Here is a 71,537-nt window from a genome sequence, read left to right as displayed (position 1 = left end):
TTATCTGTGCTACATTGAAGATATTTATAAACGTGTTTCATTGCCTCATTATATATATATATATAGTGGAAGCAGGGAAAGAAAGAGAGGGTTTAAGTGCAGTCATTTAAGTGTCAGAGACAGCGCAACTGTTCTGTCAAATCTTAGCCTAATATCGCAAGACCTGTAGAAGCAGGGCTCACGTCAGAAGCGAGTGGAAAACAGCAGAATAGTCCGTGTGACCTAGCTTGAGATAACGATGTTTGAGAAGAGAAAGTGAGAAAATACTGGAATAGATAGCCCATAGCCTAAATCAAATGCACATGTTTTTAATTAATGCACCTCACAAAGAGGTATAAATCCTTGTGTGATTTTGCTTGTACTTTGGAGAAACTGAGGCAGGGATGCTCTCTGTCAGCTGTGTTCTTCCCTTGCAATTGCATGTCCTGAATAAAGCTGTCTCTGATTTTGTTGCTTCCAACCTGAGAGTGGAGTTCGTTTCTTCCACAATATATATTTTCTCCACTCCTGAGAGTCCAAATTATGCCACTGCCTCTTTGCAGCACATGGGATAAATTCCCAAGTCCATGTTCCGAATTCACTAACATTGACTTCAGCTGCATCACTCCAGATTTACATGTGTAAATTCGATAAGAACCAGCTCTATTCACGAATCCTAAACAAATGCTCCTAGTGATAGTCTCTGACCCCCAAGAATCCCTCCAGGAGAAGCTGAAGTGCTTTGCCTAGCCAATGTTGAGTGAATCCAGAGAGTCTGATCATCCTACAGGTTTCGCTTCATTCTCACAGGAACTGTTCCCTCTCCCCGTGCAAGGGTCTGTAGCTATTTGCAAAGATACAAGCTGACGCGGACAGTTACATCATCTGGGTGGGGGAGGGGTTGGCATGACAAATGGGTGAATAGTGCAAACAGTAGGTTTGCACGAATATCCTCTTCAGTGTGCAAGTTATTTCAGGCATGCGTGTGTAACAGCTAATGGTGTAAATTACATACAACCACTATTACGCTCCCCTTTCCTGCACCTCTGCTCTACTTTTTGCTGAAACAAAAACCAGCGGACTTTTTCTCAGGACTTTTTGGAAAGTCGTGCACAGATGTAGCAGAGGTATTGTGTTCATGACCCTGATTAGAAACAGCTCCTGCTCAGTTACCAGGAGACAGTATCATACAACTATTCACTGAACAAGGAGTTCATAGCATAAAACCTTTCCAAATAGTATGTGGAGTATTTCTGAAATACTTTCTAAAGCAAAAGCCATTAAGCAGTAATGTTACCACTGCTCCTTCCTGCAGAGATTCTAAAAACTCTGCTGCTGGCTTTCGATATATATGCATGTCATCAAAGTTTGATGTGTAAAATATCCTTACAATGAAAAGTTTTGACCTAACATTTACAGATCTGTACTTCAACACACACGTCAACCCAGTCTTTCCCCTTTGATCTTCTCTCAGAGATGATTTCTCAGGTTAGAGTGGGACTTAAAATGTAGTGTCTGTCATTTGGATTTCTTCAGAACCTGAAAAGATCGCAGTGTCTCACCCCTCATTCAGTCGCTTGTCAGCAAACAAAAGTCTAGTAGCTCCTCTGTCCCTGGGTTAATAGCTGACTGGTTCTCCTCAGGTTCTGTTCTGTCAGTCTGTAACCTGTATCCGGAGTGGTAACAGGCACTGGGGTCAGTATAGAAAATATTAATTCCCTGAGCTCTCACTCTCTTGTACAGAGTAACCCCAGCAGCTGTTATTCAGCCAGGATGAGGTTTTTCAGGAAGTGGATTTCAAAGTCAAATGCATGAGTATTCATGGAAATGGAACTTCATTTCACACAGGAAAGTAGTCTATTGCTCCCTCTCTCTGACTGTCTCTGTACTGTATTCACAGAATACGTAGCACCCGGGAAAGGCATGGGGACAGACATGGAGCTGAGCTGCCATAGTGAATGTGTCTGTTAAACCCAGTTGTTGGGATGTTTTCTGTATAACTGTATAGGGTTAACTTTGGGGATGTTTATGTTACGGCTTTATTGGGTGAAACCAGTTTGGCTCTTCATAATTTAATAGCAGGCTGCTGGAAAACAAACAGGATGGGAAGGCACAGATCAAGAAAAGCCATCGCTCACTCAGCACTTCAGGGAGGTTGAGAGACAACACTGGAGCTACAAGCTGGGAAGAGCCTATTTCCGGGCTCCAGCCACATTACACAGCTTGTTTTGCCAGTGCTGGGAGTCTGTCCAGAGATGGGGCAGCTTTTGCTGAGAAGCTCTTCAGACTGCAAGGCAGACACCACTGGGGAAATCTGAAGGCCCTTGGCCTACCTGTGTCTACATCAGTGTGGGAGGACTTGGGGTCAGAGACGTGTACAGACTGTTCTTGGAAAATCCTCTTCTTCTCCCATGTTATGCTTTATTCCTACTGTTCAGATTAAAGAGTGTCTGGTTCAAGAAGGCTGACTGATCACTTGTCTCAGCATTAGTCACACGCTCACAAAGGGAAGAACCACAGGTGCTGAACCCACTGGGACCTGCTCGGCAAGCACAGTCCCCCACAGTGTGCTGTAGCCCAGGGCCCAGTCTGAGGGTGGGAGGATCGTGGGATTCCACCGCATGAGAGGGAAGGTTACGAGGCCTGACATGTGGCATTCACAGATCAGAGAGTGGGCAGAGATGCCGGTAGCCCAGTAACTCCCAGGGTTATCTACAGGACAGAGATTCTAGAGGTATCAGCCAGTCAGGAACTAGAAATATGCCTTATCGGACCTTTTACCGCAGAGCAACACAGCTCTGAATTCCTGTATTTACAATAGACCTGGACGATAAAACCTTTGAAAATGCATTTGCTGATTAAATTTCCAGCAGCAAATAAACCTGAGGCAATTTGGGAACTCGTCACTGAAATCCCGTGCGGTTTCCTCTCACTCAGCCCCTGGCAGGATCGGGCCCAGAGCACACGGTACCTCTAGAAATGGGACCCCTTGAGATATCCTGACTCAGGCTTTGGGGTTTTAACACTCCGAGCTCATTCTGAATCTCAGATTTCTGTGTAGCTTGAACAACCCACTGAGGACCATGGGCCGGTGTAGTGAAGGGGCTCCCAAGCTACCTAGTGCTGCCTGCCCTCCAGCCCCATCACTGAGTCACCCTGACAGCCCAGCTGAGTCCTCTGCTGCTGCACAGAACATCTGCAAATGGAAACAGCTTGCAGCCTTTCCCCTTCACTGCACATTTTAAAGATAGTGAAACCTGCCAACGTACCCAATTCCTGCTAGAAGGGGAGCCGCTGACACTGGAGATCTTCAGCCTATAAGACAAAGTGTCATCAGAAAGGTTGCACTGGCAGCAGGCAGTATCTGTTCATATATGGAGGCAACTGTCTTTATGAAGCATGTCCGCACATTTCCTTGGGGGCCACTTGGCCATCAGGGAAGCGCAGCTGCTCGGCTCAGCATGCAGCAGCTTTAACCCCCGTCACAGCCAATGGCAAACTGCAGGAAGCCAAATCACAGGGGTCGTGTGGTGATGCTACCTATTGGTCTGCAGTGCCAGCCCTGCTGCAGGCTCTATTCCTGGAATCCGGACTTGTCACACTGTTCATATTGTTCTGATTAGGCACATGGCTACCTCGGGGTGGCAAGTGATAATGATGATGCTGTCACAGCTGTGATCTTGCTGAAATAAAATAAAATAAAATAAAATAATAATAATAATATAGGACCAGATTTCTCCCAGGCAGAACCCTTTCCTGCATTACAAACCCAGGGTGCAGGGCAGGGAAGGGAGATTCCACAAGGCTCCCTACATGGAAATTTCCCACGGGTTGTTCCAGGAGGGGAGGTCCCTTCCCTTCTCTCTGAGGAATGAAAGGGGGGACCCAGGATCTAGGGATCCCCAATGTTATGCACAGATCCACTGGTAGCTAGGCCTACTCACACACAATCTCTGTGCCTTCACAACTGCTCTAGGACCCTCTCCAGCTCCCTGCTACCACAGGCTAATCAGAGATATGCGACCAGGGCCTGTCACAGTAGCCACTGCCCACAGGATGTGCTGAAGGGTCTTTGTACAGGTGGAAGGAGCTGAACAGAGATGGAAAAGCTGGTTAGAGTAGCTGATGGACACAATACCCCAGCCATAGACAGGGCAGGAGGTTTTGACCTTTCCATACCCTGAGTCCAGCCACAGACTCCGTCAGTGCAAACTTCATTTATGTTGTGAGGAAGCAGCCGATGAAAAGCCTCCAATTTCTGTTGTGGAGCCAAAAAGCTGCAGCTGGGCAATATCATGGCAGCTGAGTAAAATGATCTATTTTGTATGAAAACTCCCCCTAAAATATGGATGAAAAGGAAACATTTCAGTTGGTGTCTGTCAGGGCTGATTCCCCACTCTGTCACTCCGAGTGCAGAAGATGGGGGCCTGCAAGGATTCTAAAATTAATACCGGCCACTCCAGGCTGGTATTACACTCCCAAGGTTACAGCTTTTCTCTGACCTTGGCTTGGTAAATGCTGCCACCACCCAAATGCAAAAAACCCCTTGGACCCTGAAAGGAGCACTTGGTCATTCCTCCCTGTGGGGTACCCTCAAGCCCTTTCCCATATCTGCTCCGGGGAAGAGCTGAGAAAGAAAACAAAGGAAATTATCTGTTGTCACCAGCTCAAAGAGCATATGCACAAACCTCTTAGGACACAAAAATCCAAATCCTGTTCTTAAAAAAGGTAAATTTTATTAAAAACAAAAAGAAAGAAAATACATCTGGAACTTAGGCTTTTGCTACGTTTTAAAAGAGCAATTCTAAAATTAAGCACCGGAAATAGCTTTCTTGGGGGTTCAGCTTAAAGGTTACAAGCAAACGAAAGCATCTGGGGTTAGCACAGAGGAGAGCCACACGCCAGAATAAAGAAATAAACCTGATCGCGTCTGTCTAAACATTCCCTATCCCTATGGTTCCTTCTAGGAATGGAGAATAATGTTTCATATCTGGTTCAAACGTTACACAGCATTCCTGCTTATAGCACTGCTGCTCCATGTCCCTGCAGCCCAGAGAGAACAACAGACAAAGGGAAAGTTTCTTTCCCAATTTTAAAAAGTTCTAGCCTTCCCATTGGCTCTTTTGGTCAGTTGCCCACCTTTTTTTTCTTTTACCTGGGGGATTTTTTAACCCTTTACAGGTAAAGCAAATAGAGAACACCTAACAACAGGGATTTTACAGCTAACTGGCTGGCTGTGTGTACATCGAAGGCAGCTACCCTCCCACCCTTTCATTTATCAAAGGGTCAAAAATTTTAATGTGGGAAAAACTCTCTTTTCCAGCCCAGTTCTAACCTCTGACACTCGTGCTACAGGACCACAACCCTAGGTGGCAGCACTATACCCCATCAACATCCCACACTGAACAGCCCCTGGACGTCGGCTAGGGTGCCTATGCCAGCTCTGTAACACAGGCAGCCCCTGGAAATGGCCGGTCTCTAGCACCCATTGATCAGTGGAACAATTTAACAACATAAGAATGGCCTTATTAGGACATATCAATGGCCCATCTAGCCCAGTGTCCTGTCTTTTCACAGTGGTTAGTGCCGACACTTCAGAGGGAACTAACAGATGAGTGTAATTATAGAGTGATCTATCCCCTGTGTCTGCTCCCAGCTTCTGACTGTCACAGGTTTAGAGACACCCAGAGCATGGAGCTTCATCCCTGATCATCTTGGCTAATAGCTATTGATGGTCATATCCTCAGTCAACTTATCTAGTTCTGTATTGGACCAGTTATTCTTTTGGCTTTCAGAACATCCCCTGGCAATGAATTCCACAGCTGACTGTACGTTGTGTAAAAAGTACTTTCTTTCGTTTGTTTTAAACCTGCTGCCTACTAATTTCCTTGGGTGACCCCTGGTTCGTGTGAAGGGGCAAATAACCCTTTCTGATTCACTTTCTCCACTGCACTCATGATTTTAAAGGCCTCTATTTTATCCCCACTTAGTCTTCTCTTTTTCCAAGCTGAAAAGTTCCAGGCTTTTTAATGTCTCCTAATATGGAAGCTGTTCCATACCCCTAAACATTTTTGTCACCCTTCTCTGTACTTTTTCCAATTCTAATATATCTTTTTCGAGATGGGATGAACAGAACTGAACAAAGGATTCAAGGTGCGGGTATACCACAGATTTATATAGAGGCATCATGATATTTTCTGTCTTATTACCTATCCCTTTCCTTATGATTTCCAACATGAGCAGGGGGTGAAGCCCCCTGGCCCTACTCCTTCTGCCCCCTCCTCCCCCCCCCCAGCCAGAGTGCCCCCACCGCTGCTCCCAGAGAAGTCCAGAGTTTGCACAGACCCCATGGCTGGAGCAATGAGCCCCTCCACCCCAGATGTTGGAGGATTCCCGGGCTGGCCGGATCCCCCTCAGCCATGCTGAGCCTACTCTCCTGAGACCCCAAGTCGCCCCACGGGAAAAGCTTGTCTCTTCCCAAAGAACCTCCGCTTTTTATATGCCCAATGCATGTTCCAGGGTAGCTGAGGAGGTGGTTGTGAAACTGTCCCTAGTTTGGGGGTAGCTGGCCCATAAATCCTGGGATCACCGCTGTAGCCTTTTTAAAAAATCAGCATGATATTAGCTATTTGCAAGTAACCTTGTACAAAGCCTGATATAAGTGATAGGTTATATACCACAGTTAGTAGTTCTGAAACTATTGGGTGAATGTCATATGGTCCTGGTCACTTTTAATGTTTAGTTTATCAGTTTGTTCTAAAACCTCTGTGATGGGTTGTCCCCCCTGGGGTGCAGTCTGGAAGCTGGTGGAATCACTGAACACCATATCTATTCAGCTTGGCTGGCCTCTCCTCAATGCTCTTCTGGTGACACAACCAGCCATTCCAGGCCCTGTTATCATCCAATATGACAGCAGTTGGTGCTGCACAACCAACTGAGCTACCTGAGTGCTTTACCTAAGCCACTCAAGGACAAACAGGAGACAACAGCCAATTTCCCATCTCCCCAGCCTTGCACCCTTGCTGAAGTATAAACCCGGAATGATACCATCAGGTATTGCACAGGGATCTGCACAATGCATACTCATTAATATAGGTCACTTTCCACTCGATGTGGGAAAGATTTGCAAGAAACTTTATTTACAGAGCTGAGAATTTCCAAGACACTTCACACAAAACACATGGGTTATGGTAAAACATAAAACAAGTTTATTAACTAGAGAAAGATAGATTTTAAGTGATTATAAGTGACATCAAGCAGATCACGTAGAAAATAAACAAAAATGGAAACTAAGCCTAAAATACTAGATAGACGTTATATGAATTATCAATTTCTCACCCTGCCTGGGGATAGAAGCAGTCCACCATGTTTTCATACAGAGGCTAAAAGTCCCTTTAGCCTGGGATCAGCATTTCCCCCTGTTCAAATTTTTTCTTCAGTTGTTTCCAGGAGATCTCTTGTGTGGGGAGTGAGGGCAAGGGAGGATGTCACTCCCCACCTTGTATAGTTTTTCAATACAGTGAGAACCCTTTGTTTCAAGCCAAGTTCCCAGCCCAGTTTGTGGAAAAATACAGGTAACAAAATGGCGTTCAGTGTGATATGGTCTGGTCCCAGGCCCTTGCATTCCCTGCTGAGTCATAGCAGCCATTACTCATAGGCTGGCTGAAACATCACAGGAAGGCTAGGCTCTTGCAGGGTCTATAGTCTTTGTTGATGAGCCATCAGCACTGTCTATCTTCTTCATTGTTGTCCTTGAAAGGCTACTTGAGGGTGTTACCCAGAGTAAGTACATTTGAAATACAGATTTATAGTTACTATTCATAACTTCAGGTACAAAAATGATACATGCGCACAAATAGGATAATCGTAATCTGCTAATCATAACTTTTCCAATGACCCCTCTCAAGACATACCTTGTACCAGATGCATCATAATTATGTCATAGTCATCTCATAATCATACCACTATGATGAATATGAGTGCAGCATCACAACCTCCTCTACTGACATATCAACGTGGGGAGTTCCTCAGATTTGTAACCTGAAAAGAATGGCTCAGGTGTGGGAATCTCCCTCTCATCCTCTGCACTGAAGACTAAGGCAAAACATATCCTCTGCACAACAGCCTCATATTTCTAGAAAGATCCTTTAGCACCTCAATTTTCCTTAGTCCCACTCATTGGTTGGCTGGCTTACCGCTTCTGATGTACGTTAAAAAATTGCTTAGTTTTTGTGTCATTTGCTCATTGCTTTTTAGATTTCTTACACTAGGTACTCAGAAATACTAAGCCTCTTCAATAAGCGTGAGTCACGCTGAAAAAAAATCATGAGATTGGTTTAGAAATATTGAGATTTTAAAATACGCTAATGTTGGGTTCGTTTCTGACTTTGGTTTCTGAGCCATTGGGGTCACCTGCTTCAGGTTTTCTACCTTGTCTGTAGGTCACTTTTTAAAAAAAACTGTTTTAAGAAAACTGAAAGCTGAGAATCCTGTGCAGTGTCTTGATCCCAGAAGTTGGGGCTTTCAGAAAGACAGGAAATAGTGTGACACTCCCAATAAAATCCCAAGAGGTTGCATTGCTGGCCATATCTCAAAAACAAAGTTGGTTAATTGGCATTTCTTGTCAGAGTCCATCAGTGGCAGAGACAGTGTGTCCCTCTGAACTAGACTGAAGAGCCCCCAGTTATAAGCAACAGGGTTATGCTACAGACAGCCAGACATAACAGCGATGGGTTCACAAAGTCATTGGGTACCTGAGACATAGCTCAGAGGATCTCCTCCTCTTGCTCAGGTATGACAAAAGCACACACCGGGTAAGCAAGGCCAATCAGATTGTTAATAGATAGGGTCGTAACCCAAGCCCAGCTCCAAATGCCTTTTCGAACTCCCTATTGGATACAAAAACCCTGATCCTGCTACCCCCAAACTTGGTGATGATGGAAATTTGTGTGCAGGGTGTAAGGTCCATCTCCAGTGCTCATTGCTCACGGAACAGATGCGGGTCAGGATCAGACCGAGGGGCAGCCCAACAGGACTCTGTTTGGCCAGGTAACACTCTAACGCTCTGAAAGCACTTCCTAATTCCCCCCTCTACACCCGAGCTGCAGGAGTGGCCCAGAACTCCAACGTCAAAGGGGGCTGTGCTAATGACAGACCTCATCACAAAGGGTTGTTGGGAAGAGTTCAGGTTCTCCACCCAGTACCAGAAATCATCCTAATGAGACAAACAGAGCTGAAATCTCTCTGATGAACACAAGCTGTGCACAGACATGTAATTGGGCTCAATACAGGGGTAACTGTGTGAAATTCTGCAGGAGGTCAGACTAGATGATCGCATGGAGTGAAGGGAGCCATGCCCTGCCCTACAAGGCCCTTGTCCCAGGCCCTTAAAAAAACAGTAGCCTGGGATTTCCCAAAATTTTATTCCCTGGGCCCATCTTCCTCCCTCCAACTAGCTGGCTCTACAAAGCTTCTGTCAGCTCCAAATATCACAGGAATCTTAAAGGGTCACACCCTGGATCAACGGTTCACTGACCCCGCTAATCTCTCCTAACCATAAAGGTGACAGTACCCAAGATGCCACCTCTAATGGCCACTGAATTAGGGTGGACCACACATCCTGAATTGGGCAGGAGAGTCCCAAAATGCAGTGTTCAAGTCCTAGTGTGGGCTGAAAGACTCCGTAACAGCATTTGTCCCAAATTCCCTGTGGTGCCGATCCACACCTGCTCATGGACAGAGCCCCCCTTTTCACTTTTGGGGGGATGAGATCTTTAGCCCCCCCTTCCTATGAGGCCCCACCCTGCTCCTTTTCCCCCCAAGGCTGCGTCCCCTGAACGGGGCAGGTGGAGCGTCTGGGGTTCCCCAGAACGGCACTTGATCCCTGGGTTTCTTTTACCACGGCCTGGCTCTGAAGTCCAGCCTGGTCACTGGGTGGAGCTTGGGGGAAGAGAAGGAGCAGGAGGTGGGAGTTCAGGGGGGAAGGAGAGGGCCAGGGGTGAAGCCATGGAAGGGGCAGGGCTACTGCATGTGTCTCGCTTTTCCCTTTTGAGAAGGTGGTCACCCTACACTGAATGGGCTGGACAGCGACAGGAGATTGCCATGACTCTGTTGGGGAGCTGAGGCCCTTTTCCACCCCTTTGAATTGCTGGGGCAGCAGAAACGGAGGGGAATATAGGCCTGAGTCTCTTGCCAGGACACCTGAGTGTCAGACCCTCACTCACACAGCCAGCTCTGCTCTGCTTCCATGTGGAGTGAGCTCAGCAGGTGTGCACCAGCGGTGGTGATGAGGAGGGGGTTGCCTGAATGGCTTCTCTTGCAGCTCCTACATTAATGATGTCTCTGACATGACTCATTCGCAAGCACCAGGCTGAGGGCATAGGAGAAGGGTGGGTGTCGGTGCCCCTTGAATAGCCCCTGTCCCCAGCTGGTGCAGCCCTCAAGGATCATGCAGCACCCAGGGCGCTCAGGAAGGGCCAGAAATGTGACCGTGAAACAGCTCTGCAGCTTTTCTCATGGCCCAAGGATGTTTAACCAGAGACAGGACAGTGACAGGCCAGGTGTCATGGAAAACATCATCCACGTCCCTTCTCTTTATTAAGAGTATCGTCAGGAATTCTGAAGGTGGAGCAGCCACTGATATGATTATTTATGGGCCAACATCCTACCCCTTCCCTGGCTCTCCACGAACACAGTCACTTTGTAAATGCTGTTGCCTGCCTTGGACTCCTTCCCCCAGTGCACTGTCCTCCCTCAATACAGGGTGGAAACAACCCCTATATCTTTGCTTCAGGCCTTAGACCCCCATCTGAACCTGTCTGTACAGTGTGGAGATCAGTAGCTCATGTCATCACAGATATAAGGGTCCAGGATGGAATAAGTTGCCGTGTCCTGTGTTTCTTGTTTCCTTTGCCACCAACACATGGGCCGGGTGATAAACTGACCCTTCACTTAACGAACATCCTGATTATCCTCGAACGAAGGTATTTGCTTTTCATGCTGTACACGATAGGGTTAATCAGAGGAGGAACCAGCAGATTGACGTAGCCCAGGACAATCGGAAGCAAGGGAGAAGAGCCCTTCCCGAATCTGTGTATCAGAGTCAGGCTGAACTCTGGCATGTAGAAGAGAAGGACAGCGCAGAGGTGAGCGATGCAGGTGTTCAGGGCCCTGAGGAACTCCTTGTAGGACGCGATGCTCAGCACTGTTTTGAGGATCATCACATAAGAGAGGAAGATGAGCAGCAAGTCCAAGAGCACCGTTATGACTGTAATAAACAAGCCATAGATATTGTTGACACTGATATCCGAACAAGCCATCTTCATGACCTCTTGGTGCATGCAGTAAGAATGGGAGAGGACATTCACTTGACAGTATTGGAACCGTTTCAGGAGAAGGGGGAGTGGGAGCATTACGGCCACTCCTCTTAGAACACAGACCAGTCCCATCTTGGCTATTCTCGGCAGGGTTAAGATGGAGGCATATCTCAGCGGGTCATGGATCGCGATGAAGCGGTCAAAGGCCATCAACAAGAGCACGGAGGATTCAATGCATTGAAGTGATTGGATAAAGAACAACTGGGCAAAACAGGCATCGAAGCTGATCTCCCTAGAGTTAAACAAGAATATGCCCAGTATCGTCGGCATGGTGGCCATCAATAAGCCAAGGTCTGTGACGCCCAACATGGAAAGGAAAATGTACATGGGCTCATGGAGGCTTGGATCTGTTTTTATAATGAGCAGAATGACTGAATTTCCTAATAGTGAAATAACATACATTAAGCACAAGGGGAGAGAGATCCAGAGATTGTGGACGTCTTTCTGCCCAGGTATCCCAGTGAGAAGGAACACAGCAGATTTGAATTTGGTGTCATTGACAGCTGACATAATGTACTCTGCAGATCCAAGGAGTTTTGAAGTTTTCTTCCTGAAAGGAAAAAGAACAGGAAACTAGATGTTATTTAACGAGACATCTTTCTGCTCTCAGTACAAGTCTGGATACTCGCAGGAGCTAAAGAAGAATAAGCAAAAACAAAGTGTTGTATTTACACTACTGATAACAAGATAGATATTCCCAGACTGGATCAGATCTGTAGTCCATCTAGCCCAGTATCCACTGGACAGTTCCACATGCTTCAGAGATATGTGGAAGGAGCCCTGGAACAGATATCTATGAGATAACCTGCTCCCAGTGTTAACCCCTGACACCCAAAAGTTAGAGATATTTTGTCTTGTAAATCAGGAAGGCTTAGAGCCATTCCAAGGGTTTTAAAATCAGTCCTTACTAGTGTATTTGGATTTTCTGGTTACCTATATAAACATCCAGTCCCTCTTTGAATCCTGCTAGGCTCTTAGCCCCGTTGATGTCTTGTGGCTGGGAGTTCCGCAGCCTACTTGGGCACTGTGTGATTTTACAATTGTGACCTTCCCACAGACACCCTTTCTGGCCCTACACTTCAGTGTGGCCCATTGCATCATGACATCTGTACAAACACATGGCAAGTGCATGGTGAAAACGGTCATGATATTTATCTGTGTTGCATTTAAGATATTTATAAATGTGTTTCATTGCCTCATATATATATCTTCTCCAGTCCAGTCCAAATTATGCCACTGCCTCTCTGCAGCACATGGGATGAATTCCAGGGCCACGTTCTGAATTTACTAACTTTGACTTCAACTGCGTCACTCCAGATTTACATGTGTAAATTTGATAAGAACCAGGCTCTATTCATTTTCCCTAAACAAATGCTCCCGGTGATACACTCTGACCCCCAAGAATCCCCCCAGGAGAAGCTGAAATGCTTTGCCTGGCCAATGTTGACTGAATCAAGAAAGTTTTGGTCCTGCTTTGAGCCTGGGGTTGGACTAGATGACCTCCTGAGGTCTCCCAACCTTAATCTTCTATTTTTCACAGAACAAGGAGTTCATAGCATAAAACCTTTCCAAATAGTATTTGTAGTATTTCTGAAATACTTTCTAAAGCAAAAGCCATTAAGCAGTAAAGTTACCACTGCTCCTTTCTGTAGAGATTCTAACAACTCTGCTGATGGCTTTCAATATATATGCATGTCATGAAAGTTTGATGTGTAACATTTATATTACAAGTTTTGGCATAACATTTCCACATCTGTACTTTAGTACACACATGTCAACCCATTCTTTCCCCTATGATCTTCTTTCAGAGATGATCTCTCAGGTTATTGTGGGATTTAAAATGTAGTGTCTGTCATCTTGATTTCTTCAGAACCTGAAAAGATCACAGCGTCTCAGCCTTTCTTCAGCGGCTTGTCAGCAAACAAAAGTCTAGAAGCTCCTCTGTCCCTGGGTTAATAGCTGACTAGTTCTCCTCAGGTTCTGTTCTATCAGTCTGTAGCCTGTACCTGGAGTGGTAACAGGCATTGGGATCTGTATAGAAACTATTCATTCCCTGAGCTCTGACTCTCTAGTACATAGTAACCGCAGCAGCTGTTATAAAGTCAGGATGAGAGTTTGCAGGAAGTGGATTTGAAAGTCAAATGCATGAGTATTCATGGAAATGGAACTTCATTTCATACAGGAAAGGAGTCTATTGCTCTCGCGCTCTCTCGCTCTCTCTCTGACTGTCTCTGTCCTGTATTCATAAAATCCATAGCACCCGGGAATGGCATTGGGACAGACATGGAGCTGAGCTGCCATAATGAATGTATGTGTTAAACCCAGTTCTTGGGATGTTTGCTGTATAACTATATTGGGTTAACTTTTGGGATGTTTATGTTAAGGCTTTATTGGGTGAAACCAGTTTGGCTCTTCTTAATTTAATAGCAGGCTGCTGGAAAACAAACAGGATGGGAAGGCACAGATCAAGAAAAAGCCATCGCTCAGTAAGCACCCCAGGGAGGTTGAGAGACAACACTGAAGCTACAAGTTGGAAAGAGCCTATTTCCAGGCTCCAGCCACATTACACAGCTTGTTTTGCCTGAGCTGGGAGTCTGTACAAAGATGGGGCAGCTTTTGCTGAGAAGCTCTTTAGACTGCAGGGACAGACACCACTGGGGAAATCTGAAGGCCCTTGGTCTACCTGTGATTGCATCAGAGGGGAAGGACTTGGGGTCAGAGATGTATACAGACTGTTCTTATGTTCATGTTATGCTTTATTCCTACTGCTCAGATTAAAGAGTGTCTGGTTCAAGAAGGCTGACTGATCACTCATCTCAGCACTAGTCACATGCTCACAAAGGGAAGAACCGCAGTTGCCAAACCTACTGGGACCTGCTGGCCAAGCACAGTCCCCCCAGAGTGTGTTGTAGCCCAGGGCCCAGTCTGAGGATGGGAGGATCGTGGGATTCCACCCCATGAGAGGGAAGGTTACGAGGCCTGACATCTGGCATTTGGAGACCAGAGATGGGGCAGACGTGCAGGTAGTCCTGTAACTCTGAGTGGTATCTACAGGGCAGAAGTGCTGGAGCCCTCAGCCACTCAGGAAACAGAAATATGCCCTATAGGACCTGTTACCACATAGCAACGCAGCTCTGAATTCCTGCCTTCAGAATTGAGCCAGAGAATAAAACCTTTGAAAATGCATTTGCAGGTTCAATTTCCAGGAAAAAATAAACCTGAGGCGAGTTGGGATCTAGTCACGGATATTCCGTGAGGTCTCTTCTTGCTCAGCCCCTGGCAGGATCGGGCCCAGAGCACATGGCACCTCGAGAAATGGGACCCCTTAAGAAATCCTGACTCGGGGTATTGGGGTTTTAACACTCTGAGCTCGCTTTGAATGTCAGATTTCTGTGTAGCTTGTACACCCCTTACATCTGGAGCATGGGCAGATGTAAGGGAAGGGTTCCCAAACTACGTAGCGCTACCTACCTGAGGTGTTTAGATGCTGCTTGTATTATTAGAACTGGGAGTACTGGCTGTTTGGAGTCTGAAAGGACAGGAAACAGGAAGGAGAGGGAAGGGGGAGGAGTTGAGGAGGCTGAGTGAGAGTTACAGGGTGCACAGTTAGGGCTTGGTAAAGAGACTTGCATTGTAAATAAAGTTCTGTTGAAGTTGTTAATACTTTGCTTGGTGGATACAACACTACCCTCGGGCCCCGTCACTGAGTCACCCCGACAGCCCAGCTGAGTCCTCTGCCACTGCACAGAACATGTGCCAATGGAAACAGCTTGCAGCCTTTACACATCACTTTGCATTTTAAAGATAGTGAAACCTGCCAACGTACCCAATTCCTGCTAGAAGGGAAGCTGCTGACAGCAGAGGTCTTCACCCTAAAGGACAAGGAGTTATCGGAGAGGTTGCAGGGCAGCAGGCAGTATCTGTTCAGACAGGGAGGCAACTGTCTTTATGAAGCATGCCTGCACATTCCCTTGGGGACCACTTGGCCATCAGGGAACTTGAGCTGCTTGGCTTCGTGTGCACCAGCTTTAACCCCTGTAATGACCAATGGCAAACTGTAGGAAGCCAAATCACGGTGTATGTGTGGTGATGCTATACAACTGGACTGCAGTGGTAGCCCTATTGCAGTCTCTATTTCTGGAATCTGGGCTTGTCATCACTGTTCGTATGGTTCTGATTAGTCACATTGCTACTTTGGGGGTGGCAAATGATAACGATGATGCTGTCACAGCTGTGATCTTGCTGAAATTAAAAACATATATAATAATAATTAATAATAAAGGACCGGATTTCTCCCCGGGAGTCCCCTTTCCAACATTACAAACCCAGGGTGCAGGCCAGGAAAGAGAGATTCCACAAGGCTCCTGTCATAAACATACAGGTAAGGGTAGCATAAAATCCCTCCTTACCTGTACAGGGTTAAGAAGCTGAGATAACCTGGTTGGCACCTGACCAGAAGGACCAATGGGGGAAGAAGATACTTTCAAGTCTGGGGGGGTGGCGGGGGGGAAGCTTTGTTTTGTGCTCTGTGTGAGTTTTCCCCGGAGACAAAGGGAGAGACCAATCAAGTAATCCAGCTCCCACCGAAATGATACATCTAATAATACAGACATAGTAAGTAATAGTAAGGAAATGCATTAGAGTGTCTTTTGTTTTAACTTGTGAATTTTCCCTGTGCTAAGAGGGAGGTTTATCCCTGTTTTTGTAACCTTAAAGTTTTACCTAGAGGGGAAATCCTCTGTGTTTTGAATCTGATTGCCCTGTATAGTTATCTTCCATCCTGATTTATAATATATGGAGATATACCTATCTCATAGAACTGGAAGGGACCCTGAAAGGTCATTGAGTCGGGCCCGCTGCCTTCACTAGCAGGACCAAGTACTGATTTTGCCCTGATCCCTAAATGGCCCCCTTAAGGATTGAGCCAACAACCCTGGGTTTAGCAGGCTAATGCTCAAACCACTGAGCTATCCCCCCGACGGAACTAGCCTAGAGGTGCTTCTTTTACTTTTTCTTTCTTTATAAAAAATCGGTTTTTTTTAGAATCTGATTGGGTTTTAGTGTCCTACAAACCCAAGTGTCTGCTCTGTGCTCACCTTGTTACTTATCTGGTTGGTAGAGTATTCTCAAGCCTCACCAGGAAAGGGGGTGAAGGGCTTGGGGGGATATTCTGGGGAAACATTAACTCCAAGTGGTCCTTTTCCTGAATCTTTGTCTAACTCACTTGGTGGTGGCAGCATACTGTTCAAGGACAAGGTGGAATTTGTGCCTTGGGAAAGTTTTTAACCTAAGCTGGTAAAAATAAGCGTAGGGTGTCTTTCATGTGGGTCCCCACATCTGTACCCTAGAGTTTAGAGTGGAGAAGGAACCCTGACAGCTCCGTAAATGGAAGTTTCCATCGGATCATTCCAGGAGTCAAGGTCCCTTCCCTTCTCCCCGAGGAATGAAATGCGGGACCCAGGATCTAGGGATCCCCGAAGTTATGCACAGATCTCAGTGATCCACTGCTAGCTAGGTCCACTCACCCACAATCTCTGGGCCTCCACAACTGCTCTAGGACCCTCTCCAGCTCCCTGCAAGTACAGGCTCATCAGAGATGTGCTACCAGCGCCTGTCACAGTAGCCACTGCCCACAGGATCTGCTGAAGGGGCGTTGTACAGGGTGGAGGGGGCTGCACAGAGATGGGAAGGCTGGTTAGAGTAGCTGATGAACACAATACCCCAGCCATAGAGTGGGCAGCTGCAGACTCAGTCAGTGCAAACTTCATTTAGGTTGCGAGGAAGAAGCAAATGAAAAGCCTCCAATTACTGTTGTGGAGCCAAGAAGCTGCATCTGGGCAATATCATGACAGCTGAGCTTTCAGGGAAAAATAATTTTTTTGTATGAAAACTCCCCCTAAAATATGGATGAAAGAGAAACATTTCAGTTCGGGTCAATAATTTAAATGTTTGGAAAATCTCTCTGTTATCCAGCCCTGCTCTAGTCCCCATCCGCACTAGACCCCATCAGCATCCCACACTGAACAGCCCCTGGACGTCGGCTAGGGTGGCTTTGCCAGCTCTGTAACATAGGCAGTCCCTGGAAATGGCCGGTCTGTAGTAGCCCATTGATCAGTGGAACAATTTAAGAACATAAGAACGGCCTTATTGGGTCATATCAATGGCCCATCTAGCCCAGTATCCTGCCTTTTGACAGTGGTTAGTGCCAATAATTCACGGGGAACTAACAGATGAGTGTAATTATACAGTGATCTATCCCCTGTGTCTTCTCCCAGCTTCTGACTGTCAGAGGTTTAGAGACACTCAGAGCATGGAGCTTCATCCCTGATCATCTTGGCTAATAGCTATTGATGGACATATCCTCAGTCAACTTATCTAGTTCTGTATTGGACCAGTTATTCTTTTGGCTTTCAGAACATCCCCTGGCAATGGGTTCCACAGTTGACTGTACTTTGTGTAAAAAGTACTTTCTTTTCTTTGTTTTAAACCTTCTGCCTACTAACTTCCTTGGGTAACCCCTGGTTCTTATGAAGGGGGTAAAGAACACTTCCTGATTCACTTTCTCCACAGCACTCATGATTTTATAGAACTCTATTATATTCCCGCTTAGTCTTCTCTTTTTCCAAGCTGAAAAGTTCCAGGCTTTTTAATGTCTCCTCATATGAAAGCTGTTCCATACCCCTAAACATTTTTGTCACCCTTCTCTGTACTTTTTCAAGTTCTAATATATCTTTTTTGAGATGAGATGAACAGAACTACAAAAAGTAATCAAGGTGTGGGTATACCACGGATTTAGATAGAGGCATCATGATATTTTCTGTCTTATTATCTATTGCTTTCCTTACTATTTGCAACAAGAGTGGTGTGTTGAGCCCCCCAACCACAGTCCTTCTGCCCCACCCCCACAGCTGGAGTGTTGACACCCTCCTCCCCCACTTCCGGAGAAGCCCAGAGCTTCCACAGACCCCATGGATGGAGCAATGAGCCCCTCCACCCCAGATGTTGGAGGATACCCGGGCTGGCTGGAGCCCCCTCAGCCACGCTGAGCCTACTCTCCTGAGACCCCAAGTCGTCCCACGGGAAAAGCTTGTCTCTTCCCAAAGAACCTCAGCTTTATATATGCCCAATGCATGTTCCAGGGTAGCTGAGGAGGTGGTTGTGAAATTGTCGCCAATATTAATCATAGTGGTATGCTTATGATATGATTATGACATAGTTATATGCATCTTGTAAACAAAACGTCTTATGAGGTTTCTATGGAAAAATTATGATTTGCAGAATATAATGATCCTATTTGTATGCCTGTATCATTTTTGCATCTGAGGTTATGAATATTGACTATGTATCTGTATTTCAAATCTAGTTACACCTGGGTGACACCCACTAGGCAAAATTCTTACAGTCCAGACAGTCGGTTGAGAAGGCCCTGTTCCAGGTAATGGGACATTAGGGGAAACAAGAGTCTCTAGGAGAAGGTTATACCCCATCTGATAAACTCTCCAGAGAATGCTTCCTATGACTCAGCAGGGCATTCAAGGGCATGGAACCAGATCACATGACACTAAACTCCATTTTGGTACCTGTATTTTTCTGCTATATAATGTGGGGAGTGACATCATCTCTTGGCCTCACTCCCCACACAAGAGAACTCCTGGAAACACCCGAGGAACACAGACTGAACAGGGAGAAGTGCTAGTCCCAGGCTAAAGGTCACTTTACACCGAATGGGCTGGGCTGGGACAGAAGATAGTTGTGACTCTGTTCTACCCCTTGGTATTGCTGGGGCAGCAGAAACGGAGGGGAGGGGAATATGGGGCTGAGTCTCTTCCCAGGACTGCTGTGTGTCAGACTCTGACTCATACAGCCATCTCTGCCCTGCTTCTATGTGGAGTGACCAGTGGTGGTGATGGGGTTAAGCTCCCTGAATGGCTTCTCTTGTGGTTCCTGCAATAATCATGTCTCTGACACGACTCAGTCACAAGCCCCTGGCCGAGGGTGTGGGGGGAGGGTGGGTGTCCGTACCCCTTGAATAGCCCCTGTTCACATCTGGCGCAGCCCCCATGGATCACACAGCACCCAGAGTGCTCGGAAAGGGCCAGGACTGTGACCACAAAACAGCTCTGCAGCTGTTTTCATGGCCAAAGGATGTTTAACCAGAGACGGGACAGTGACAGGCCAGGTGTAATGGGAAACAACATCCACGTCCCTTCTCTTTATTGAGAGTATTGTCAGGAATTCTGAGGGTGGAGCAGCCAGCAATTTGGCTCTTTATGGGCCAACATCCTACCGGTCCCCTGGCTCTCCACGAACACAGTCACTCTGTAAATGCTGCTGCCTGCTTTGGTCTCCTTCCCCCAGTGCACTGTCCTCCCTCAACAGTGGGTGGAAACAACCACTATACCATTGCTTCAGGCATTAGACCCCATCTGAACCTGTCTGTACAGAGTGAAGATCAGTAGCTCATGTCATCACAGATATAAGGGTCTAGGATGGAATAAGTCACCGTGTCCTGTGTTTCCTGTTTCATATGCTACCAGCACTGGGGCCGGGTGATAAACTGACCCTTCACTTCACCAACACCCTGATTATCCTCGAACGAAGGTGTTTGCTTTTCATGCTGTACACGATTGGGTTAATCAGAGGAGGAACCAGAATGTAGACGTAGCCCAGGACAATCTGAAGCAAGGGAGAAGAGCCCTTCCCGAATCTGTGTATCAAAGTCAGGCTGAACTCTGGTGTGTAGAAGAGCAGGACGGCGCAGAGGTGGGCGACGCAGGTGTTCAGGGCCCTGAGGAACTCCTTGTGGGATGCGATGCTCAGCACTGTTTTGAGGATTATCACATAAGAGAGGAAGATGAGCACTGAGTCCAACCCCATCGTTAGGACTGTAATAAACAAGCCATAGATGTTGTTGACTGTGATGTCCGCACATGCCATTGTCATGACCTCCTGTTGCATGCAGTAAGAATGGGAGAGGACATTGGCTCGACAGTATTGGAACCTCTTCAGGAGAAGGGGGAGTGGGAGTATTATGGCCACCCCTCTTAGAACACACACCAGTCCCATCTTCGCTATCCTTGGCAGGGTTAAGATGGAGGTATATCTCAGCGGGTCACGGATTGCGATGAAGCGGTCAAAGGCCATCAACAAGAGCACGGAAGATTCAATACATTGAAGTAACTGGATAAAGAACAACTGGGCAAAACAGGCATCAAAGCTGATCTCCCTAGAGTTAAACAAGAATATGCCCAGTATCGTCGGCATGGTGGCTATCAATAAGCCAAGGTCTGTGATGCCCAACATGGAAAGGAAAATGTACATGGGCTCATGGAGGCTTGGATCTGTTTTTACAATGAACAGAATGATCGAATTTCCTACTATTGAAATAACGTACATTAAGCAGAAGGGGATAGAGATCCAGAGATGAACGTCTTCCTGCCCAGGTATCCCAGTGAGAAGGAACACTGCAGAGTTGAAGTTGGTGTCATTGACATCTGACATTATGTACTCTGCAGATCCAAGGAGTTTTGAACTTTCCTTCCTGAAAGGAAAAAGAACAGAAAACTAGATGATATTGAACGAGACATCTTCCTGCTCTTAATACAAGTCTGGAGACTCCCAGGAGCTAAAGAAAAATCAGCAAAAACAAAGTCTTGGATTTAGGCCACCAATAGGAAGATAGGCACTGCCATACTGGATCAGACCTGTAGTCCATCTATCCCAGTATCCACTGGCCAGTTCCACATGCTTCAGAGGGAGGTGGAAGGAGCCCTGCAATAGGCAGCTATGAGATAACCTGCTCCCAAAGTTTCCCCCGAAACCCACTAGTTACAGATATTTTGTGGTGTAAATCAGGAAGGTTTAGAGCCATTCCAAGAGTTTTTAAATCAGTCCTTACTAGTGTAATTCGATTTTCTGGTTACCCATATAAACATCCAGTCCCTCTTTGAATCCTGTTAGGTTATTAGCCCCATTGATAGATTGTCGCTAGGAGTTCTGCAGCCTACTTGAGCACAGTGTGATTTTACAATTGTGACCTTCCCACAGACACCCTTTCTGGCCCTCACTTCTGAGTGTGGCCCAGTGTAAAATAACGTGTACAAACACATGGCAAGTGCATGGTGAAAATGGTCATTATATTTATCTGTGCTGCATTGAAGATATTTATAAATTATATATATAATTATTTTCTCCATTCCTGAGAGTCCAGATTATGCCACTGACTCTTTGCAGTACATGGGATAAATTCCCAGGGCCACGTTCTAAATTTACTACTTTTGACTTCAAATGCATCAATCCAGATTTAGATGTGTAAATTTGATAAGAACCAGGCTCTATTCATTTTCCCTCAACAAATGCTCCCAACTCTGACCCCCAAGAATCCCTCCAGGAGAAGCTGAAGTGCTTTGCCTGCCCAATGTTGACTAAATCCAGAAAGTTTGATCATCCTACAGGTTTCTCTTCATTCTCACAGGAACTGCTCCCTCTCCCCATGCAAGGGTCTGTAGCTATCTGCAAAGATCCAAGGTGACACGGACAGTTACTTCATCTGGGCGGGGGAGGGGCTGGCATCACAAATGTATGAATAGTGCAAACAGTAGGTTTGCACTAATATCCCCTTCAGTGTGCAAGTGACTTCAGCCATGCTCGTGTAACAGCTAATGGTGAAAATTACATACAACCAGTATTACACTCCCTTTCCTGCACCTCTGCTCTGCTCTTTACTGAAACACAGATCAGCGGTCTTTTTCTCAGAACTTTTTGGGAAGTCTTGCACAGGTATTGCAGAGGTATTGTGTTCATGGCCCTGATTAGAAACAGCTTCTTGTTAGTTACCAGGAGACAGTATCATACAACTATTAAACATCTTTATTAATTATTTGGATTAAGGGATCGATTGCACCCTCAGATGACACTAATCTGGGGGGAGAGGTAGATACACTGGAGTGTAGGGATAGCGTCCAGAGTGACCTAGACAAATTGGAGGATTGGGCCAAAAGAAATCTGATGAGGTTCAACAAGGACAAGTGAAGAGTCCTGCACTTAGACCGAAGAATCCCAGGCACCGCTACAGGCTGGGGACCGACTGGCTAAGCAGCAGTTCTACAGAAAATGACCTGGGGATTACAGTGGATGAGAAGCTGGATATGAGTCAGCAGTGTGCCCTTGTTGCCAAGAAAGCTAATGGCATATTGGGCTGCATTAGTAGGAGCATTGCCAGCAGATCGAGGGAAGTAATTATTTCCCTCTATTCGGCAATGGTGAGGCCACACCTGGAATATTGCGTCCAGTTTTTGGTCCCCCACTACAGAAAGGATGTGGATAAATTGGAGAAAGTCCAGTGTAGGTCAACGAAAATGATCAGGGGGTTAGGGCAGAGGACTTATGAGGAGAGGCTGAGGGAACTGGGGTTATTTAGTCTGAAGAAGAGAAGAGTGAGGGGGGATTTGATAGGGGACTTCAACAACTACCTGAAGGGGGTTTCCAAAGAGGATGGAGCTCGGCTGTTCTCAGTGTTGGCAGATGAAAAAAATATGGAGCAATGATCTCAGGTTGCAGTGGGGGAGGTCTAGGTTGGATATTAGGAAACACTACTTAACTAGGAGAGTGGTGAAGCACTGGAATGGGTTACCTAGGGAGGTGATGGAATCTCCATCCATAGAGGTTTTTAAGGCCCGGATTGACAAAATCCTGGCTGGGATGAATTAGTTGCTGTTGGTCCTGCTTTGAGCGGGGGGTTGGACTAGATGACCTCCTGAGGTCTTCCAACCCTAATCTTCTATGATTCTATGATTCACTCAACAAGGAGTTCATAGCATAAACCCTTTACAAACAGCATGTGAAGTACTTCTGATATACTTTCGAAAGCAAAAGCCATTAAGCAGTGAAGTCACCACTGCTCCTTCCTGTAGAGATTCCAACAACTCTACTGATGGCTTTCAACATACAATCATGTCTTGTAAGTTTGGTTTCTCATGTTTTTATTACAATGAAAAGTTTTGGCATAACATTTCCACATCTGTACTTTAGTCCACACATGTCAACCCATTCTTTCCCCTCTGATCTTCTTTCAGAGGTGATTTCTCAGGTTATTGTGGGATTTAAAATGTAGCATCTGTCATCTGGATTTCTTCAGAACCTGAAAAGATCACAGTGTCTCAGCCCTTCTTCAGTGGCTTGTCAGCAAACAAAAGTCTAGAAGCTCCTCTGTCCCTGGGTTAATAGTTGACTGGTTCTCCTCAGGTTCTGTTCTGTCAGTCTGTAGCCTGTACCCGGAGTGGTAACAGGCATTGGGTTCAGTATAGAAAATATCCATTCCCTGAGCTGTCAGTCTCTGGTACGTAGTAACCGCAGCAGCAGTTATTCAGCCAGAATGATGGTTTGCAGGAAGTGGATTTGAAAGTCAAATGCATGAGTAGTCATGGAAATGGAACTTCGTTTCCCACAGTAAAATAGTCTATTGCTCTCTCTCTCTCTCTCTCTCTGACTGTCTCTGTCCTGTATTCATAATATCCATAGGACCCGGGAAAGTCATTGGGACAGACATGGTGCTCACCTGTCATAATGAATGTGTGTGTTAAACCCAGTTCTTGGGATGTTTTCTGTATAACTATATTGGGTTACGTTTTGGGATATTTATGTTAAGACTTTATTGGGTGTAACCAGTTTGGCTCTTCTTAGTTTAAATGCAGGCTGCGGGAAAACAAACAGGATGGGAAGGAAGAGAGTAAGTAAAGTCATCGCTCACTCAGCACTTTAGGGAGGTTGAGAGACAACACAAGCTGGGAAGAGCCTACTTCTGGGCTCCAGCCACATTACACAGCTTGTTTTGCCAGTGCTGGGAGCCTGTCCAGAGATGGGGCAGCTTTTGCTGAGAAGCTCTTCAGAGTGCAAGGACAGACACCGCTGGGGAAATCTGAAGGCCCTGGGCCTGCCTCTGTCTGCATCAGATGGGGAGGACTTGGGGTCAGAGACATATACAGACTGTTCTTGGAAAACCATCTTATTCTCCTATGTTATGCTTTATTACTACTGTTCAGATTAAAGAGTGTCTGGTTCAAGAAGGCTGACTGATCACTCGTCTCAGCATTAGTCACATGCTCACAAAGGGAAGAACCACAGGTCCGGAACCCACTGGGACCTGCTGGACAAGCACAGTCCCCCCAGAGTGTGTTGTAACCCAGGGCCCAGTCTGAGGTCGGGAGGATTGTGGGATTCCACTGCATGAGAGGAAAGGTTACGAGGCCTGACATCTGGCATTTGGAGACCAGAGAGTGGACAGAGATTCAGGTAGTCCTGTAACTCTGAAGGGTATCTACAGGGCAGAAGTGCTGGAACACTCAGCCAGTCAGGAATCAGAAATATGCCCTGTCGGACTGGTTACCACAGAGCAACACAGCTCTGAATTCCTGCGTTCCCAATCGAGCCAGAGAATAAAACCTTTGAAAATGCATTTGCAGGTTCAATTTCCAGGAGCAAATAAACCTGAGGCGATTGGGAACTAGTCATGGATATTCCATGGGGTCTCCTCTCTCTCAGCCCCTGGCAGGATCTGGCCCAGAGCACACGGCACCTCGAGAAATGAGACCCCTTGAGAAATCCTGACTTGGGCATCGGGGTTTTAACACTTTGAGGTCACTTTGAATGTCAGATTTCTGTGTAGCTTGAACAGCCCACTGTGGAGCATGGGCAGATATAGGGGAGAGGGTTCCCAAGCTACCTAGTGCTGCCTGCCCTCCAGCCCCATCACTGAGTCACCCCGACAGCCCAGCTGAGTCCTCTGCTACTGCACAGAACATGTGCCAATGGAAACAGCTCGCAGCCTTTACACATCACTTTGCATTTTAAAGATAGCGAAACCTTCCAACATACCCAATTCCTGCTAGAAGAGGAGCCGCTGACACCAGAGGTCTTCAACCTAAAGAACAAGGAGTCATCGGAGAGGTTGCAGGGCAGCAGGCAGTATCTGTTCAGACAGGGAGGCAACTGTCTTTATGAAGCATGTTTGCACATTCCCTTGGGGGCCACTTGGCCATCAGGGAACCTCAGCTGCTTGGCTTTCTGTGCACCAGTTTTAACCCCTGTCGTGGCCAAAGGCAAAATGCAGGAGGCCAAATCACAGGGGATGTGTGGTGATGCCCTGCTGCAGACTATATTTCTGGAATCCGGGCTTGTCATCACTGTCCGTATGGTTACGATTAGTCACATGGCTACCTCGAGGGTGGCCAAATGGTAACGATAATGCTGTCACAGCTGTAATCTTGCTGAAATAAAATAGAATGAATAAAGTAATAATAATAATTAATAAAATAGGACCAGATTTATCCCTGGCAGCCCCCTTTCCTACATTACAAACCCAGAGTGCAAGCCAGGAAAGGGCGATGTCACAAGGCTCCGTACATGGAAATTTCGGATTCCAGGGGGATTCCAGGAGTCAATGTCCCTTCCTTTCTCCCTGAGGAAGGAAAGGCGGGACCCAGGATATAGGGATCCACAAATTTATGCACAGATCTCAGTGATCTACTGGTAGCTAGGCCCACTCACCCACAACCTCTGTGCCCCCACAACTGCTCTAGGACCCTCTCCAGCTCCCTGCTACCACAGGTTCATCAGAGATGTGCTACCAGGCTATGTCACAGCAGTCACTGCCTGCAGGATCTGCTGAAGGGACAGTGTACAGTGTTGAGGGGGCTGCACAGAGATGGGAAGGCTGCTCAGAGTAGCTGATGAACACAATACCCCAGCCATAGAGTGGGCAGGAGATGTTGACCTTTCCATACCCTGAGTCCAGCCACAGACTCAGTCAGTGCAAATTTCATTTCTGTTGCGAGGAAGCATAAGATGAAAAGCCTCTAATTTCTGTTGTGGAGCCAAGAACCTGGGGCTGGGCTTTCAGAAAAAAATGATCTATTTTATTTGAAAGCTCACCCTAAAATATGGATGAAAAGGAGAGATTTCAGTTTGGGTCAAAAATTTAAATGCAGGGAAAAGCTCTCTGTTATGCAGCCCAGCTCTAGCCCCTGTCAGCACCCGATCCGATCAGCATCCCACACTGAACAGCCCCTGGACGTTGGCTAGGGTGGCTTTGCCAGCTCTGTAACACAGGCAGCCTCTGGAAATGCCCTGTCTCGAGCAGCCCATTGATCAGTGGAACAAATTAAGAAAATAAGAACCACCTTATTGGGTCATACCAATGGCCCATTTAGGCCAGGGTCCTGTCTTTTGACAGTGGTTAGTGCCGATAGTTCAGGGGGAACTAACAGATGAGTGCAATTATCGAGTGATCCATCCCCTGCGTCTACTCCCAGCTTCTGACCGTCAGAGGTTTAGGGACACCCAGAGCATGGAGCTTCATCCCTGATCATCGTGGCTAATAGCTATTGATGGACATATCTTTAGTCAACTTATCTAGTTCTGTATTGGACCAGTTATTCTTTTGGCTTCAGAACATACCCTGGCAATGAGTTCCACAGCTGACTGTACGTTGTGTAAAAAGTACTTTCTATCGCTTGTTTTAAACATGCTGCCTACTAATTTCCTTGGGTGACCCCTGGTTCGTGTGAAGGGGTAAATAACACTTTCAGATTCACTTTCTCCACTGCACTCATGATTTTATAGACCTCTATTTTATCCCCACTTAGTCTTCTCTTTTTCCAATCTGAAATCTTCCAGGCTTTTTAATGTCTCCTCATATGGAAGCTGTTCCATACCCCTAAACATTTTTATCACCCTTCTCTGTACTTTTTCAAATGTTAATATATATTTTTTGAGATGGGATGAACAGAACTATAAAAAGTAATCAAGGTGTGGGTATACCATGGATTTAGATAGAGGCATCATGATATTTTCTGTCTTCTTGTCTATCCCTTTCCTTATGATTTCCAACATGTTCACGGGGTGGATCCCCCCGGCCGCACTCCTTCTGCCCCACCCCCACAGCCGGAGTGTCGACACCCGCCCCACCCGCCCGCTCCCAGGGAAGACCAGAGCTTCCAGAGACCCCATGGCTGGAGCAATGAGCCCCTCCACCACAGATGTTGGGGGGTTCCCGTGCTGGCCGGAGTCCCTCAGCCATACTCTCCTGAGACCCCAAGTTGCCCCACGGGAAAAGCTCTTCCCAAAGAACCTCAGGTATTTACATGCCCAATGCATGTTCCAGGGTAGCTGAGGAGGTGGTTGTGAAACTGTCCCTGATAATAATCATAGTAGCATGCTCATGATATGATTATGACATAGTTATATGCATCTTGTACAAAAAATGTCTTATGAGGTTTCTATGGAAAAAATATGATTTGCAGAATATGATGATCTTATTTGTATGCCTGTATCATTTTTGCATCTGAAGTTATTAATATTGACAATGTATCTGTATTTCAAAGGTAGTTACACCCGGATGACACCCACTAGGCAAAATTCCTGCAGTCCAGACAGTCGGTTGAGAAGGGCCTATTCCAGGTAAAGGGACATTAGGGGAAACAAGAGTCTCTAGGAAAAGGTTTTACCCCATCTGGTAAACCTTCCTGAAAATGCTCGGGACCGTCTATGGCTCCGCAGGACTTTCAAGGGCATGGAACCAGACCACATGACACTAAACTCCATTTTGGTACCTGTATTTTTCTGCTATATAATGTGGGGAGTGACATCATCTCTTGGCCTCACTCCCCACACAAGAGAACTCGTGGAAACACCTGAGGATAAAAGACTGAACTGGGAGAAATGCTAGTCCCAGGCTAAAGGGATTTCTAGCCTGCGTATGGATACTTGGTGGACTGCTTGTATCATCAGTCAGGATGTGAAATTGATAATTCATATCCACTCTATCTAGCATGTTAACCTTAGTTTGCGTTTTTGTTTATTTGCTAGGTAATCTGTTTTGATCAGATTTCTATCACTTTTAATCACTTAAAATCCATCTTTTTTGTGATGTGAAATCCCATTGTCACTCTTCAAAGTCTGCTTTGCTCTTAAATATATTGAATAATTTGATCTCATCTGCAAATTTTGCCACCTCATTGCTTAACCCTTTTTCCAGTTCATTAATGAATATGTGGAACAGCACTGGCACCACTCCAGACCCCAGGATGACCCCACGATTTACTTCTCTCCATTCTGAAAACTGACCATGTACTCCTACCCTTTGTTTCCTATCTTTTAGCCGGTTACTTATCCAGGAGACACCCTTCCTTCTTTCCCCATGACTGCTTTCTTTCCTTAAGAACCTTTGGTGAGGGACCTTGTCAAAGTTTTTCTGAATGTCCCAGTACACTATATCATCTACATCACCCTTGCACACGTTTGTTCGTCCGCTCAAAGAATTCTAATAGATTGGTGAAGCATGATTTCCCTTTGCAAAAGACATGTTGACTGTTCCACAGCAAATGATGTTCATGTGGGTGTCTGATAATTCTGTTCTTTAATATAGTTTAAATCAATTTGCCTGGTACTAAAGTTAGGATCAGGATGTGCTTCCAGAGAGCGAAGGACCTCTAGAGTGTTGCCTGGCCAAATTGAGTCCTGTTGGGCTGCCCCTCGGTCTGATCCTGACCCCCATCTGCTCCGTGAGCAATGAGTGCTGGAGATAGACCTCACTCCCTGCACATAAATTTCCATCATCACCAAGTTTGGGGGTAGCTGGATCAGGGTTTTTTGTGTCCAGTAGGGAGATAGCAGCAGACATTTGGAGCTGGGCTTGGGTCACGACCCTATATATCAACAATCTGATTGGCCTTGCTTACCTCTGAGCTGTGTCTCAGGTACGCAGTGACTCTGTGAGCCTGTCACTGTTATGTCTGTGTGAGAAGAAATGTCAATTAACCAACTCTCAGTACCTTTGTTATTGGGTGTTCCACTTAAGATATGGCCAGAAGTGCCACCTCTTTGGATTTTATTGGGAGTCTCACACTATTTGCTGTCTTTCTGGAATCCCCAACTTCTGCAGTGACGACACTGTGCTGGATTCTCAGCTTTTGGTTTTCTTTAAAAAGTTTATTAAACAAGTGACCTGAAGAAAATCTAGAAAACCTGAAGCAGGTGACCCCAATGGCTCAGAATCCAAAGCCAAGTGAAAATGAACCCCACATTAGTGTATATTTAAATCTCATTATTTCTAAATCAAGTGACTCACATTTAATGAAGGGGCTTAGCGATACCGAGAACTTAGTGTAAGAGATCTGAAAAGCAATGAGAAAAAGACAAAAACTAAGAGCAATGTCTTAATGTACATTAGAAGCAGTAAGCCAGCCAAACAATGAGTGGGGCTAAAGTTAGGATTACTGGCCTATAATTGCTTGGATCACCTCTGTAGCCTTTTTTAAAAATCAGCATGATATTAGCTACCAGTCACCTGGCATACCAGTCACCTGGCATATACCGCAGTTAGTAGTTCTGCAATTTGATATTATAGTTCCTTCGGAACTATTGGGTGAATTTCATATGGTCCTGGTGACTTTTAATGTTTAGTTTATCAGTTTGTTCTAAAACCTCTGTGAGGGGTTGTCCCCCCTGGGGTGCAGTCTGGAAGCCAGTGGAATTACTGAACCACCTATCCATTCAGCTCAGTTGGCCTCTGCACAGTGCTCTTCTGGTGACACAACCAGCCACTCCAGGCCTTGTTAGCATCCAATATGACAGGAGTTGGCACCGAAAACCAACTGAGCTACCTGAGTGCTTTACCTAAGCCACTCAAGGACAAACAGGAGACAACAGACAATTTCCCATCTCCCCAGCTTTGCACGCTTGCTGAAGTATAAACCCAGAATTATGCCATCTTGTATTGCACAGAGATCTGCACAATGCATACTCATTAATATAGGTGGCTTTCGCCTCGATGTGGGAAAGATATGCAAAAAACATTATTTACAGAGCTGAGATTTTCCAAGACACTTAACTCAAAACACACTGGTTATGATAAAACATAAAACAAGTTTATTAGCTAGATTTTAAGTGTTTATACGTGATAGCAAGCAGATGCAAGCAGATTATGTAGCAAATAAATAAAAATGCAAAATAAGCATAAAATACTAGAGAGAGTGGATAGGAATTAGCCATTTCTCACCCTGGCTGGTGATACAAGCAGTCCACCAAGTTTTCATACACAGGCTAGAAATCTCTTTAGCCTGGGATCAGCACTTACCCTGTTCAGACTTTTTTCTTCAGTTGTTTCCAGCAGATCTCTTGTGTGGGGAGTGAGGGCAAGAGAGGATGTCACTCCCCACCTTGTATAGTTTTTCAATACAGTGAAAACCCTTGGTTTCAAGCCAAGTTCCCAGCCCAGTTTGTGGAAAAATACAGGTACCAAAATGGAATTCAGTGTCATATGGGCTTGTCCCATGCCCTTGCATGACCTGCTCATAGGCTGGCTGAAACATCACAGGAAGGCTAAGGTCTTTCATGGTCCCTAATCTTTGTTGATGAGCCATCAGCACTGTCTAGCTTCTTTCTTGTTGTACTTGAAAGGCTACTTGAGGGTGTTACCCAGAGTAAGTACATTTAAAATACAGATTCATAGTTACTATTCATAACTTCAGGTACAAAAATGATACATGTGCACAAATAGGATAATCATAATCTGCTAATCAGAACTTTTCCAACTACACCTCTCAAGACATATCTTGTACCAGATGCATCATAATTATGTCATAGTCATCTCATAATCATACCACTATGATGAATATGGGGTGCAGCATCACAACCTCCTCTACTGACATATCAACGTGGGGAGTTCCTCAGATTTGTAAATCTGAAAAGAATGGCTCAGGTGTGAGAAGCTCCCTGACATCCTCTGCACTGAAGACTAAGACAAAAAAATTCATTTATCTTCTGCAAAACAGCCGCATCTTTCTAGAGAGCTCCTTTAGCACATCAATTTTCCTTAGCCCCACTCATTGGTTGGCTGGCTTACCCCTTCTGATGTACGTTAAAAAATTGCTTAGTTTTTGTGTCACTTGCTCATTGCTTTTTCGATTTTTTTACACAAGGTACTCAGAATCACTAAGCCCCCTTCAATAAGTGTCAGTCATGCTGCCATGACTTGTAAGTTGTGAGTTGTAACACAAGCCCAGCTCCAAATGCCTTTTCTAACTCCCTATTGGATACAAAAACCCTGATCCAGCTACCCAAAAACTTGGTGATGATGGAAATTTGTGTGCAGGGTGTGAGGTCCATCTCCAGTGCTCATTGCTCACGGAGCAGATGGGGGTCAGGATCAGACCAAGGGGCAGCCCAACAGGACTCTGTTTGGCCAGGTAACACTCTAACGCTCTCTGGAAGCACATCCTGATTCCCCGCTATACAGCCGAGCTGCAGGAGTGGCCCAGAACTCCAACGTCAAAGGGGGCTGTGCTAATGACAGACCTCATCACGAAGGGTTGTTGGGAAGAGTTCAGGTTCTCCACACACTACCAGAAATCATCTAATAAGACAAACAGAGCTGAAATCTCTCTGATGAACACAAGCTGTGCACAGACATGTCATTGGGCTCAATATGGGGGTACCTGTGTGAAATTCTGCAGGAGGTCAGACTAGATGATCGCATGGAGTGAAGGGAGACATGCCCTGCCCTACAAGGCCCTTGCCAGTAACCTGGGATTTCCCAAAACTTTATTCCCCGGGCCCATGTTCCTCCCTCCAACTAGCTGGCTCTACAAAGCTTCTGTCAGCTCCAAATGTCACAGGAATCTTAAAGGGTCACACCCCAGATCAACGGTTCACTGACCCCTCTATTCTCTCCTATCCATAAAAGGGACAGTACCCAAGATGCCACCTCTAATGGCCACTGAATTAGGGTGGACCACACATCCTGAATTGGACAGGAGAGTCCCAAAATGAAGAGTTTAAGTCCTAGTGTGGGCTGAAAGACTCCGTAACAGCATTTGTCCTGAATTCCCTGTGGTGCCAATCCACACTTGCTCATGGACAGAGCCCCCCTTTTCACTTTTGGGGGGATGAGATCTTTAGCAAACCCCCTTTCAATTTCCCCCCGAGGCCACATCCCCTGAAAGGGTCAGGTGGAGCGTCTGAGGTTCCCCAGAACGGCACTTGATCCCTGGGGTTTCTTGTACCACGGCCTGGCTCTGAAGTCCAGTCTGGTCACTCGGTGGAAGAGAAGGAGCAGGAGGTGGGAGTTCGGGGGGGGGGGGGGAAAGAGGGCCAGGGGTGAGGCCATGGAGGGGACAGGGCTACTGCATGTGTCTTGCTTTTCCCTTTTGAGAAGGTGGTCATCCTACACTGAATGGGCTGGACTGAGACAGGAGATAGCCATGACTCTGTTGGGGAATTGAGGTCCTTTTCCACTCCTTTGCATTGCTCGAGCAGCAAAAATGGAGGGCAATATTGGCCTGAGTCTCTTGCCGGGACACCTGTGTGTCAGACCCTCACTCACACACACAGTTCTGCTCTGCTTCCATGTGGAGTGAGCTTAGCAGGTGTGCTGTGTGAAGGGCCACAATTGGTGGTGTTGGGGGGGCTACCTGAATGGATTTTCTTGTGGCGCCTGCAATAATCAGGTCTCTGACATGACTCAGTTGCAAGCACCGGGCTGAGGGCGTAGGGGAAGGGTGAGTGTCCGTGCCCATTGAATAGCCCCTATCCACATCTGGCGCAGCCCTCATGGATCACGCAGCACCCAAGGCACTCAGGGAGGGCAGAAATGTGACCGTGAAACAGCTCTGCAGCTTTTTTCATGGCCTAAGGATGTTTAACCAGAAACAAGACACTGACAGGCCAGGTGTAATGGGAAACAACATCCATGTCCCTTCTCTTTATTAAGAGTATTGTCAGGAATTCTGAAGGTGGAGCAGCCACTGATATGATTCTTTATGGGCCAACATCCTACCCCTTCCCTGGCTCTCCACGGACACAGTCACTTTGTAAATGCTCTTGCCTGATTTGGTCTATATCCCCAGTGCACTGTCCTTCCTCAACAGTGGGTGGAAACAACCCCTATACCTTTGCTTCAGGCCTTAGACCCCATTTGAACCTGACTGTACACAGTGGAGATCAGTAGTTCATGTCATCACAGATATAAGGGTCCAGGATGTAATAAATCACCATGTCCTGTGTTTGTTGTTTCCTTTGCCACCAACACATGGACCGGGTGATAAACTGACCCTTCACTTCACGCAGACCCTGATTATCCTCGAACGAAGGTATTTGCTTTTCATGCTGTACACGAATGGGTTAATTAGAGGAGGAACCAGCAGATTGCAATAGCCCAGGACAATCGGAAGCAAGGGAGAAGAGCCCTTCCCGAATCTGTGTATCAAAGTCAGGCTGAACTCTGGCGTGTAGAAGACCAGGACGGCACAGAGGTGGGAGAGGCAGGTGTTTAGGGCCCTGAGGAACTCCTTGTAGGACGCAATGCTCAGCACTGTTTTGAGGATCATCACATAAGAGAGGAAGATGAGCAGCAAGTCCAACACCACCGTTAGGACTGTAATAAACAAGCCATAGATATTATTGACACTGGTATCCGAACAAGCCATCATCATGACCTCTTGGTCCATGCAGTAAGCATGGGAGAGGACATTGGCTTGACAGAATTGGAACCGTTTCAGGAGAAGGGGGAGTGGGAGCATTACAGCCACCCCTCTTAGCACACACACCAGTCCCATCTTGCCTATTCTCGGCAGGGTTAAGATGGAGGCATATCTCAGCGGGTCACGGATTGCGATGAAGCGGTCAAAGGCCATCAACAAGAGCACGGAGGATTCAATGCATTGAAATGACTGGATAAAGAACAACTGGGCAAAACAGGCATCAAAACTGATCTCCCTAGAGTTAAACAAGAATATGCCCAGTATCGTCGGCATGGTGGATATCAATAAGCCAAGGTCTGTGATGCCCAACATGGAAAGGAAAATGTACATGGGCTCATGGAGGCTTGGATCTGTTTTTATAATGAACAGAATGACTGCATTTCCTAATATTGAAATAACATATATTAAGCACAAGGGGAGAGAGATCCAGAGATTGTGGATGTGTTCTTGCCCAGGTATCCCGGTGAGAAGGAACACTGTGAATTTGAATTTGGTGTCATTGACAGCTGACATTATGTACTGGGCAGATCCAAGGAGTTTTGAACTTTCCTTCCTGAAAGGAAAAAGAACAGGAAACTAGATGTTATTTAATGAGACATCTTCCTGCTCTCATTAAAAGTCTGGAGACTCCCAGGAGCTAAAGAAAAAATAAAAAAAAACAAAGTCTTGGATTTACACCAGCGATGTCAAGATAGGCATTGCCAGACTGAATCAGACCTGTAGTCCATCTACCCCAGTATCCACGGGCCAGTTCCACATGCTTCAGAGGAAGGAGCCCTGCAATAGGTACCCATGTGATAACCTGCTCCCAAAATTTACCCATGACAGCCACTAGTTAGAGATATTTTGTGGTGTAAATCAGGAAGGCTTAGAGCCATTCGAAGGGTTTTCAAATCAGTCCTTACTAGTGTATTTAGATTTTCTGGTTACCCATATAAACGTCCAGTCCCTCTATGAATCCGGCTAAGCTCTTTGCCCCATCCATATCCTGTGGCTGGGAGTTCCGCAGCCTACTTGAGCAGTGTGTGATTTTACAATTGTGACCTTCCCACCGACACCCTTTCTGGCCCTCCACTTCTGAGTGTGGCCCATTGTATCATGACATGTATACAAACACATGGCAAGTGGATTGTGAAAACGGTCATGATATTTATCTGTGCTGCATTGAAGATATTTATAAATGTGTTTCATTGCCTCATTATTTATACACACACACAGACCTCTTCCTCGATAGAACGCTGTGCTCGGGAGCCAAAAAATCTTACCGTGTTTTAGGTGAAACCGCATTATATCGAACTTGCTTTGATCCACCGGAGTGCACAGCCCCACCCCCACAGAGCGCTGCTTTACCGTGTTATATCGGGTTGCGCTATAGCGGGGTAGAGATGTAAATTATTTAATTATTTTCTTGACTCCTGAGAGTCCAAATGATGCCACTGCATCTTTGCAGCACATGGGATAAATTCCCAGGGCCACGTTCTGAATTTACTAACTGATTTCAACGGCATCACTCCAGATTTACATGTGTAAATTCAGTAAGAACCAGGCTCTATTCATTTTCCCTAAACAAATGCTCCCGGTGATACACTCTGACCCCCAAGAATCCCTCCAGGAGACGCTGAAGTGCTTTGCCTGTCCAATGTTGACTGAATCCAGAAAGTCTGATCATCCTACAGGTTTCTCTTCATTCTCACTGGAACTGCTCCTTCTCCCCGTGCAAGGGTCTGTAGCTATCAGCAAAGATACAAGCTGACACAGACAGTTACTTTATCTGGGTGGGCAAGCGATTGGCATCACAAATGTGTGAATAGTGCAAACAGTAGGTTTGCACTAATATCCTCTTCAGTGTGCAAGTGACTTCAGACATGCTCGTGTAACAGCTAATCGTGAAAACTACATACAGCCACTATTACACTCCCCTTTCCTGCATCTCTGCTCTACTCTTTGCTGAAACACAGACTTATGGAAAGTCTTTCACAGATATTGCAGAGATATTATGTTCATGACTCTGATTAGAAACAGCTTCTTGTTAGTTAACAGGAGACAATATCATACAACTATTCAACTGCTTTATTAATCATCTGGATGAAGGGATGGATTGCACCCTCAGATCACACTAATCTGGGGGGAGAGGTAGATTCACTCTGGATCCTATCATTACCCTCCAGTGTCCTAGACAAATTGGAGGATTGGGCCCAAAGAAATCTGATGAGGTTCAACAAGGACAAGTGCAAAGTCCTGCACTTAAGATGGAAGAATCCTATGCACCGCTACAGGCTGCCGCTCCCTCGTCGACTCCGCTTCCGCCTCTCGCAAGCTGGAGTTCCGGAGTCGATGGGGAGTGCAATCGGGGATCGATTTTATCACGTCTACACTAGACGTGATAAATCGACCCCCGATAGATCGATCACTACCCGCTGATCTGGCGGGTAGTGAAGACCTGCCCTTAGTTTAATAGCAGGCTGCAGGAAAACAAACAGGATGGGAAGGAGGAGATCAAGAAAAGCCATCGCTCACTCAGCACTTCAGGGAGGTTGAGATACGACACTGGAGCTACAAGCTGGGAAGAGCCTATTTCCGGGCTCCAGCCACATTACACAGCTTGTTTTGCCAGTGCTGGGAGTCTGTCCAGAGATGGGGCAGCTTTTGCTGAGAAGCTCTTCAGACTGACAGGACAGACACCACTGGGGAAATCTGAAGGCCCTTGGCCTGCCTGTGTCTGCATCAAAGGGGGGGGGACTTGGGGTCAGAGACATATACAAACTGTTCTTGGAAAACCATCTTATTCTCCCATGTTATGCTTTATTCCTACTGTTCAGACTAAAGAGTGTTCTGGTTCAAGAAGGCTGGCTGGTCACTCATCTCAGTATTAGTCACATGCTAACAAAGGGAGGAACCACAAGTGTGAAACCCACTGGGACCTGCTGGCCAACTCCACCCACAGTGTGTTGAAACCCAGGGCCCAGTCTGAGGATGGGAGGCTTGTGGGATGCCACCGCATGAGAGGGAAGGTTACGAGGCCTGACATCTGGAGACCAGAGCGTGGACAGACATTCAGGTAGTCCTGTAACTCTGAGGGGTAACTACAGGGCAGAAGTGCTGGAGGCCTCAGCCAGTCAGGAAACAGAAATATGCCCTACAGGACCTTGTAGAGCAGTGGACTCACCCCTGCGGCGCCTCCTGCTGGTCTCTTCTGGGAATTAGCTCGATTTCTAGCCCAGAGCACCCTCTGCAGGCCAGTGATCCGCCTGTCCTCTGGCCCCCGTGACCCTCCCTGGACCCCAGTGCCCTTGTACCTGGGGTGTTGCCCCCTGGCAGTAACCCCACAGTCTTAGGGTCTCCCCTCCATGGGGAACCCCCACCCACTATCCCCACCTCACCTCAGTATCAGGCTACTGCTAGTCATCATCTAGCCCCACACCTGGGGCAGACTGCAGTATCAGCCTACTCGTCACTGGCAAGGAGGGTTTGGACCTGCTGCCTTGGCCTATCCCTGGGCTGCCCTCTGCAACCCCCAGTACCTCTTGGCCTTCTGCTAGGCCACAGCCTGGGGCTTTCCAGGCTGGAGCTCCCCAGCCCCGCTCCACTCAGGTACCCTGTCTCTAGCTCACTGCAGCCAAGTCCTTCTCTCTCTGAACACAAAGCGAGACTGTTGAGTGCCCGGCTCCCAGCCTTTTTATACAGGCCAGCTGAGGCCTGATTGAGGCATGGCCCAGCTGTGGCTGCTTCCCCAATCAGCCCAGTTTTTAGAGCTGCAGCCCTCTGCCAGGGCTGTTTTAAGCCCTTCCAGGCAGGAGCGGGGGACCACCACGCTACACACCTATTTCCACAGAGCAACACAGCTCTGAATTCCTGCCTTCACAATCGAGCCAGAGAATAAAACCTTTGAAAATGCATTTGCTGGTTCAATTTCCAGGAGCAAATAAACCTGAGGCGATTGGGAACTAATCACTGATATTCCGTGGGGTCTCCTCTCGCTCAGCCCCTGGCAGGATCGGGCCCAGAGCACACGGCACCTCTAGAAATAGGACCACTGGAGAAATCCTGACTCGGGGTTTTGGGGTTTTAACACTCCGAGCTCACTTTGAATGTCAGATTTCTGTGTAGCTTGAACAACCCACTGTGGAGCATGGGCAGATGTAGGGGAGGGGTTCCCAAGCTACCTAGTGCTGCCTGCCCTCCAGCCCTGTCACTGAGTCACCCCGACAGCCCAGTTGAGTCCTCTGCCGCTGCACAGAACATGTGCCAATGGAAACAGCTTGCAGCCTTTACACATCACTTTGCATTTTAAAGATAGTGAAACCTGCCAAGGTACCCAATTCCTGCTAGAAGGGGAGCTGCTGACACCAGAGGTCTTCACCCAAAAGGACAAGAAGTCAGAGCTGAGGTTGCATGGGAAGCAGGCAGTATCTGTTCAGATACGGAGGCAACTGTCTTTATGAAGCATGCCTGCACATTCCCTTGGGGGCCACTTGGCCATCAGGGAACATAAGCTGTTGTCTTCGTGTGCACCAGCTTTAACCCTGTCACAGCCAAAGGCAAACTGCGGAAGCCAAATCATAGGGGATGTGCAGTGAGGCTACACAACTGGGCTGCAGCGCAAGCCCTGCTGCAGGCTCTATTCCTGGAATCTGGGCTTGTCATCACTGTTCGTATGGTTCTGATTAGTCACATGGCGACTTTGGGGGTGGTGAGTGGTAACGATGATGCTCTCACAACTGTGATCTTGCATAAATAAAATAATAATAATTATAATTTATAATATAGGACCAGCTTTTTCCCTGGCAGCCCCCTTTCCTACATTACAAACCCAGGGTGCAGGCCAGGAAAGGGCCATTTCACAAAACTCCGTACATAGAAATTTCCATCACATCGTTCCAGGAGTCGAGGTCCCTTCCCTTCTCTCCGAGTAATGAAAGGCAGGACCCACGATCTAGGGATCCCCAAAGTTATGCACAGATCTCAGTGATCCACTGGTAGCTAGGCCCACCCACGCACAATCTCTGTGCCTTCACAATTGCTTTAGGACCCTCCCCAGCACCCTGGTAGCACAGGTTCATCAGAGATGTGCTACCAGGGCCTGTCACAGTAGCCACTTCCCACAGGATCTGCCGAAGGGGCATTGTACAGAGTGGAGGGGGCTGCACAGAGATGGGAAGGCTGCTTAGAGTAGCTGATGAACACAATACCCCAGCCATAGACTGGGCAGGAGATTTTGACCTTTCCATACCCTGAGTCCAGCCACAGACTCAGTCAGTTCAAACTTCATGTATGTTGCGAGGCAGCAGCTGATGAAAAGCCTCACATTTCTGTTGTGGATCCAAGGAGCTGCAGCTGGGCAATATCATGGCAGCTGAGCTTTCAGGTTAAAATGATCTATTTTGTATGAAACTTATCTAGTTCTGTATTGGACCAGTTATTCTTTTGGCTTTCAGAACATCCCCTGGCAATGAGTTCCACAGCTGACTGTACTTTGTGTAAAAAGGTCTTTCTTTTGTTTGTTTTAAACCTGCTGCCCATTAATTTCCTTGCGTGACCCCTGGTTCTTATGAAGGGGTAAAGAACACTTCCTGATTCACTTTCTCCACAGCACTCATGATTATATAAACCTCTATTTTATCCCCGCTTAGTCTTCTCTTTTTCCAAGCTGAAAAGTTACAGGCTTTTAAATGTCTCCTCATATAGAAACTGTTCCATACCCCTAAACATTTTTATCACCTTTCTCTGTACTTTTTCAAATTCTAATATATCTTTTTTGAGATGGGATGAACAGAACTACAAAAAGTAATCAAGGTGTGGGTATACCACGGATTTATATAGAGGCATCATGATATTTTCTCTTATTATCTATCCCTTTCCTTACCATTTGCAACAAGAGTGGTGGGTGGAGCCCCCCGGCCCCAGTCCTTCTGCCCCACCCCCACAGCCGGAGTGTTGACACCCCTCTCCCCCGCTTCCAGAGAAGCCCAGAGCTTCCACAGACCCCATGGCTGGAGCAATGAGCCCCTCCACCCTGGATGTTGGAGGATACCTGGGCTGGCTGCAGCCCCTCAGCCACGCTGAGCCTACTCTCCTGAGACCCCGAGTCACTCCATGGGAAAAGCTTGTCTCTTCCCAAAGAACCTCAGCATTTAATATGTCCAATGCAGGTTCCAGGGTAGCTGAGGAGGTGGTTGTGAAACTGTCCCCGATATTAATCATAGTGGTATGCTTATCATATGATTATGACACAGTTATATACATCTTGTAAAAAAAAAGTCTTATGAGGTTTCTATGGAAAAAGTATGATTTGCAGAATATGATTATCCTATTTGTATATCTGTATCATTTTTGCATCCGATGTTATTAATATTGACTATGTATCTGTATTTCATATGTAGTTGTACCTGGGTGACACCCACTAGGCAAAATTCGTACAGTCTAGACAGCCGGTTGAGAAGGCCCTGTTCCAGGTAATGGGACATTAGGGGAAACAAGAGTCTCTAGGAGCAGGTTATATCCCATCTGGTAAGCCTTCCTGAGAACACTCGGGACCGTCTGTGGATAATGCCTGCTATGACTCAGCAGGACATTCAAGGGCATGGAACCAAACCACATGACACTAAACTCCATTTTGGTACCTGTATTTTCCAGCTATATAATGTGGGGAGTGACATCATCTCTTGGCCTCACTCACCACACAAGAGAACTCCTGGAAAAACCTGAGGAACGAAGACTGAACTGGGAGAAATGCTAGGCCCAGGCTCAAGGGATTTCTAGCCTGTGTATGGAAACTTGGTGGACTGCTTGTATCATCAGTCAGGGTGAGAAATTTCTAATTCATATCCAATCTATATAGCACGTTAACCTTAGTTTGCGTTTTTGTGTATTTGCTAGGTAATCTGCTTTGATCGGATTTCTATCACTTTTAATCACTTAAAATCCGAATTTTTTAAATTAATAAACCTGTTTTATGCTTTATCTTTACCAGTGTGTTTTGAGTAAAGTGTGTGGGGAAAATCTCAGCTCTGTGTAAAAAAGCTGTTGCACATATTTCCCACACCAAGGAGAAAGTGACCAATATTAATGAGCTTATGCTCTACAGACTGCTGTGCAGTGCAAGGTGGTATAATTTTGGGTTTATACTCGAGCAAGCGTGCAAGGCTGGAGAGCTGGGAAATTGGCTGTTGTCTCCTGCCTGTCTTTGAGTGGCTTAGGTGAAGCACGGAATGATCACGTCCCTCGATCTGCTGGCAATGCCCCTACTTATACAGCTCAAAATGCCGTTAGCCTTCTTGACAACAAGGGCACACTATTGTCTCATATCCAGCTTCTCGTCCACTGAAACCACTAGGTCCTTTTCTGCAGAACTGCTTCCTAGCCATTTGGTCCCTAGTCTGTAACAGTGAATGGGATTCATCCGTCCTAAGTGCAGGACTCTGGACTTGTCCTTGTTGAACCTCATCAGGTTTCTTTTGGCCCAATCCTCTAATTTGACTAGGTCCCTCTGTATCCTATCCCTACCCTCCAGCATATCTACCACTCCTCCCAGTTTAGTGTCATCTGCAAAGTTGCAGAGAGTGCAGTCCACGCCATCCTCCAGATCAATGAAGATATTGAACAAAACCGGCCCCAGGACCGACCCTTGGGGCACTCTACTTGATTTCACCCAGTTACAACCGTATTGAGCCCAATGACATGTCTGTGCATAGCTTGTGTTCATCAGAAAGATTTCAGCTCTCATAAGAATGATTTCAGGTACTGGGTGGAGAACCTGAACTCTTCCCAACAACCCTTCATGATGAGGTCTGCCATTAGCACAGCACCCTTTGATGTTGGAGTTCTGGGCCACTCCTGCAGCTTGGTTGTAGTGGGGAGAATCAGGATGTGCTTCCAGAGAGCGAAGGACCTCTAGAGTGTTGCCTGGCCAAATTGAGTCCTGTTGGGCTGACCCTTGGTCTGATCCTGACCCCCATCTGCTCCGTGAGCAATGAGTGCTGGAGATAGACCTCACTCCCTGCACATAAATTTCCATCATCACCAAGTTTGTGGGTAGCTGGATCAGGGTTTTTTGTGTCCAATAGGGAGTTAGCAGCAGGCATTTGGAGCTGGGCTTGGGTCACGACCCTATGTATCAACAATCTGATTGGCCTTGCTTACCTCTGAGCTGTGTCTCAGGTACCCAGTGACTCTGTGAGCCTGTCACTGTTATGTCTGTGTGAGAAGAAATGTCAATTAACCAACTCTCAGTACCTTTGTTATTGGGTGTTCCACTTAAGATATGGCCAGAAGTGCCACCTCTTTGGATTTTATTGGGAGTCTCACACTATTTGCTGTCTTTCTGGAATCCCCAACTTCTGCAATGACGACACTGTGCTGGATTCTCAGCTTTTGGCTTTCTTTAAAAAGTTTATTAAACAAGTGACCTGAAGAAAATCTAGAAAACCTGAAGCAAGTGACCCCAATGGCTCAGAAACCAAAGCCAAGTGAACATGAACCCCACATTAGTGTATTTTAAAATCTCATTATTTCTAAATCAAGTGACTCACACTTAATGAAGGGGCTTAGCGATACCGAGTACCTAGTGTAAGAGATCTGAAAAGCAATGAGAAAAAGACAAAAATTAAGAGCAATGTCTTAACGTACATTAGAAGCAGTAAGCCAGCCAAACAATGAGTGGGGCTACTGCAAAATTGCAGATCTTAAGGAGCACTGAAGAAAGATGAGGCTGTTGTGCAGAGGATAGATGACTGTTTTGTCTTAGTCTTCAGTGCAGAGGATGAGAGGGAGATTCCCACACCTGAGCTATTCTTTTCAGGTTACAAATCTGAGGAACTCCCCACATCGAGGTGTCAGTAGAGGAGGTTGTGATGCTGCACCCCATATTCGTCATAGTGATATGATTATGAGATGATTATGACATCATTATGATGCATCTGGTACAAGATATGTCTTGAGAGGTGTCATTGGAAAAGTTCCGATTAGCAGATTATGATTATCCTATTTGATAACTATGAATGTGTATTTTAAATGTGCTTACTCTGGGTAACACCCTCAAGTAGCCTTTCAAGGACAACAATGAAGAAGATAGACAGTGCTGATGGCTCATCAACAAAGACTACGGACCATGCAAGAGCCTAGCCTTCCTGTGTCGTTTCAGCCAGCCTATGAGTAATGGCTGCTGTGACTCAGCAGGGCCTGCAAGGTCATGGGACCAGACCATATGCCACAGAACTCCATTTTGGTACCTGTATTTTTCCACCATCTGGGCTTGAAACAAAGGGTTCTCACCATATTGAAAAACTATACAAGGTGGGGAGTGACATCCTCTCTTGCCCTCACTCCCCACACAAAAGATCTCCTGGAAACAACTGAAGAAAAAAGTCTGAACAGGGGAAGTGCTGATCCCAAGCTAAAGGGATTTCTAGCCTGTGTATGAAAACATGGTGGACTGCTTGTATCACCAGGCAGGGTGAGAAATGGCTAATTCATATCCAGTCTATCTAGTATTTTAGGCTTAATTTGCATTTTTATTTATTTGCTACATAATCTGCTTGGATCTGCTTGCTAACACTTATAATGACTTAAAATCTATCTTTCTCTAATTAATAAACTTTTTTTATGTTTTATCATAACCAGTGTGTTTTGTGTGAAATGTCTTGGAAAATCTCAGCTCTATAATAAAGTTTTTGCATATCTTTCCCACATCGAGGGTAAAGCCACCTATATTAAGGAGTATGCATTCTGCAGATCCCTGTGTAGTACAAGTTGGCATAATTCTGGGTTTATACATTAGCAAGGGTGCAAGCCTGGGGAGATGGGAAATTGTCTGTTTTCTCCTTTTGTCCTTAAGTTACCTAGGTAAAGCACTCAGGTAGCTCAGTTGGATTTCAGCACCAACTACTGTCATGTTGGATGCTAACAGGGCCTGGAGCGGCTGGTTGTGACATGAACATCATTTGCTGTGGAGCAGTCAACATGTCTTTTGCAAAGGGAAATCATACCTCACCAATCTATTAGAATTCTTTGAGCGGACTAACAAAGCTGTGTGCAAGGGTGATCTAGATGATATACTGTACTAGGATTTTTAGAAAAACTTTGACAAAGTCCCTCACCAAAGGCTCTTAAGAAAAGTAAGCAGTCATGGGAACAGAAGGAAGGGTCTCTCCTGGATAAGTAACCGGTTAAAAGATAGGAAAAAAAGGGTAGGAATAAATAGTCAGTTTTCAGAATGGAGAGAAGTAAATCGTGGGGTCATCCTGAGGTCTGGAGTGGTGCTAGTGCTGTTCTACATATTCATAAATGAACTGGAAAAAGGGGTAAGCAATGAGGTGGCAAAATTTGCAGATGAGATCAGATTATTCAACATATATAATAGGAAAGTAGACTGTGAAGAGTTACAGTGGGATCTCACATAACTTGGAGATTGGGCAACAAAATGGCAGATCAAATTCAGTGTTGATGAATGCAAAAAAAACGCACATTGGAAAAACCTAATCCCAACTGTACAGACAAAATGATATTTCCAAATTAGCTGTTGCCGCTCAAAAAAGAGATCTTGGCGTCATTGTGGATAGTTCTCTGAAAACATCCGCTCAGTGTGCAGCGTCAGTCAAAAAAGCGAACAGAATGTTAGGAACCAGAGGTGGTGCATATAATAGGCCAGGACAGGCTAAGCCTCCCCGGGTGCAGCTGTGGCCACTGCCGAGCAGTTGCAGGGTTCGCACAGGGAACCATGCAGGTTCCAGGGTAGGTGAGGAGGCATTATGTGCTACTCAGCTTCTTCAGTAATCTCGCTGCGCTTCATGGAGATTACTGATAAAACCAGGAACCTGAGTAACACAAGTGACAGGTTGTCACCCCCAGGGTGCAGTCTGGGCGCTCTGGGAACCGCTCTGCCCCTTAACCCTCCAGTTGGGCTGGCCTATCTTACACTGCTTTGTTGGTGACACAGTCAGCCTCTTCAAGTCCTGTTATCACCCAACATGACAGCAGGTGGCACCACACACCCAACCAAGCCTCCTGAGAGCTTTACCTAAGCCATTCAAAGACAGGCAGGAGACAACAGCCAATTTCCCAGCTATCCAGCCTTGCACGCTTGCTCGAGTATAAACCCAAAATTATACCACCTTGCACTGCATGGGAGTCTGTAGAGCATAAGCTCATTAATGTAGGTCGCTTTACCCTTGATGTGGGAAATATGTGCAACAGCTTTTTTACACAGAGCTGAGATTTTCCCCAGACACTTTACTGAAAACACACTGGTGAAGATAAAGCATAAAACAGGTTTACTAATTAAAACAGATGGAATTTAAGTGATTAAAAGTGATAGAAATCCGATCAAAGCAGATTACCTAGCAAATAAACAAAAACGCAAACTAAGGTTAACGTGCTATATAGATTGGATATGAATTAGAAATTTCTCACCCTGACTGATGATACAAGCAGTCCACCAAGTTTCCATACACAGGCTAGAAATCCCTTGAGCCTGGAACCATCACTTCCCCCAGTTCAGTCTTCGTTCCTCAGGTGTTTTCATGAGTTCTCTTGTGTGAGGAATGACACCAAGAGATGATGTCACTTCCCACATTATATAGCAGGAAAACACAGGTACCAAAATGGAGTTTAGTGTCATGTGGTCTGGTTCCATGCCCTTGAATGCCCTGCTGAGCCATAGACGGTCCCGAGCATTCTCAGGAAGGCTCACCGGATGGGGTATAACTTTCTCCTAGAGACTGTTGTTTCCCCTAATGTCCCTTTACCTGGAATAGGCCCTTCTCAACCGGCTGTCTGGACTGTAAGAATTTTGCCTAGTGGGTGTCACCCAGGTGCAACTACATTTGAAATACAGATACATAGTCAATATTAATAACTTCAGATGCAAAAATGATACAGGCATACAAATAGGATCATTATATTCTGCAAATCAAAATTTTTCCATAGAAACCTCATAAGACATTATTTGTACAAGATGCATATAACTATGTCATCATCATATGATAAGCATACCACTATGGGGACAATAATATTGGGGACAGTTTCACAACCACCTCCTCAGCTACGCTGGAACATGCATTGGACATATAAAAAGCAGAGGTTCTTTGGGAAGAGACAAGCTTTTCCCGAGGGGCAACTTGGGGTCTCAGGAGAGTAGGCTCAGCGTGGCTGAGGGGGCTCCAGCCAGCCCGGGTATCCTCCAACATCTGGGGTCGAGGGGGTCATTGCTCCAGCCATGGGGTCTGTGGAAGCTCTGGGCTTCTCTGGGAGCGGGGTGCGGGGTATTGACATTCCAGCTGTGGGGTTGGGGCAGAAGGACTAGGGCTGGGGGGCTCCACACCCTGCTCATGTTGGAAATCATAAGGAAAGTGACAGACAATAAGACAGAAAATATCATATATTTATATCTATATAAATCTGTGGTATAGCCACAGCTTGATTACTTTTTATAGTTCTGTTCATCCCATCTCAAAAAAGATATATTAGAATTTGAAAAAGTACAGAGAAGGGTGACAAAATGTTTAGGGGTATGGAACAGCTTTCATATGAGGAGACATTAAAAAGCCTGGAAAAGGAGAAGACTAAGCAGGGATATAATAAGAGTTCTATAAAATCATGAGTGCTGTGAATCATGAGAAAGTGAATCAGGAAGTGTTATTTACCCCTTCATAAGAACCAGGGGTCACCCAAGGAAGTTAGTTGGCAGCAGGTTTAAAACAAAAAAATATACTTTTTACACAAAGTACAGTCAGCTGTGGAACTCATTGCCAGGGGAAGTTCTGAAAGCCGAAAGAATAACTGGTCCAATACAGAACTAGAGAAGTTGACTGAGGATATGCCCATCAAGAGCTATTAGCAGAGATGATCAGGGATGAAGCTCCATGCTCTGGGTGTCTCTAAACCTCTGACAGTCTGAAGCTGGGAGCAGACGCAGGGGACAGATCACTCGATAATTGCACTCATCTGTTAGTTCCCCCTGAACTATCGGCACTGGGCTAGATGGGCCATTGGTATGACTCAATAAGGCCGTTCTTATGCTCTTAAATTGTTCCAATGATCAATGGGCTGCTAGAGACCGGCCATTTCCAGGGGCTGTCTGTGTTACACAGCTGGCAAAGCCACCCTAGCCAACGTCCAGGGGCTGTTCAGTGTGGGATGCTGATGGGGTCTGGTGCTGACAGAGGCTAGAGCTGGGCTAGAAAACAGATTTTCCCCACATTTAAATTTTGACCGGAACTGAAATGTTTCTTTTTCATCCATATTTTAGGGGGAGTTTTCATACAAAATAGATCATTTTTCTCAAAAACTCAGCTGCCCATGATATTGCCCAGCTGCAGCTTCTTGGCTCCACAACAGAAATTTGAAGGTTTTCATCTGCTGCTTCCTCGCAACAGAAATGAAGTTTGCACTGACTGAGTCTGTGGCTGGACTCAGGGTATGGAAAGGTCAAAACTTCCTGCCCAATCTATGGCTGGGGTATTGTCCCCATCAGCTACTCTAAGCAGCCTTCCCATCTCTGAAGTTCCCTGATGGCCAAGTAGCCCCCAAGGGAATGTGCGAACATGCTTCATAAACACAGTTGCCTCCCTATGTGAATAGATACTGCCTGCTGCCTATGCAACCTCTCCTCTGACTCCTTGTCCTTTTGGATGAAGACCTCTGGTGTCAGCGGCTCCTCTTCTAGCAGGAATTGGGTACGTTGGCAGGTTTCACTATCTTTAAAATGCAAAGTGATGTGTAAAGGCTGCAAGCTGTTTCCCTTTGCAGATGTTCTGTGCAGTGGCAGAGGACTCAGCTGGGCTGTTGGGGTGACTCAGTTATGGGGCTGGAGGGCAGGCAGCACTAGGTAGCTTGGGAACCCCTCCCCTACATATGCCCATGCTCCACAGTGGGTTGTTCAAGCTGCACAGAAATCTGGTTTATTTTCCCCTGGAAATTGAACCAGCAAATGCATATTCAAAGGTTTTATTCTCTGGCTCGATTCTGAAGGCAGGAATTCAGAGCTGCGTTGCTCTGTGGTAACAGGTCCTATAGGGCATATTTTTGTTTCCTGACTGGCTGAGAGCTCCAGCACTTCTGCCCTGTAGATACCCATCAGAGTTACAGGACTACCTGCATCTCTGCCCCATCTCTGGTCTCCATATGCCAGATGTCAGACCTCATAACCTGCCCTCTCATGGAGTGGAATCCCGCGATCCTCCTGACCTCAGAGTGGGCCCTGGGCTACAACACACTGCGGGGGGACTGTGCTTGTCCAGCAAGCCCCGGTGGGTTCCGGACCTGTGGTTCTTCCCTTTGTGAGCATGTGACTAATGCTGAGACGAGTGACCAGCCAGCCTCACCGAACCAAAATACTGTTTAATCTGAACAGTAGAAATAAAGCATAACGTGGGAGAATAAGAGGTTTTTCCAAGAACAGTCTGTAACAGTCCTCCAACACTGATGCAGACACAGGCAGGCCCAGGTCATTCAGATTTCCCCAGTGCTGTCTGTCCTTGCAGTCTGAAGAGCTTCTCAGCAAAAGATGCCCCATCTCTGGGCAGGCTCCCAGCACTGGCAAAACTAGCTGTGTGATGTGGCTGGAGCCCAGAAATAGGCTCTTCCCAACGTGTAGCTCCAGTGTTGTCTCTCAACCTCCCTGAAGTGCTGAGTGAGCGATGGCTTTTCTTGATCTGTGCCTTCCCATCCTGTTTGTTTTCCAACAGCCTGCTATCAAACTAAGAAGAGCCATACTGGTTACACCCAATATAGCTGTAACATAAACATCCCAAAAGTTAACCCAATACAGTTACACAGCAAACATTCCAACAACTGGCCTTAACATACACATTCACTATGGCTGCTCAGCTCCATGTCTGTCCCAGTGCCGTTCCCGTGTGCTATGGATTTTATGAATACAGGACAGAGACAGTCAGAGAGAGAGAGAGAGAGAGAGAGAGAGAGAGAGAGAGAGAGCAATAGACTATTTTACTGTGGGAAATGAAGTTCCATTTCCATGAATACTCATGCATTTGACTTGCAAATCCACTTCCTGCAAACTCTCATCCTGGCTGAATAACAGGTGCTGGGGTTACTATATACTAGAGTGAGAGAGCTCAGGGAATTAATATTTTCTATACTGATCCCAATGCCTGTTACCACTCCAGATACAGGCTGCAGACTGACAGAACAGAACCTGAGGAGACACAGTCAGCTATTAACCCAGGGACAGGGGAACCACTAGACTTTTGTTTTCTGACAAGTGACTGAATGAGGGGTAAGACATTGCGATCTTTTCAGTTTTTGAAGAAATCCCAATGACAGAAGCTACATTTTAAGTCCCACTGTAACCTGGGAAATCATCTCTGAACAAATATCAGAGAGGAAAGACTGGGTTGACATGTGTGTGCTAAAGTATAGATTTGTAAATATTATGCAAAAACTTGTAATTGTAATACGAATTTTACACGTCAAACTTTCATGACATGCAGGTATATTGAAAGCCATCAGCAGAGTTGTTGGAATCTCTACAGGAAGGAGCAGTGGCAATTTTACTGCTTAATGGCTTTTGCTTTAGAAAGTATTTTAGAAATACTCCACATACTATTTTGAAAGGTTTTATGCTATGAACTCCTTGTTCAGTGAATCATAAAAGCATAGAATCATAGAAGACTAGCGTTGGAAGAGACCTCAGGAGGTCATCTAGTCTAACCGCCTGCTGAAAGCAGGACCAACCCCAACTAAATCATCCCAGCCAGGACTTTGTCAAACCAGGCCTTAAAAACCTCTATGGATGGAGATTCCACCACCTCCTCAGGTAACCCATTCCAGTGCTTCACCATCCTCCTAGTGAAATAGTGATTCCTAATATCCAACCTAGACCTCCCCCACTGCAACTTGAGACCATTGCTCCTTGTTCTGTCATCTACCACCACTGAGAACAGCCGACCTCCATCCTCTTTGGAACTCCACTTCAGGTAGTTGTTGAAGGCTGCTTTCATATCCCCCCTCACTTTTCTCTTCTGCAGACTAAACAAGCCCAGTTCCCACAGCCTCTCCTCGTAAGTCATGTGTCCTAGCCTCTGATCATTTTCGTTGCCCTGCTCTGGACTCTCTCCAATTTGTCCACATCACTTCTTTAGTGGGGGGCCCAAAACTGGACCCAATACTCCAGATGTAGTCTCACCAATGCCAAATAGAAGGGAATAATCACTTCCTTCAATCTGCTAGCAATGCTCCTACTAATGCAGCCCAATATGCTGTTAGCTTTCTTGGCAACAAGGGCACACTGCTGACTCATATCCAGCTTCTCATCCACTGTAATCCCCAGGTCCTTTTCTGCAGAACTGCTGCTTAGGCAATCGGTCCCCAGCCTGTAGTGGTGCATGGAATTCTTCCATCCTAAGTGCAGGACTCTGCACTTGTCCTTGTTGAACCACATCAGATTTCTTTGGGCCCAGTCCTCCAATTTGTCTGGGTCACTCTGGACCCTATCCCTACCCTCCAGTGTATCTACCTCTCCCGCGAAGCTTAGTGTCATCTGTGAGCTTGCTGAAGGTGCAATCCATCCCATCATCCAGATCATTAATAAAGATTTTGAATAGTTGTATGATACTGTCTCCTGGTAACTAACAAGAAGCTGTTTCTAATCATGGTCATGAACACAATACCTCTGCAATACCCGTGCAAGACTTTCCAAAAAGACCTGAGAAAAAGACCGCTGGTGTGTGTTTCAGCAAAGAGTAAGGCAGAGGTGCAGGAAAGGGGAGTGTAATATGGTTGTATGTAATTATCACCTTACATGAGAATGGCTGAAGTAACTTGCACACTGAAGAGGATATTAGTGCAAACCTACTGTTTGCACTATTTTGGCATTTGTGATGCCAACTCTTTCTCCACCCAGATGAAGTAACTGTCCGTGTCAACTTGTATATTTGCAGATAGCTACAGACCCTTGCACGGGGAGAGGGAGCAGTACCTCTAAGGATGAAGAGAAACTTGTAGGATGATCAAACTTTCTGGATTCAGTCAATGTTGGCCAGGCAACGTACATCAGCTTCTCCTGGAGGGATTCTTGGGGGACAGAGTGTATCACCAGGAACATTTGTTGAGGGAAAATGAATAGAGCCTGGTTCTTATCAAATTTACACATGTAAATCTGGAGTGACGCAGTTGAAGTCAATGTTAGTGAATTCAGAATGTGGACTTGGGAATTTTTCCCATGTGCTGCAAAGAAGCAGTGGCATAATTTGGACTCTCAGGAATGGAGAAAATAATTATAAATGTATAAAATGAGGCAATGAAACACATTTATAAATATCTTCAAAGCAGCGCAGATAAATATCATGACCGTTTTCACCATCCACTTGCCATGTATTTGTACACATGTCATTTTACAATGGGCCACACTCAGAAGTGGAGGGCCAGAAAGAGTGTCTGTGGGAAGGTCACAATTGTAAAATCACACAGTTGTCTTTGACCACGACAATACCCACGCAGTGATTTTAGTTCAAAGACTCAAGCCTGAGGCCAGTTTATTGACATACATACCAGTGCACTGGGGTGCAGTCCGAAGACTGACACCCCGAGTACCGCTCGCAGGCGCCTTTATTGCATTAAATCGCAAGCGAAGTACAAACAATACGTCATGAGTTAAGAAACTGGGGTTGGGGTCAGTCATGAGTCGGTCATGAGTTAAGAAACGGGTTGGGGTCAGCCCCCCCCCCCCCCCCCCGGCACCTTCCTCATCATTTTCCGAGAAGTGGGTGTTTATTTCGGTAGAGGGGTGCTTGGCGGTTTTCCTCAGGGGTGGCGCTTGGCACCAGTTTGGGTACATTTCTCAAGACACATTTTCCGGGGGTTTTCGGTGAAGGGTTAAGGGGGGTTACCATGGGACGCTTAAAGAAGATCTATGATTGGCTATTTTTGCAGATAGCTGGAATCACGGAGTGGGTCACAGATCACCCATAGGAGAAGCTGCATGAGTTAAGAAATTGCATTTAGCTAAAGTTACCTATTGCTTCACACAAGTGGTTATTATATTTCATTAGTCATGAACATATTTCATTAGTGCTGCTGCTGGGGCTTTTTTTTTAATTCTTTTATTCTTTCCCTCCTTGCCGCCCCTCCCCCTCCTCTGGTCATGACCCTTGACCGAGTTTGGCAGAGAATCGTGTTGTTCAGTCTTGCTCAGGCTTTAGGCATGCCCTACTCTGTGTAAAGGCTATCAGCATAACAGATCTCTGTTGGAGGGTTTATTTCGGGGCCCACAGATTCAAAGCTCTGTCTATTAAAAAGAAGCCCCCCCTGTTCTATTTCCCCACAATTTCCCTCCTCTGATGCCATATAGGCATCACTATCCTTATTTAGAAAAGAGGCCATAGGACAGTATTCAGATTCAGAATGAATACTAAGGCGGTTAATTTCCGGGTCTGTGGGATAATAAAGTGTAGGATCGGTGACATCTGTGGAAAAGAATAGGGCTTTGGGTGGTGGTTGAGGCTGTAGCTGGGGTAAACGACATATTCTACATAAGCAACAGAGGACGGCAATTAACAATCCGCAACAGGTTGCAAAGATAATACCAAGCAGAATTTTTAAGACTGAAGAAATGAGGAGGCTGGGTGCGAGTTGGGTGATTTCTTTAGAGATAAAACACGCAATATCATGGGAAGAGCATAGAGCACCTAATCTATAAATGGCCTGAAATGCTTTGGCTGTCCTATTATATTCGATTTCTATTACATGGATTTGGGTTTGAAGGTAAGACATATTAGAGAGGAGGAAAAATAGAGAGGTTAAATTTAAGAAACGATTAGAGATGAGGGAAGTCCAATCAAAAGTAAGGGGGATGGCTGGGTGAAGGGACACATAGATTTGGGGCATACCAGGCCAGGTGATGAAGCGGCTACCTTGTGCAGTGGTTAAGTTAAGGTTGAAAGGAAGAGGGAGTTGAGGCATGGATGGCAGGGCGCACCCATCCTTTTTATTAAATAACAATTTTCCTTCTGGGTCTTTCCCTATTGCTTCCCCTTCCCAACAGGCCATATCTAAGACATTGAATACTTCCCCGGGATGCAGCTTGTGGAGGCAAAATAGCTGTAGGGGTTCCAAGGGCCATAATGACCACAAGGTTCCGATGCCCACCCAGATATGTTGAGCAGCAAAATCATAGGGAGTGGTGATGAAACGGCTAGGTTTCTGGATTGGTTTAAATTCCCATACCTGCCGGTGGATAACCCAGTCCCATAGACAATTCGCCCAGGATTCTGGCACAAGTAAGTGCACTGGAGCCCAGGTGCCATTTACCGGTTCCGAAGCATGGAAGGAGCATGTCGAGGAGTTGCAGGCCCAATCAGATAGGGTCCAGGTATGCCTTCACTTCTGTTGTGGTCAAAGATACCCACGCCACGCAGTGATTTTAGTTCAAAGACTCAAGCCTGAGGCCAGTTTATTGACATACATACCAGTGCACTGGGGTGCAGTCCGAAGACTGACACCCCGAGTACCGCTCGCAGGCGCCTTTATTGCATTAAATCGCAAGCGAAGTACAAACAATACGTCATGAGTTAAGAAACTGGGGTTGGGGTCAGTCATGAGTTGAGGAACTGGGGTTGGGGTTAGTCATGAGTCGGTCATGAGTTAAGAAACTGGGGTTGGGGTCAGCCCCCCCTCCCCCGGCACCTTCCTCATCATTTTCCGAGAAGTGGGTGTTTATTTCGGTGGAGGGGCGCTTGGCGGTTTTCCTCAGGGGTGGCGCTTGGCACCAGTTTGGGTACATTTCTCAAGACACATTTTCCGGGGGGGGGTTCGGTGAAGGGTTAAGGGGGGTTACCATGGGACGCTTAAAGAAGATCTATGATTGGCTATTTTTGCAGATAGCTGGAATCACGGAGTGGGTCACAGATCACCCATAGGAGAAGCTGCATGAGTTAAGAAGATGCATTTAGCTAAAGTTACCTATTGCTTCACACAAGTGGTTATTATATTTCATTAGTCATGAACATATTTCATTAGTGCTGCTGCTGGGGCTTTTTTTTTAATTCTTTTATTCTTTCCCTCCTTGCCGCCCCTCCCCCTCCTCTGGTCATGACCCTTGACCGAGTTTGGCAGAGAATCGTGTTGTTCAGTCTTGCTCCGGCTTTAGGCCTGCCCTACTCTGTGTAAAGGCTATCAGCATAACAGATCTCTGTTGGAGGGTTTATTTCGGGTCCCACAGATTCAAAGCTCTGTCTATCAAAAAGAAGGCCCCCCTGTTCTATTTCCCCACACAGTGTTCAAGTAGGCTGCAGAACTCCCAGCCACAAGCTATCAATGGGGCTAAGAGCCTAGCAGGATTCAAAGAGGGACTGGATGTTTATATGGGTAACCAGACAACCCAATTACACAAGTGAGGGGTGTTAGCATGTGGAACTGGCCAGTGGATACTGGGTTAGATGGGCTACAGCTCTGATGCAGTCTGGCAATGCCTATCTTGATATTGCTGGTGTAAATCCAAGACTTTGTTTTTGCTGATTTTTCATTAGCTCCTGGGAGTCTCCAGACTGGTACTGAGAGTGGAAAGATGTCTCTTTAAATAACATCTAGTTTCCTGTTCTTTTTCCTTTCAGGAAGGAAAGTTCAAAACTCCCTGGATCTGCAGAGTACATTATGTCATCTGTCAATGACACTAAATTCAAATCCGCAGTGTTCCTTCTCACTGGGATACCTGGGCAGGAAGACGTCCAAAATCTCTGGATCTCTCTCCCCTTGTGCTTATTGTATGTTATTTCAATATTAGGAAATTCAGTCATTCTGTTCATTATAAAAACAGATCCAAGCCTCCATGAGCCCATGTACATTTTCCTTTCCATGTTGGCCGTCACAGACCTTGGATTATTGATAGCCACCATACCCACTATACTGGGCATATTCTTGCTTAACTCTAGGAAGATCAGCTTCGATGCCTGTTTTGCTCAGTTGTTCTTTATCCAGTCACTTCAATGCATTGAATCCTCCGTGCTCTTGTTGATGGCCTTTGACCGCTTCATCGCAATCCGTGATCCGCTGAGATATGTCTCAATCTTAACCCTGCCCAGAATAGGCAAGTTGGGACTGGTGTGTGTTCTAAGAGGGGTGGTCATAATACTCCCATTCCCCCTTCTCCTGAAGAGGTTCCAATACTGTCGAGCCAATGTCCTCTCCCATGCTTACTGCCTGCAACAGGAGGTCATGACAACGGCATGTGCGGACATCACAGTCAACAACATCTATGGCTTGTTTACTACAGTCCTAACGGTGGGGTTGGACTGGCTGCTCATCTTCCTCTCTTATGTGATGATTCTCAAAACAGTGCTGAGCATCGCTTCCTACAAGGAGTTCCTCAGGGCCCTGAACACCTGCGTCGCCCACCTCTGCGCCGTCCTGCTCTTCTATACGCCAGAGTTCAGCCTGACTTTGATACACAGATTCGGGAAGGGCTCTTCTCCCTTGCTTCAGATCGTCCTGGGCTACGTCTACCTTCTGGTTCCTCCTCTGATTAACCCAATCGTGTACAGCGTGAAAAGCAAACACCTTCGTTCGAGGATAATCAGGGTGTTGGTGAAGTGAAGGGTCAGTTTATCACCCGGGCCCAGTGATGATAGCATATGAAACAGAAACACAGGACCTGGCGACTCATTCCATCCTGGACCCTTATATCTGTGATGACATGAGCTACTGATCTCCACTCTGTACAGACAGGTTCAGATGGGGTCTAAGGCCTGAAGAAAAGGTATAGCGGTTGTTTCCACCCACTGTTGAAGGAGGACAGTGCACTGGGGGAAGGAGACCAAGGCAGGCAGCAGCATTTACAATGTGACTGTGTTCATGGAGAGCCAGGGGATGGGTAGGATGTTGGCCCATAAATAGCCATATTGCTGGCTGCTCCACCCTCAGAAATGCTGTCAATACTCTCAATAAAGGGAAGGGACGTGGATGTTGTTTCCCATTACACCTGTCTTGTCACTGTCCCGTCTCTGGTTAAACATCCTTGGGCCATGAAAACAGCTGCAGAGCTCTTTTGCGGTCACTGTCCTGGCCCTTCCTGAGCGCTCTGGGTGCTGTGTGATCCATGGGGCTGCGCCAGCTGGGGACAGGGGCTATTCAAGGGGCATTGACACCCACCCTCCCCCCACACCCTCAGCCAGGTGCTTGTGACTGAGTCGTGTCAGAGACATGATTAATGCAGGAGCCGCAAGAGAAGCCATTCAGGCAGCCCCCCAACTACCACCGTTGGTGGCTCTGCACACAGCACACCTGATGAGCCTACTCCACACAGATGCAGAGCAGAGCTGGCTGAGTGAGTCATAGTCTGACACACAGGAGTCCTGGCAAGAGACTCAGGCCCATATTTCCCTCCCCTCCATTTCTGCTGCCCCAGGAATGCAAAGGGGTAGAACAGAGTCACAGCTATCTCCTGTCCCCGTCCAGCCCATTCAGTGCAGGGTGACCACCTTCTCAAAAGGAATTAGCAGGACAGATGCAGGAGCCCTGCCCCCTCCATGGTCTCACCCCTGGCTCTCTTCTTCCCCCTGAACTCCCACCTCCTGCTCCTTCTCTTCCCCCAAGCCCCACCCAGTGACCAGGCCGGATATCAGAGCCAGGACATGGTAAAAGAAGTCCAGGGAGCAGGTGCCGCTCTGGGGAACTCCAGACCCTCCACCTACCCCATTCAGAGGACCCAGCCTATGGGAAAAGAGGAGCAGGGTGGGGCCTCATAGTGCAGTGGGGCTAAGGACCTCAGCCCCCCAAAAGTGAAAAGGGTGGCTCTTTCCATGAGCAGGTGTGGATCGGCACCACAGGGAATTCAGGACAAATGCTGTTCAGTGTCTTTCAGCCCACACTGGGACTTGAACTCTCCTGCTCAATTCAGGTGGATGGTCCATCCTAATTCAGTGGCAATTAGAGGTAGTGTGTTGAGGACTGTCCTCTTTATAGGTAGGCGAGATTAGAGGGGTCAGTCAACCGCTGATCCAGGGTGTGGCCCTTTAAGATTCCAGTGACTTTTGCAGATGACAGAAGCTTTGTAAAGCCAGCTAGTGGGAGAGAGAAAAATGGTCATGGGGAATAGTTAGTTCTTTGGGAAATCCCAGGCTACTGTTTTTTAAGAGCCTTTTAGGGCAGGACATGGCTCCCTTCGCTCCATGCGAAACAGGAGGAGCCTTAGGAGGGCAGGCGGGCTGCATCCTCTCTCGAATCATGGGCGACACCAGCAGGGGATGGACAGCTGCCCTGGCTCAGCCCAGGGGAAAGGGACTGAGATATCATGGGTACCAGCTGGGGAGAAGCCAGTGAAGTTTCAGCAAGCCTGAAACAAGACTGACCCCAGCAAGCAGGGTGGTGAGGGGCTCCAGAATAAAGGAGGAGGATGGAACCGGAGGGTCAGAAAGCCTGTGTTATGGACAAGACTGAATTAATGTGACCCCAGAAAAGGGGCTCTTCTTTCAAGTATCCCAAGCTGAGAGCAAGTCATTGCAAGGACCTTAGAGGGAAGGGCAGGGTGCCTGCTATGCTACCTCAGGCCCCAAGGGGCACTCTGGGGTGGCCCCTGTCTACAGGGTCTTGGCCAGTGTGGGCTGTGCTCTTCCAAGCCATTACCACCGGGCGCAGATCAGCCCAGCCCCCAGGCTGCTCTAAACTCCACTGAGCAGGTGGAGAACAGGCCAGTGAATCAAACCCCTGTAACAGGCTCCTGGCCCTTCCCGCTCTCTTCAGCTGAGGTGGGAGCTCCGCTGGCAAAACAGAGAACTGAGCCAGGCCTGTCACCGCTCAGTTGGCTGGAAGGCTGGTCCTGTGGTCTGGCACTGCTCTGTGACTCAGGACAACAGGGTTTGATTCCCTTGCTGTGTGTGACTGTGGGGAAGCCATTGGCTGTATCTGAGCCTCTGCACGGGTGGATAATAGCCCTGCCCTGCCTCACAGTGGTGGTGGGAGGATAAATACATTCAAGGTGATCAGATACTCTCAGACCCTTGGATCAGGGCTATGTCAGGGTCCCACAGAGTAACACCTCTGACATTTGTCTACAAAAGGCCTCTTACCACAGCCCCTGTGACAGCTGCTTCTGGGAAGCCCCATGACCCCAGCACTGTGGTGTCTGTGGCAGATGTGGGGGTGCTCAGGAGTGACAGTGAGGGGTAGGTAGTGGATTTCTGAGGGGAGTGTTGGAGTGTTACAGTTATGCCGGGAGTTTCAGCAGTCACTGGACCTGTGTTTGTGAGCCCTTGAGGCTGAATGGGTCTAACTGACAAACAATGGAGCAATGACCACAGGGGCCTCATCTTAGACAGTCTCGTTGAGAGAAAGCAGTCAAAGGGCAAAGGTCAGCTCCACACCTTGGCCCTGTAACACGGACACGGCTGAGCACTACAGTGACTGGGCCCAGGCTCACACAGGTTTCATTTAGCAAAGGCTGCTTCCACAAGAAAGGGGCACACAGATGGGAAGATGCTCTCAGAGACACTGGGAAACTAGGCTGGGTCCCAATGGCTCCTTGGCTTCCGAAAAGAATATAAGTTGGGCCAGTTCTGTTTCCTCTATCTCCTGAGCAAAGCCTGTCCAGTGATACGCCAGATAGATGAGTGTAAACATGTGACCACTGCCTGATATTTTAAAACCATTTCTTCTAATGCTTTGTGTTGTTTGCTAATAAACTTACTAGTTTTAAGGAGGCTGATGGTGACTGTATAGCTCTGGTCAGAAGCATCCGAAGGTAAAAGATTGAGGTGTGCAGTCGGACTTGTTTGGTGATAAGTGTTTAGCATAGATGAGGTGTTGTTCCCAGCTGGAAGAGTGGTACAATTGTGATATTCCCTCAAAGACAGGAAAGGACATGGTTTCGAGGGTAAAGAGAGCATATACACAGTTTTACTGTGACAATCCCAATTCTTCTTGGCCAGCATCTATCCTTATTGAGTGGCTGTCAGCATTCAGATGAGAAACTTGTTCAAGGTGTATCCAAGATAACAATCCACTCAAGACAATGATTAATAGATTCATAGAATTTAAGGCCATAAGGAACGATTAGATCATCTAGTCTGACCTCCTGCAGAATTTCATAGAATCATAGAATATCAGGGTTGGAAGGGACCTCAGGAGGTCATCTAGTCCAACCCCCTGCTCAAAGCAGGACCAATTCCCAACTAAATCATCCCAGCCAGGGCTTTATCAAGCCTGACCTTAAAAACCTCTAAGGAAGGAGATTCCACCACCTCTCTAGGTAACCCATTCCAATGCTTGACCGCCCTCCTAGTGAAAAAGTTTTTCCTAATATCCAACCTAAACCTCCCCCACTGCAACTTGAGACCATTACTCCTTGTTCTGTCATCAGGTACCACTGAGAACAGTATAGATCCATCATCTTTGGAACCCCCTTTCAGGTAGTTGAAAGCAGCTATCAAATCCCCCCTCATTCTTCTCTTCTGCAGACTAAACAATCCCAGTTCCCTCAGCCTCTCCTCAAAAGTCATGTGCTCCAGCCCCCTAATCATTTGTGTTGCCCTCCACTGGACTCTTTCCAATTTTTCCACATCCTTCTTGTAGTGTGGGGCCCAAAACTGGACACAGTACTGCAGATGAGGCCTCACCAATGTTGAATAGAGGGGAATGATCACGTCCCTCGACCTGCTGGCAATGCCCCTACTTATACAGCTCAAAATGCCGTTAGCCTTCTTGACAACAAGGGCACACTACTGACTCATATCCAGCTTCTCATCCACTGTAACCCCTAGGTCCTTTTCTGCAGAACTGCTTCCTAGCCATTTGGTCCCTAGTCTGTAACAGTGAATCGGATTCTTCCGTCCTAAGTGCAGGACTCTGGACTTGTCCTTGTTGAACCTCATCAGGCTTCTTTTGGCCCAATCCTCTAATTTGTCTAGGTCCCTCTGTATCCTACCCCTACCCTCCAGCATATCTACCACTCCTCCCAGTTTAGTGTCATCTGCAAACTTGCTGAGAGTGCAGTCCACGCCATCCTCCAGATCATTAATGAAGATATTGAACAAAACCGGCCCCAGGACCGACCCTTGGGGCACTCTGCTTGATTTCACCCAGTTACAACCGTATTGAGCCCAATGACATGTCTGTGCATAGCTTGTGTTCATCAGAGAGATTTCAGCTCTCATAAGAATGACTTCAGGTACTGGGTAGAGAACCTGAACTCTTCCCAACAACCCTTTATGATGAGGTCTGCCATTAGCACAGCACCCTTTGATGTTGGAGTTCTAGGCCACTCCTGCAGCTTGGCTGTAGTGGGGAGAATCAGGATGTGCTTCCAGAGAGCGAAGGACCTCTAGAGTGTTGCCTGGCCAAATTGAGTCCTGTTGGGCTGCCCCTCGGTCTGATCCTGACCCCCATCTGCTCCGTGAGCAATGAGTGCTGGAGATAGACCTCACTCCCTGCACATAAATTTCCATCATCACCAAGTTTGGGGGTAGCTGGATCAGGGTTTTTTGTGTCCAATAGGGAGTTAGCAGCAGACATTTGGAGCTGGGCTTGGGTCACGACCCTATATATCAACAATCTGATTGGCCTTGCTTACCTCTGAGCTGTGTCTCAGGTACCCAGTGACTCTGTGAGCCTGTCACTGTTATGTCTGTGTGAGAAGAAATGTCAATTAACCAACTCTCAGTACCTTTGTTATTGGGTGTTCCACTTAAGATATGGCCAGAAGTGCCACCTCTTTGGATTTTATTGGGAGTCTCACACTATTTGCTGTCTTTCTGGAATCCCCAACTTCTGCAATGACGACACTGTGCCGGATTCTCAGCTTTTGGTTTTCTTTAAAAAGTTTATTAAACAAGTGACCTGAAGAAAATCTAGAAAACCTGAAGCAAGTGACCCCAATGGCTCAGAAACCAAAGCCAAGTGAACATGAACCCCACATTAGTGTATATTTAAATCTCATTATTTCTAAATCAAGTGACTCACACTTAATGAAGGGGCTTAGCGATACCGAGTACCTAGTGTAAGAGATCTGAAAAGCAATGAGAAAAAGACAAAAACTAAGAGCAATGTCTTAATGTACATTAGAAGCAGTAAGCCAGCCAAACAATGAGTGGGGCTACTGCAAAATTGCAGATCTTAAGGAGCACTGAAGAAAGATGAGGCTGTTGTGCAGAGGATAGATGACTGTTTTGTCTTAGTCTTCAGTGCAGAGGATGAGAGGGAGATTCCTACACCTGAGCTGTTACAAATCTGAGGAACTCCCCACATCGAGGTGTCAGTAGAGGAGGTTGTGATGCTGCACCCCATATTCGTCATAGTGATATGATTATGAGATGATTATGACATCATTATGATGCATCTGGTACAAGATATGTCTTGAGAGGTGTCATTGGAAAAGTTCTGATTAGCAGATTATGATTATCCTATTTGTGCGCATGTATCATTTTTGTACCTGAATTTATGAATAATAACTATGAATCTGTATTTTAAATGGGCTTACTCTGGGTAACACCCTCAAGTAGCCTTTCGAGGACAACAATGAAGAAGATAGACAGTGCTGATGGCTCATCAACAAAGACTATGGACCATGCAAGAGCCTAGCCTTCCTGTGTCGTTTCAGCCAGCCTATGAGTAATGGCTGCTATGACTCAGCAGGGCATGCAAGGTCATGGGACCAGACCATATGCCACAGAACTCCATTTTGGTACCTGTATTTTTCCACCATCTGGGCTTGAAAGAAAGGGTTCTCACCATATTGAAAAACTATACAAGGTGGGGAGTGACATCCTCTCTTGCCCTCACTCCCCACACAAAAGATCTCCTGGAAACAACTGAAGAAAAAAGTCTGAACAGGAGGAAGTGCTGATCCCAGGCTAAAGGGATTTCTAGCCTGTGTATGAAAACTTGGTGGATTGCTTGTATCACCAGCCAGGGTGAGAAATGGCTAATTCATATCCAGTCTATCTGGTATTTTAGGCTTAGTTTGCATTTTTATTTATTTGCTACATAATCTGCTTGGATCTGCTTGCTAACACTTATAATGACTTAAAATCTATCTTTCTGTAGTTAATAAACTGTTTTTATGTTTTATCATAACCAGTGTGTTTTGTGTGAAGTGTCTTGGAAAATCTCAGCTCTATAATAAAGTTTTTGTATATCTTTCCCACATCGAGGGGAAAGCCACCTATATTAATGAGTATGCATTCTGCAGATCCCTGTGCAGTACAAGAAGGCATAATTCTGGGTTTATACATTAGCAAGGGTGCAAAGCTGGGGAGATGGGAAATTGTCTGTTGTCTCCTTTTGTCCTTAAGTTACCTAGGTAAAGCACTCAGGTAGCTCAGCTGGATTTCAGCACCAACTACTGTCATATTGGATGCTAACAAGGCCTGGAGCGGCTGGCTGTGTCACCAGAAGAGCACTGTGCAGAGGCCAACTGAGCTGAATGGATAGGTGGTTCAGTAATTCCACTGGCTTCCAGACTGCACCCCAGGGGGGACAACCCATCACAGAGGTTTTAGTATAAACTGATAAACTAAACATTAAAAGTCACCAGGATCAGATGACATTCACCCAATAGTTCCAAAGGAACTATAATATCAAATTTCAGAACTACTAACTGTGGTATATGTCAGGCTTTGTACCAGGTGACTGGTAGATAATATCCTGCTGATTTTTAAAAAAGGCTACAGAGGTGATCCAGGCAATTATAGGCCAGTAATCCTAACTTTAGTACCAGGCAAATTGATTTAAACTATAGTAAAGAACAGAATTATCAGACACTCACATGAACATCATTTGCTGTGGAACAATCAACATGTCTTTTGCAAAGGGAAATCATGCCTCACCAATCTATTAGAATTCTTTGAGCGGACTAACAAAGCTGTGTGCAAGGGTGATCTAGATGATATAGTGTACTAGGATTTTTAGAAAACCTTTGACAAAGTCCCTCACCAAAGGCTCTTAAGAAAAGTAAGCAGTCATGGGAAAAGAAGGAAGGGTCTCTCCTGGATAAGTAACCGGTTAAAAGATAGGGAAAAAAGGGTAGGAGTAAATAGTCAGTTTTCAGAATGGAGAGAAGTAAATTGTGGGGGTCATCCTGGGGTCTGGAGTGGTGCCAGTGCTGTTCTACATATTCATAAATGAACTGGAAAAAGGGGTAAGAAATGAGGTGGCAAAATTTGCAGATGAGATCAAATTATTCAACATATTTAATAGGAAAGTAGACTGTGAAGAGTTACAGTGGGATCTCACATAACTTGGAGATTGGGCAACAAAATGGCAGATGAAATTCAGTGTTGATGAATGCAAAAAAACGAACATTGGAAAAACCTAATCCCAACTGTACAGACAAAATGATGGTGCCAAATTAGCTGTTGCCGCTCAAAAAAGAGATCTTGGCGTCATTGTGGATAGTTCTCTGAAAACATCCGCTCAGTGTGCAGCGTCAGTCAAAAAAGTGAACAGAATGTTAGGAACCAGAGGTGGTGCATATAATAGGCCAGGACAGGCTAAGCCTCCCCGGGTGCAGCTGTGGCCACTGCCGAGCAGTTGCAGGGTTCGCACAGGGAACTTTTTATTATTATGTGCCATGCAGGTTCCAGGGTAGATGAGGAGGCGTTATGTGCTACTCAGCTTCTTCAGTAATCTCGCTGCACTTTACGGAGATTACTGATGAAACCAGGAAGATGAGTAACACAAGTGACAGGTTGTCACCCCCGGGGTGCAGTCTGGGAGCTTTGGGAACCGCTGTGCCCCTTAACCCTCCAGTTGGGCTGCCCAATCTTAAACACCTTTGTTGGTGACACAGTCAGCCTCTTCAAGTCCTGTTATCACCCAACATGACAGCAGGTGGCACCGCACACCCAACCGAGCTGAATGAAACCTGTGTGAGCCTGGGCCCAGTCACCATAGTGCTCAGCCGTGTCCATGTTACAGGGCCAAGGTGTGGAGCTGACCTTTGCCCTCAGACTGCTTTCTCTCAATGAGACTGTCTAAGATGAGGCCCCTGTGGCCATTGCTCCATTGCTTGTCAGTTAGACCCATTCAGCCTCAAGGGCTCACAAACACAGGTCCAGTGACTGCTGAAACTCCCGGCATAACTGTGACACTCCAACACTCTCCTCAGAAATCCACTACCTACCCCTCACTGTCACTCCTGAGCACCCCCACATCTGCCACAGACACCACAGTGCTGGAGTCACGGGGCTTCCCAGAAGCAGCTGTCACAGGGGCTGTGGTAAGAGGCCTTTTGTAAACAAATGTCAGAGGTGTTGCTCTGTGGGACCCTGACATACCCTGATCTTAGGGTCTCAGAGTATCTGATCACCTTGAATGTCTTTATACTCCAACCACCACTGTGAGGCAGGGCAGGGCTATTATCCACCTGTGCAGAGGCTCGGAGACAGCCAATGGCTTCCCCACAGTCCCACACAGCAAGAGAATCAAACCCTGTTGTCCGGAGTCACAGAGCAGTGCCAGACCACAGGACCAGCCTTCCAGCCATCTGAGCGGTGACAGGCCTGGCTCAGTTCTCTGCTGTGCCAGCAGAGCTCCCACCTAAGCTGCAGAGAGCGGGGAGGGACAGGAGCCTGTTACAGGGGTTTGATTCACTGGTCTGTTCTCCCACTGCCTCAGTGGAGTTTAGAGCAGCCTCGGGGCTGGGCTGATCTATGCCCAATTGTAATGGCTTGGAAGAGCACAGCCCACTCTGACCAAGACCCTGTAGACAGGGGCCACCCCAGAGTGCCCCTTGGGGCCTGAGGTAGCATAGCAGGCACCCTGCCCTTCCCTCTAAGGTCCTTGCAATGACTTGCTCTCAGCTTGGGATACTTGAAAGAAGAGCCCCTTTTGTGGGGTCACATTTATTCAGTCTTGTCCATAACACAGGCTTTCTGACCCTCCGGTTCCATCCTCCTCCTTTATTCTGGAGCCCCTCACCACCCTGCTTGCTGGGGTCAGTCTTGTTTCAGGCTTGCTGAAACTTCACTGGCTTCTCCCCAGCTGGTACCCATGATATCTCAGTCCCTTTCCCCTGGGCTGAGCCAGGGCAGCTGTCCATCCCCTGCTGGTGTCGCCCATGATTCGAGAGAGGATGCAGCCCGCCTGCCCTCCTAAGGCTCCTCCTGTTTCGCATGGAGTGAAGGGAGCCATGTCCTGCGCTAAAAGGCTCTTAAAAAACAGTAGCCTGGGATTTCCCAAAGAACTAACTATTCCCCATGACCATTTTTCTCTCTCCCACTAGCTGGCTCTACAAAGCTTTTGTCATCTGCAAAAGTCACTGGAATCTTAAAGGGCCACACCCTGGATCAGCGGTTGACTGACCCCTCTAATCTCGCCTACCTATAAAGAGGACAGTCCCCAACACACCACCTCTAATTGCCACTGAATTAGGATGGACCATCCACCTGAATTGAGCAGGAGAGTTCAAGTCCCAGTGTGGGCTGAAAGACACTGAACAGCATTTGTCCTGAATTCCCTGTGGTGCTGATCCACACCTGCTCATGGGAAGAGCCACCCTTTTCACTTTTGGGGGGCTGAGGTCCTTAGACCCACTGCGTTATGAGGCCCCACCCTGCTCCTCTTTTCCCATAGGCTGGGTCCTCTGAATGGGGTAGGTGGAGGGTCTGGAGTTCCCCAGAGCGGCACCTGCTCCCTGGGCTTCTTTTACCATGTCCTGGCTCTGACATCCGGCCTGGTCACTGGGTGGGGCTTGGGGGAAGAGAAGGAGCAGGAGGTGGGAGTTCAGGGGGAAGAAGAGAGCCAGGGGTGAGACCATGGAGGGGGCAGGGCTCCTGCATCTGTCCTGCTAATTCCTTTTGAGAAGGTGGTCACCCTGCACTGAATGGGCTGGACGGGGACAGGAGATAGCTGTGACTCTGTTCTACCCCTTTGCATTCCTGGGGCAGCAGAAATGGAGGGGAGGGAAATATGGGCCTGAGTCTCTTGCCAGGACTCCTGTGTGTCAGACTATGACTCACTCAGCCAGCTCTGCTCAGCTTCTGTGTGGAGTAGGCTCATCAGGTGTGCTGTGTGCAGAGCCACCAACGGTGGTAGTTGGGGGGCTGCCTGAATGGCTTCTCTTGCGGCTCCTGCAATAATCATGTCTCTGACATGACTCAGTCACAAGCACCTGGCTGAGGGTGTGGGGGGAGGGTGGGTGTCCATGCCCCTTGAATAGCCCCTGTCCCCAGCTGGCGCAGCCCCATGGATCACACAGCACCCAGAGCGCTCAGGAAGGGCCAGGACAGTGACCGCAAAACAGCTCTGCAGCTGTTCTCATGGCCCAAGGATGTTTAACCAGAGACGGGACAGTGACAAGACAGGTGTAATGGGAAACAACATCCACGTCCCTTCTCTTTATTGAGAGTATTGTCAGGATTTCTGAGGGTGGAGCAGCCAGCAATATGACTATTTCTGGGCCAACATCCTACCCATCCCCTGGCTCTCCATGAGCACAGTCACTCTATAAATGCTGCTGCCTCCCTTGGTCTCCTTCCCCCAGTGCACTGTCCTCCCTCAACACAGGGTGGAAACAACCCCTATACCTTTGCTTCAGGACTTAGACCCCATCTGAACCTGTCTGTACAGAGTGGAGATCAGTAGCTCATGTCATCACAGATATAAGGGTCCAGGATGGAATCAGTCGCCAGGTCCTGTGTTTCTGTTTCATATGCTATCAGCACTGGGGCCGGGTGATAAACTGACCCTTCACTTCACCAACACCCTGATTATCCTCGAACGAAGGTGTTTGCTTTTCACGCTGTACACGATTGGGTTAATCAGAGGAGGAACCAGAAGGTAGACGTAGCCCAGGACAATCTGAAGCAAGGGAGAAGAGCCCTTCCCGAATCTGTGTATCAAAGTCAGGCTGAACTCTGGCGTATAGAAGAGCAGGACGGCGCAGAGGTGGGCGACGCAGGTGTTCAGGGCCCTGAGGAACTCCTTGTAGGAAGCAATGCTCAGCACTGTTTTGAGAATCATCACATAAGAGAGAAAGATGAGCAGCCAGTCCAACCCCACCGTTAGGACTGTAGTAAACAAGCCATAGATGTTGTTGACTGTGATGTCCGCACATGCCATTGTCATGACCTCCATGTGCAGGCAGTAAGCATGGGAGAGGACATTGGCTCGACAGTATTGGAACCTCTTCAGGAGAAGGGGGAATGGGAGTATTACGACCACCCCTCTTAGAACACACACCAGTCCCAACTTGCCTATTCTTGGCAGGGTTAAGATTGAGACATATCTCAGCGGATCACGGATTGCGATGAAGCGGTCAAAGGCCATCAACAAGAGCACAGAGGATTCAATGCATTGAAGTGACTGGATAAAGAACAACTGGGCAAAACAGGCATCGAAGCTGATCTCCCTAGAGTTAAATAAGAATATGCCCAGTATGGTGGGTATTGTGGCTATCAATAATCCAAGGTCTGTGATGCCCAACATGGAAAGGAAAATGTACATGGGCTCATGGAGGCTTGGATCTGTTTTTATAATGAACAGAATGACTGAATTTCCTAATATTGAAATAACATACATTAAGCACAAGGGGAGAGAGATCCAGAGATTTTGGACGTCTTCCTGCCTAGGTATCCCAGTGAGAAGGAACACTGCGGATTTGAATTTAGTGTCATTGACAGATGACATTATGTACTCTGCAGATCCAAGGAGTTTTGAAGTTTCCTTCCTGAAAGGAAAAAGAACAGGAAACTAGATGTTATTTAAAGAGACATCTTTCCACTCTCAGTACCAATCTGGAGACTCCCAGGAGCTAATGAAAAATCAGCAAAAACAAAGTCTTGGATTTACACCAGCAATATCAAGATAGGCATTGCCAGACTGCATCAGAGCTGTAGCCCATCTAACCCAGTATCCACTGGCCAGTTCCACATGCTAACAGCCCTCACTTGTGTATTTGGATTGTCTGGTTACCCATATATACATCCAGTCCCGCTTTGAATCCTGCTAAGCTCTTTGCTCCATTCATATCCTGTGGCTGGGAGTTCTGCAGCCTACTTGAACACTGTGTGATTTTACAATTGTGACCTTCCCACAGACACCCTTTCTGGCCCTCCCCTTCTGAGTGTGGCCCATTGTATCATGACATGTGTACAAACACATGGCAAGTGGATGGTGAAAACGGTCATGATATTTATCTGCGCTGCTTTGAAGATATTTATAAATGTGTTTCATTGCCTCATTTTATATATTTATAATTATTTTCTCCATTCCTGAGAGTCCAAATTATGCCACTGCCTCTTTGCAGCACATGGGAAAAATTCCCAAGTCCACATTCTGAATTCACTAACATTGACTTCAACTGCGTCACTCCAGATTTACATGTGTAAATTTGATAAGAACCAGGCTCTATTCATTTTCCCTCAACAAATGTTCCTGGTGATACACTCTGTCCCCCAAGAATCCCTCCAGGAGAAGCTGATGTACGTTGCCTGGCCAACATTGACTGAATCCAGAAAGTCTGATCATCCTACAGGTTGCTCTTCATCCTTAGATGTACTGCTCCCTCTCCCCGTGAAAGGGTCTGTAGCTATCTGCAAAGATACAAGTTGACACAGACAGTTACTTCATCTGGGTGGAGAAAGAGTTGGCATCACAAATGCCAAAATAGTGCAAACAGTAGGTTTGCACTAATATCCTCTTCAGTGTGCAAGTTACTTCAGCCATTCTCATGTGAGGTGATAATTACATACAACCATATTACACTCCCCTTTCCTGCACCTCTGCCTTACTCTTTGCTGAAACACACACCAGCGGTCTTTTTCTCAGGACTTTTTGGAAAGTCTTGCACGGGTATTGCAGAGGTATTGTGTTCATGACCATGATTAGAAACAGCTTCTTGTTAGATACCAGGAGACAGTATCATACAACTATTCAAAATCTTTATTAATGATCTGGATGATGGGATGGATTGCACCTTCAGCAAGCTCACAGATGACACTAAGCTTCGCGGGAGAGGTAGATACACTGGAGGGTAGGGATAGGGTCCAGAGTGACCCAGACAAATTGGAGGATTGGGCCAAAGGAAATCTGATGAGGTTCAACAAGGACAAGTGCAGAGTCCTGCACTTAGGATGGAAGAATTCCATGCACCACTACAGGCTGGGGACCGATTGGCTAAGCAGTAGTTCTGCAGAAAAGGACCTGGGGATTACAGTGGATGAGAAGCTGGATATGAGTCAGCAGTGTGCCCTTGTTGCCAAGAAAGCTAACAGTATATTGGGCTGCATTAGTAGGAGCATTGCTAGCAGATTGAAGGAAGTGATTATTCCCTTCTATTTGGCATTGGTGAGACTACATCTGGAGTATTGGGTCCAGTTTTGGGCCCCCCACTAAAGAAGTGATGTGGACAAATTGGAGAGAGTCCAGAGCAGGGCAACGAAAATGATCAGAGGCTAGGACACATGACTTACGAGGAGAGGCTGTGGGAACTGGGCTTGTTTAGTCTGCAGAAGAGAAAAGTGAGGGGGGATTTGAAAGCAGCCTTCAACAACTACCTGAAGTGGAGTTCCAAAGAGGATGGAGGTCGGCTGTTCTCAGTGGTGGTAGATGACAGAACAAGGAGCAATGGTCTCAAGTTGCAGTGGGGGAGGTCTAGGTTGGATATTAGGAATCACTATTTCACTAGGAGGATGGTGAAGCACTGGAATGGGTTACCTGAGGAGGTGGTGGAATCTCCATCCATAGAGGTTTTTAAGGCCTGGTTTGACAAAGTCCTGGCTGGGATGATTTAGTTGGGGTTGGTCCTGTTTTGAGCCGGGGGTTGGACTAGACCTGAAGTCTCCCAACCCTAATCTTCTATGATTCTATGATTCACTCAGCAAGGAGTTCATAGCATAAAACCTTTCAAAATAGTATATGGAGTATTTCTAAAATACTTTCTAAAGCAAAAGCCATGAAGCAGTAAAGTTACCACTGCTCCTTCCTGTAGAGATTCTAATAACTCTGCTGATGGCTTTCAATATACCTGCATGTCATGAAAGTTTGATGTGTAAAATTCGTATTACAATTACAAGTTTTCGCATAATATTTACACATCTGCACTTTAGCACACACATGTCAACTCAGTCTTTCCTCTCTGATATTTGTTCAGAGATGATTTCTCAGGTTACAGTGGGACTTAAAATGTAGCTTCTGTCACTGGGATTTCTTCAAAAACTGAAAAGATCGCAGTGTCTTACCCCTCATTCAATCACTTGTCAGGAAACAAAAGTCTATTAGCTCCTCTCTCCCTTGGTTAATAGCTGACTGGGTTTCCTCAGGTTCTGTTCTGTCAGTCTGCAGCCTGTATCTGGAGTGGTAACAGGCATTGGGATCAGTATAGAAAATATACATTCCCTGAGCTCTCACACTCTAGTATATAGTAACCCCAGCAGCGGTTATTCAGCCAGGATGAGAGTTTGCAGGAAGTGGATTTGCAAGTCAAATGCATGAGTATTCATGGAAATGGAACTTCATTTCCCACAGTAAAATAGTCTATTGCTCTCTCTCGCTCTCTCTCTGACTGTCTCTGTCCTGTATTTATAAAATCCATAGCACACGGGAACGGCACTGGGACAGACATGGAGCTGAGCTGCCATAGTGAATGTGTATGTTAAGGCCAGTTGTTGGGATGTTTGCTGTGTAACTATATTGGGTTAACTTTTGGGATATTTATGTTAAGGATTTATTGGGTGAAACCAGTATGGCTCTTCTTAGTTTGACAGTAGGCTGTTGGAAAACAAACAGGATGGGAAGGCACAGATCAAGAAAAGCCATCGCTCACTCAGCACTTCAGGGAGGTTGAGAGACAACACCGGAGCTACAAGTTGGGAAGAGCCTATTTCCGGGCTCCAGCCACATCACACAGCTAGTTTTGCCAGTGCTGGGAGCCTGCCCAGAGATGGGGCAGCTTTTGCTGAGAAGCTCTTCAAATTGCAAGGACAGACAGCACTGGGGAAATCTGAATGACCTGGGCCTGCCTGTGTCTGCATCAGTGTTGGAGGACTGTTACAGACTGTTCTTGGAAAAACCTCTTATTCTCCCATGTTATGCTTTATTTCTACTGTTCAGATTAAACAGTATTTTGGTTCGGTGAGGCTGGCTGGTCACTCGTCTCAGTATTAGTCACATGCTCACAAAGGGAAGAACCACAGGTCCGGAACCCACCGGGACTTGCTGGACAAGCACAGTCCCCCCGCAGTGTGTTGTAGCCCAGGGCCCACTCTGAGGTCAGGAGGATCGCGGGATTCCACTCCATGAGAGGGCAGGTTATGAGGTCTAACATCTGGCATATGGAGACCAGAGATGGGGCAGAGATGCAGGTAGTCCTGTAACTCTGACGAGTATCTACAGGGCAGAAGTGCTGGAGCTCTCAGCCAGTCAGGAAACAGAAATATGCCCTATAGGACCTGTTACCACAGAGCAACGCAGCTCTGAATTCCTGCCTTCAGAATCGAGCCAGAGAATAAAACCTTTGAAAATGCATTTGCTGGTTCAATTTCCAGGGGAAAATAAACCTGAGGCGAGTTGGGAACTAGTCACGGATATTGCGTGGGGTCTCCTCAACCTAGCCCCTGGTAGTATCGGGTTCCTTGAGAAATGGGACCCCTTGAGAAATCCCGACTTGGGGCATCAGGGTTTTAACACTCCAAGCTCACTTTGAATGTCAGATTTCTGTGCAGCTTGAACAACCCACTGTGGAGCATGGGCATATGTAGGGGAGGGGTTC

At 46.7% G+C, this 71,537-nt stretch overlaps 5 protein-coding genes across 5 annotated transcripts; 1 reads left to right on the top strand and 4 right to left on the bottom strand.

Moving 5' to 3' along the window:
- Positions 1-10,925: 10,925 nt before the first annotated feature.
- On the bottom strand, positions 10,926-11,864 carry LOC135895663 (olfactory receptor 51G2-like). Its single transcript, XM_065423801.1, has one exon. The coding sequence runs from the start codon at positions 11,862-11,864 to the stop codon at positions 10,926-10,928; it is 939 nt and encodes a 312-aa protein (XP_065279873.1).
- An 8,055-nt stretch (positions 11,865-19,919) lies between these two features.
- On the bottom strand, positions 19,920-20,855 carry LOC135891855 (olfactory receptor 51G2-like). Its single transcript, XM_065419531.1, has one exon. It carries the CDS (start codon positions 20,853-20,855, stop codon positions 19,920-19,922), a length of 936 nt encoding a protein of 311 aa, XP_065275603.1.
- Positions 20,856-33,463: 12,608 nt separating this feature from the next.
- LOC135873030 (olfactory receptor 51G2-like) lies at positions 33,464-34,402 on the bottom strand. Its single transcript, XM_065397499.1, has one exon. It carries the CDS (start codon positions 34,400-34,402, stop codon positions 33,464-33,466), a length of 939 nt encoding a protein of 312 aa, XP_065253571.1.
- A 20,091-nt stretch (positions 34,403-54,493) lies between these two features.
- On the top strand, positions 54,494-55,432 carry LOC135895683 (olfactory receptor 51G2-like). The gene has a single exon (XM_065423830.1). The coding sequence runs from the start codon at positions 54,494-54,496 to the stop codon at positions 55,430-55,432; it is 939 nt and encodes a 312-aa protein (XP_065279902.1).
- Positions 55,433-66,517: 11,085 nt separating this feature from the next.
- Positions 66,518-67,456, bottom strand: LOC135895656 (olfactory receptor 51G2-like). The gene has a single exon (XM_065423795.1). It carries the CDS (start codon positions 67,454-67,456, stop codon positions 66,518-66,520), a length of 939 nt encoding a protein of 312 aa, XP_065279867.1.
- Positions 67,457-71,537: the final 4,081 nt, after the last annotated feature.

This window comes from Emys orbicularis, chromosome 1 (assembly GCF_028017835.1).
Source record: "Emys orbicularis isolate rEmyOrb1 chromosome 1, rEmyOrb1.hap1, whole genome shotgun sequence".
In the NCBI taxonomy this organism is placed as follows: domain Eukaryota; kingdom Metazoa; phylum Chordata; order Testudines; family Emydidae; genus Emys; species Emys orbicularis.
Note: the sequence above shows the minus strand (reverse complement) of the source record. Positions and strands in the feature narration are given on the sequence as shown.

Bases quoted from the DNA above. Each gene is read 5' to 3' on its own strand.
- LOC135895663 (XM_065423801.1), bottom strand. From the start codon at position 11,864: ATGTCAGCTGTCAATGACACCAAATTCAAATCTGCTGTGTTCCTTCTC.
- LOC135891855 (XM_065419531.1), bottom strand. From the start codon at position 20,855: ATGTCAGATGTCAATGACACCAACTTCAACTCTGCAGTGTTCCTTCTC.
- LOC135873030 (XM_065397499.1), bottom strand. From the start codon at position 34,402: ATGTCAGCTGTCAATGACACCAAATTCAAATTCACAGTGTTCCTTCTC.
- LOC135895683 (XM_065423830.1), top strand. From the start codon at position 54,494: ATGTCATCTGTCAATGACACTAAATTCAAATCCGCAGTGTTCCTTCTC.
- LOC135895656 (XM_065423795.1), bottom strand. From the start codon at position 67,456: ATGTCATCTGTCAATGACACTAAATTCAAATCCGCAGTGTTCCTTCTC.